Genomic DNA, 72,089 nt, shown 5'->3' on the forward strand with positions numbered 1-72,089 from the left:
AAATGCTCCAGGGGAGTGGCCCACAAAGGTTCCTGGGGAGTTGCCTGCAAAGGCTCCTGGGTAGGGGCTGTAGACGGGAATCAAACTGGGTCCCAGAAAAGGCTGGCATTTGAACGAGCCTGGGGGCTGGGACTCATCCTGTACTTCAAAGGACCCGAGAGCCTTGTGATAAAACAATAGGTTACACGGACTTCCTCTGGATGAGCAGGCCATTGGCTCTCTGGAATGTTATCCTCTGGACAAGACTGAGATAAGGGTAACAGGACTAATTGTCTATGGTTGTGTGAGCAGGCCGTTGGCTCTCTGGAATGTTGCCACCTGGACAAGACTAAGATAAGGGGAGCTAGTCTCTTTGTCTATGGTTGTGGGTGTGTGTGTGTTGGGGCCATTATGGGTGAAAAGATCATCACGCCTCTGGCAAAATGGTGGGCCAACTGCTCTTGACAGTACCACAGTGCCCTTATGTGGGACCCTCTGTCATTACACTTTTTATTTCTTTTCTGGATCTGGACTCTAAACCATCTGTTTATCATATTCACAAACCCCGTAAAACCTTACAAACCATGCACATGTTTTCATTATATTACTGTATTATGCCTTATGTAGTAATAACATGGATTGCATGTAAAATGGTTCAACAAAAGGGTATTTTCATGACAACTGCACCATAATATTACATCCCCTTGACATGTTTGGTATGGACGTATTCAGGTAAATTCAAGAAATTGAATGAAATATGTTTCATTCCAAATAGAATTTGATAAAACAGTTTCAGAAACTCAGGAAAAAACTATCCCAATGGAATGTCCTCTCTGGTAATCATCTCCTTTTTCCAATTTCCCCACTAATTGTTTTGACAACAGCCTCCAAACGGTGGGGGCCTAAATTCCAGATTTTATCATTCGTCCAGGTTAATTTATGGCAATGCCGCCTAGATCAAACGCGGGATTTGGCTTAAAAGGAAGGGAGACAAAGCAATCTGGGAAGATCGTAATCGACTTCCCACACTGCACATACTCTGTGTTCTGTGCGTAGCTGAACAGGGAAGATTGTAATCGACTTCCCACACTGCGCATACTCTGTGTTTCGTGTGTAGCTGAACAGGCTGGGTAAAAACTTTTTACTCTGTATTTATGTTTTAAACCCTTCCGTATTTTTAAATTGACTGTGAATTTTAAGCTAATGACCTACCTGCCTGTTAATAAATTCTTCTTATTTTTAACTTCCGTGGTCTTCATGACTCTAATCCATTTTATATTCTTTTCAGCCGAAATTCCGATTAAATACTCAGGGGGACAATTCTGACTAGGACCTACTGATCAGGGGTCTAGTATAGCGAAAGTCTTTAGTGAGGTCCTCAAGTTAGATAGGCAACCACGATCTGCCCGCTAACGGGATTGGTGTTGTATTGGTTCTGGAGTTTTGGCTTAAGAGGACCCATGGGCGTTATACGCCGGTTCTTGTCAAATTCGCCTTAAGGAGCCCGATAAATGCATACTGTCCTGGGCTCATAACTGTCTATGCAAAAAGGAAAGCATGTATTATGGTGGTCAGCCTTCTACCCTCTGTAGCCTTCACCGAACTGAGATTTAGCAATAGTGCTAATCCCGGGAGCATATATTGAGGAATGATGGCACAAGATAGAGTCGAGTGTAACCACTCCAAGCTCCACGTATAGTTAAAACCAAATTTTAAATTATAATTTCATTTGGAGTCAGATCAGTACGAGAGTAAACCATAGTAACTGTTACGCTTACTTGCTGTGGTCATGGATATATTTGATGTGTTGTTCCGCTCATTTGTGAGTATTCTGATGCTCCCATTGGAATATTGACAGTCCGGCTACAGATCAGATATATCTCTCATAGCCCTGTTTGCAAATGGAGAGTAACAAGAATGTTACTGGTCCATTTCAGGCCCGTCTTAAGCGGGATATGAAGCAGCGCATTCATATCTGACCCGTGGCGACGGAACCAGTGCATTCTTAAGTATAATTGTGCCCTGTTCTTACGAACAGAGGAAAAATAAATAACATCTCCGGTTTTGAATCACACCAGCCAATGGAAAAACACGCGGTGCCTTCCCCTCCAGCTACAAACCCTCATTGGTCTAGCTGTGAGGTGTTTACAGGGCACACAAAGGTTCCATGGGAATTGCCTACAAAGACTCCAGGGGAGTCACTCACAAAGGCTCCTGGGGAGTCACCTGCAGAGGTTCCTGGGGAGTCACCTGCAAAGGCTTCTGGGTCGGGGCACATAAAGGCTCCGGGGGAGTCACTCAGAAAGGCTCCTAGGTCGGGGCACACAAAGTCTCTGGAGGAGTTGCCCAGAAAGGGTCCGGGGGAGTGACTTGCAAAGGCTCCAGGGGAGTTGCCCACAAAGTCTCCAGGGGAGTTGCCCGCAAAAGTTTTGGGGGAGTCTTACAAAAAAGGCTCCTGGAGTTTGGGCTGGAATACAGAGCCTGACGGCACACATTTCATTCTCATGTTCAGGTACACAGGTGTGTGCAAAGAATGTCTGTGGACTGCCAGATAGGAGGCAGGGAGTTGATCAGGTAAAAACAAAGCCAACTGATCCTAAATTACATACCTGCACATCAGCAATGTCACAGCTAAATGGGTGAGGTTTGCTCCGATGTGGCATCTGTGCAAATTGGTTAAAACAGACATTGAGATATATTACAACAATGACAGTCAATGAGTCAAGTCCCTCTATGTCAGCTATTGGAACAAAGTAAGTTTTAATAAATTTAATGACTTGCATACCCATTACATTTGATGACAGTATCGGACCTGCGACTCACGGACATCACTAGGTTCACGATGTGATCCTTTAACATGCTCTGCCATGCTTTTACCGCTGCCTCTTTCGGTTGCTGTGTGTTTACTGGGGTTTCAGTATCCTTTTGAGAGTAAAAAGTATGTTAAATACGGTTTAAATCTGGTTACTGACTGGGCCACCTCAAACACTTTCCCGTTTTTCCCCCAAAAGCTCCTTTGTGTGCTGTATGTTTTCGTTGTCTTGCTTCATGATGAACTTCTGTCCAATGAGTTTGGTGGCATTTCTCTGTACGTACCAGCTGCCATTCTGCTGCCGCCATCACAGGTTACATCATTAATGAAGACCACTGAACCAGTTCCAGGTGCAGCCATACATGCTCAAGCCATCACACTGCCTCTGTTGTCCTTGACAGATGAAGTAGTATGCTGAGGGTCCAGAGCAGTCTCTCTCATTCTCCATGCTTTCTCCTTTCAGTCACTCTGGTAAAGGGCAAACTTTGTCTCCTCTGTCCTGAAGACTTGTTTTTCAAAATCATTTGTATTGTTTTTGCAAATTCCAATCTTGCCTTCATGTTCTTGGTGCTGGTGAGAGGTTTACATCTGGAAGTGTAGTCCCTGTAATTTGCCCCTCTCAGTCTTCTGCACACAGTGTCTGTGATACTTTTACCCTAGTGTATGGGGATCATTACCCATTGCTGACAATTAAGAATTTTTCACAGCTCTTATAATCATCCTACCATCACATTCTGATGTCTTTCGCAGATGGCCTGATTGCTTGTGTTTCCTAAGTCCTCCAATAGTTAGTTCCTTCTTTAGGACCTTCCATACTGTTAGTTTTGGAAAATGCCAACATTCTGCAATAGCTCTAATTGAAAGTCTCTTTTTCATCTCAAGAACACAGCAAGCTTGCATCTAATTTTTCCCTGCCCTGACTGCAAGAAACTTGTCCATTCTCATATTTCCTCCAAAATTGATTACTACAATGAAATACTTGGTGGGCTTCGTGCAAAGTCGACCCAGAGGCTGCAGGTTGTCCAGAACAGCACAGCCAGAGTTATCACCACAACCAGGAAGTCTGATCCCATCACTGCTGAATATTTTCTTCCGGATTTTCTTTGTTAGCCCGTTGTAATTGACTCAAAACATTTGATACAGTTATGTGAGGTATGCGGTAGTTCTGCGTAATTAACATTGCTGATACAGTAAAAGCAAACTGGAAATCACCTTCCGCACTTTTTGTCAGGGTAAAATAACAGGTTAATTCTAGTAATCGTCCCTTTAGCTTTTTCAGACTGACGTAATTTTACTCCATTTTACTGCCATTCTTCAATTCCACGAAAAGACCAGGAAGACTATGGACTAATTTATGGTGCATGGTTCGCATCTGGAGGGCACACTTCGCTGCTCGGCTAGCAGTAACTTCGAAGGAAAGCAAACGGTGGCTGTAACACTACTAATTTAAATGTTCACGCAAGTCCGAGTTTTCGTTCTATTCTTGTCATTTTGCGATTAGCCTATATAAAATTGACGATGAGAAAGTAATCAAACAGCAAATTGTTTACAACGTGTGCATGTTTTCTGCTGTTGTTGCCAGTTATATTGGAAATGTGTATGCATTCTGTCGCTTCGGATGTCAAGACATGAAAGCGAATGTTCGCACAAAAACTTAATGAATGTGTTTGAGAGGATATATAAAACAGTTACAATCTGACTATGGCCTGTTATATCCTATTTGTTTCATAACAACGGTCCAAGTTCAACTACCAACGACATTTTTGCTTGACAACGGTAAAATATGCCCAAACGGCTGCAGAAGAATATTTCAATTCCAGGTGATTAAATCGATAAAAATCAATAAATACAAAAGTAACCATATACAGTCATTGTTGGTAACCCTTTGTATATAAGTGGAATAAACCCCTCCAGGTTATCAGAAAATAATGTAGGCTACTTCGGTGGTAGTATGGGGTTACAGAATAAATCATAGGACAGATGGACGGACGACAACGTCGCTTTTTCATACGTCAGTGGGCTAATTTGCCTAATCTTCGCGGGACTTTAGACCGCGGTGGAAACGCAGACAACCATGGGCTGAAGGAACCTTTTAGTTCCTTGAAAAGTAGTTCCTGGGACTAAAAGTTCTGGGTAATTTTGGTGGAAACGCGGCTTAAGCTAAACTTCCAGGGATGTTTAGTCAGTCTTACTGAGATCCTTCCACACGCATGATTGTCTACAGTGGTCGAGGTTGGGTCCTCTAGAGAAGGCACTCGGCAGGTATACGTGCAAGCTGTGGTCAATTTACCCATATGCAGCAGTGATGTTGTCCCATCCAGCCAGTCCTCAACAAGGTTCTTTTTGCTGCAACTTCTTGCGTGTCAGCTAATGCAACACTGGGCAAACGCTATTGTCCACTTGGGATGACTTAGACCCAGTTAATGCAGGTGAGCTAGGTCGGCTGCATCTAGATACTGTGTAGAGTGACTTCATCTGTACATTTAGACAAGTTGGTGATCGATCAATGGAGACATCTTAGGCGTCCTGCGTTTCTGAATTCAGGAGAGCTTGACAGAGTGGTGGGGACTCTGGGCACAGGGAAACACCACAGCATGAGGGAACTCCGGGGACAATGTCTGAGTGTCTAGGGTGAGAGGCACAAAGACAGGAAGACAAAGGAGCAAAGGGAGAAGGAGCGACTGTTGCCGCGTACTTTTATTCACCTGGTGGGGGAACGGAACCTTCACACCTGTGCTGTGTGACAAGGATTAAGAATGCGGGCACACACAGATGATGTTATCAGATGTGCTTCATGTTCATAAAGAGACCGTCAGTTTGTATAAAGATTGGAAGCTGGCTGTTGGTCCCTACAGTATGAACAGACACAAAAAAGACACAAAAAACAAGTTACAAATATTTTTTAGGTTGTCTTTGTTTTTTTTTTAGCTTCACCTCTACACTAGACTAACCAATGCTGTGGTGTAGATGTGATTAGTCATCATTTACCAGCTCTTCATAATTACAAAAAAAAATTTCTACAAACTATGCCTACAATATTGATGGGAAATTATGAATTTCTACATTCATAAAATTTAGCATAAATTAAGTGTAATGATATTTATCCATCCATTCTCTCTCTCTAACTGCTTAGTCCAGGTCAGGGTCCCGCAAAGAGGCAAGCAGAGCAGCCCAGACGTCCCTCTCCCCAGCGACTTCCGCTAACTCATCCTCGTGGATTCCCAGGCAATCCCAGGCTAGCCTTTGGATATAACCCCTCCAGTGTGTCCTAGGTCTACCCCTGGGTCTCCTCCCTGGTGGCCGAGCCCAGAACACCTCCAGAGGAAGGCGCCCAGGAGGCATACTTATCAGATGCCCAAACCACCTCAACTGACTCCTTTCAATGTGGAGGTTCTACTTTGAGGTCCTCCCAGATAACTGAGCTCCTCACCCTATCAAGGAAAGTAAGCCCTGCCACTCTACAGAGAAACCCCATTTTGGCCACTTGTATTCGCGATCTCACTCTTTCAGTCACTACCCATAGCTTGTGACCATAGGTGAGAGTAGGGATGAAGTTCGACTGGTAAATCAAGAGCTTTGCCTTTCGGCTCAGTTCCTTCTTCACCACCACCGCCCAATACAATGCCTGCATTACTGCCGTCGCTCCACCTAGACGACCATCAAGTGATATTTATGTTGTATGTAATGGACAAAAACAATGAGGAATGTTTTTGCTTGTTTTTTTTACATTAAAAACACTGAGATTTTTAAATATTCTTTAAAAATAAACCCTTCATTATAGCTTAGTATTGGTCATTTTTAAATCGCAAAAACTTGGAATACATTCATTGTTGACAAAACTATATTAATGTACGTAAAGAGACGAAGGCAGAGAAAAAGACCAAAATTTAGTTTAGCCAACTTCGAGTCAGAGTAAAATAGAAATTTAAAATGCAGCTCTGGTTGTAACAACTGTAGACTAACAAACTCATATTGCTGAAATTGGCATTTGAATTGTACATTGTATACAATGACCTTTAAATGATCCCTATACAATATTCTGCACCTTTATAAATGACATGCAATGCTTTATCAAAATAAACAACTCAAAATCAACTGGAAACCCAAATACCTGGTTTATTTTTCAAATAGGAAATATGTATTCCTCTCATAATCATACATTCAATATAAAAAGATGAGTGCATACAGAAACAGGAATAAAACTTGGTATAACCTACTTAATCCCCATTCCAACTACTGCACAATATTTATCAAACTACCTGTTTTCCCATATGAATCATGTCACAAACTGTAATCAGCACAGGTCATTGTAAAAAGCATGTTTAACAGGGACAGCAACAATGGGGGGACATGTCCAGGACTAACCTTGTGGCAGATGCATAAAGGAATTTAACAACTATTTACAATATAGGTAATACACCTTGGTGTTTAGAAAGGATACATTTCAATTTGTTACTGAACAACAAAATGTTAACATCATACATGTAATATTTTACACAGCTAAAAAAAAAAAAAACCTCCAGCTCCACTGATATAATACTGGTAAGTACACTTGAAGATTGTGGGGTAATAAACATACTTGATTCATTTTTGTTTTAGGCAATAAAAACATTAAATGTACCAACTGAATAAAGACAACAAAATCATCAATAATATTCCAATGAAGCAGGAATCAGTCAGAGGTGATGAACCCTTAACAGCTGGACAATAGTAAAGTAAAAGTATTGCATGTGTTGTCCAGAAAAATAAATTATTTATTTAAATGTGCACGTTCCAATAGTATGAATAAACATAGTGGATATCAATATCTATGTGAAATATGTTTAATATACATATATACAAATTGACTACACCAAAAATGAGACTATTTATAATATTCAAAGTTTCAAATTTTTAAACTGCAGTATTTGCAGGACTATATTTTCACCAGTAGTAGGCATTCATATACACAGCAGCATATGTACACCATGACTAGAACATGCAATTTATGAAATTTGATAATGTGAAATGAATTGGGAAATTACACAATCCCAATCTGGGGCCCAAAAATCACATATTTTCTCTAACTACATAGTCCATAACTGGTGGCATTGGAAAAGAGGTATTAGTACCTTGCAATTTTTGTGGGGAAGGCTGTTCAGAGACTGGGTTGGAAAAAGCATGGGGAGGGGGAGTAGATGGCAGAGGTGAGGACGAGGAAGCATGACTGTTCTGATGTTCCTCCAGGAGATGGAAGAAAGCAAATGCCTTGTCACATTCTGTGCACTCATACACAACCTGCCCGACGTGAGTTTCCTGGTGCCGCCTCAGAGATGACAATTGGCCGAAAGATTTGTAGCACATGTCACAACGATAGTCACCCCCAGATTCCTCCATAGCACCTTTAACAGGTTTTGTGCTGTGCGGAAAACTATCTTGGGTGGTGACTGATGAATTCTGACTCTTTTGGTTGTGCAGATCTTGGTGAATCTGATACGCTTTTAAATTTCCAAAAGATTGAGGACACATGTCACAACGGTAGGTCCGCTGATGGATGGCCTGGTGCCTCTTGAGGTATCTCTTTTGAGCAAAGCACTTCCCACACACCAGGCACTTGAAGGGGCGGTAAGCAGTATGCTGCCTTTGATGTTCCTTGAGACTCTGTTTAGAAGAAAATCGTTTGGTACAGACAGGACAGTTATAGAAGTCTTCCCCCACATCAACTTCCTCTTCCTCTTCAATACTTTGTGCCACTGCAGTTCCTGCAGGAGATGGCAGCCTTTTTTGCAAACTAGAGGAAGATGTTTGGGCATGACCTCTGGCAATGTGCTTCCTGCGGGCACACTGGTGCAGACGGAATGCATCACTTCCCAGAAAGCTATCACCACACTCTGTGCATTCATACTGAGTAGAGGCAGTTATATGACATTGCTCATGTTGTGTGAGGTTGCTTTTGCTTGCAAAAGTCTCACCGCAAACTCTGCAGTTATAAGTGCTCTCAGCATGTATGGAAAGGTGTTCAGCTAATTCCAGGGCATGGCTAAAACTGTGTGGGCAGATTGGACATTTATATATGTTCTCTGTGTTGTTCCCACTTACATTTGAAATAGTCTTTATGCTCAGATTTTCTGTTCCATCTCCAGCCTCTTCAATCCCATGCTTCTTCAAGTGATTGAGGAACTGATGACGGTAGGTGAAACGTATGTGGCAACGATTGCAGTGGTAGAGGTACGATCGTGAGAACTGGTGGCTGAGCTGGTGTTTCTTCAGGTGAGCTCCGCACAGGAAGTGCTGGTTACAGTCGGTGCAAGAATACGGACGTTCTCTGGCTGCAAAACAACCATGCTCCGAGAGCTGCTCTGGATCTTGAAATCGTTCACAGCAAATACCACATCGATATTTTAGCTGATCAGCACTAAGAGGAAGAGAGGATGTCGGTGAACCCTGTGGTGGAAGCAAGGGGGGGAGGCTCTCCTCTAGTTCAGTGTGGTTCTTGCGGTGCTCAGCTCGGCTGAGCTTACAGGTGAAGGTGCGGTCACACAGGTCACAGGGGAAGTTTTCATCACGGTGAGTGGATATGTGTTCTGCAAGCTGTGTGGGTCCTGTAAAACTGAGCTGGCATTTTGAGCAACGGTGGGGGCGGTTCTTCCCATGACTATGCTTGTGCTTGCGCAAAGCAAATAATGATACAAACCCACGACCACATGTTTGGCATTGGAACTCGGACTTGTGGCTGCGCTGGTGCTGCTGAAGGTTGCCCAGCTGGAAAAAGCACTTGCCACATTCTGCACATTCATGAGGCTTCTCGCCAAGGTGACAGCGCTGATGATCTTCTAAGCTTTCTGATGTAGTGAATGTTTTGCCACAGACATGACAAGGAAAGTAAGGAGCAGAGTCAGAGTCGTCATCATCTTCATTTTCATCAGTCCCTTCATGGTTCATTTCTTCAGCATTCACTGCTAGATCAAAGTCTGGCTTGGAGGAGACTCGTCCGATTGTCTGGCCATTCAAAAGTTCCTTCCTCCACTGTTTGTGATGCTTCATCCTGAAATGTTTTTGGTATGATGATTTTAATGTGTAGGACTTACTACAGAACTGACAGGCAAAACCATTTGTGGGCTTTATTTGACGGTGTATTGCAGAGGTATGTATTCTTAAGGATGTTTTAGTCCAAAACCTCAGGAGGCACAAGCTGCAGACAAATGGCCGATTGGGGTCATGGCAATGCCTGTGAACATCCAGATCTGAAGGATGGCGGAAGGTCTTTGGGCATTCAGGGCATGCATAAGGGGTCTTAATGCTTTTATGCATCTTTAAGTGTCGTGACAGCACTCCTGGCTGATTAAAAACTTTGCCACACTGGTTGCATCGGTAACCTTGTTTTCGTTCTTGCTCCTCACGACCATGGTCCTCTAAATGGCTAATAAGCAGAAGCCCATCTGTGAAGCTTTGATCACATTCTGAACATTGATACTTGTGGATAATTTTAGAAGATGATCTGGGAGAGGTCAGCTTCTCATGGACCTCAACTGAATCTAGCCTCTCTCTGTAACCCTCCTTGCAAGAGAACTTAGTCTGCAGCACCCCTGTCCCTGTAGTTTTGGATCCACTGTTGAATACCAAGACTGTATTCTGAACTGGAGGATTCATATCTGTGAGAGCTGGGCTCTCTGCATTTGGCTCTTCCTTTGTTACAACTGGCAGGGAACAACATGTTCTATAGTGCTTCCGAAGTATGTTCTTGTTCCAGAAGCCCCTCTTGCACCTCTTGCAGAAGACATTAAAATTGCCTACATGGGTGCGCAGATGCATCCCAAGCCCACTGTTATTAAAGAAACGCAAGTTACAATATGGGCATAGAAAAGGCTTACTCATATCACTTTCAGTCCTCATGTTGCCATCCGTTAGCTCGTTCATTTCATAACCTTCATCAATTGGTTCTTCCTTGACACTTCCAATACTGGATAACTGCTGCCGAAGTGGTGGTGGCGACTGTTGAGGCCGCTGGTAAGTGTCCGCTCTATGTGTAGTAAGGAAATGTTGCTGGAGTTGAGAGAATAATATAAATTGGGCATCACAGTTTGCACAGGAGAAGCCCCTTTTCTTTGGAGATCCACTGTGATTCACAGGGCTCCTGGGGTTGCGGTCAGGTGTTCTCCGTTTGACAACACAGCTCTTCTGGTGGCTCGGCAGTTCGTCTGCATTAAATAAATCACCACACTGCTCGCATAGCACACTCTCTTCACTTTCCTTTCCAAACTTACACTTGATCAGGTGCCTCATCAAATAATCACGGCGAATGAAGCGCTCACCACAGTTGGCACAGCCAAAAGGTTTCTCTCCTGTGTGTAAACGGGTGTGCACTATCATTTGCTCTTGATTTCTGAAGCGGCGGGGACAGTAAGCACATACATATTTCCGTTTGTCAGAGTAGTGCCTTTGAATCCTAATCAGAAGTTTGGATGTCTCCCTGCACGGCTTACCAGTACCACTTTCCCTTGGAGAATGAGTTTTGATTTCTTGTTGAGAACTCCAAAGTTGAGAGGAAGAAATCGTCCTACCATTGCACTTCAGATTATGCTTTTTTAATGTACTTTCCTGGGAGAAAGAAGTGCTACAGTACTTGCAAGAGAAGGGTTTCACGGTAGTATGACACAGGGCTACATGGCGTGCTAAATTAATCTTACTTGAAAAACATTTGTCACAGGACATGCATTCCGCCATTTCCCCCTCTTTTGCTTTTATACCATCTGGATTATTTTGCCAGTCCTTCCTCAAATCCTCCAGATTAAGCTTTAAGATGCGCACTTCCAAGCGTTGCCGCTTACCTTTGCAACGGTTCTGGTGCAGTTTCAGATGATCATATCGGCGGAAGCAGCTTTCACACGTCTTGCAGCGGTATGGCTTGACTTCTGTGTGCGTCAGGATGTGACGCCTTAGATTTCTGGCCTTCATGAAGCTCTTAGTGCAGAATCTGCATTTGTACTCCCCCTCACCCTCTCCTTTAATTATCTGTCCACTTTTTAATTTTGTTGTCATGGATACTGGCAGTGGTTGATCTTTTACATCCACCTTACTTGATCGACTGTCCCTATAAACACCTTCACAGAAGCTTTTATGTTTAAGGTAAAGTGTTCGGTCAGTATATTTACGGCCACAGCGTGAACATTCGAGCGGTTCATCTCGTGTATGCACTACAAGGTGTCTCAGGAGGTAACATCGATACCTAAAGGCTTTTGGACAATGGGGACATCTGTGCTTGAGTTTGTCCATGCTTCTGGTCTGATTTGTGGTTCCATTATTGACTGTATTTGCTGGCAAAACAGAGGTGGATCCTTTGCACTTTTTCTCATGGATAATTCGGTTGTACTGCCGAATGAATTTCTGGCCACATGTTCTGCATGCAGAACCCTGAAGAGGGGGGGCTTCAAAGTCCTTTGTGATGAGGAGGTCACAATATTTCTCATGTGACAGCAACCTCAGTTTTTTGAAGCACTTGCCACATTTGGAACAGGGAAAGAGAGTCTTCAACATGTGATTTTTATGGTGTTTAGACAAGCTGCATGGCCAGACGAATGTTTGTGGACAGTATTTACAATTATACATTTTCTTAATTTCACATACCTCACTTACATTCTGACTATCTACACTACTTTTAAGTACTGGCTCAATGCATGTTTTGGAACACTTCTCTTGGTGTACTTTCTGTGCCTCACTCCGTGTAAAGCGTTTTCCACAGTTCTGACAGTGATATGGTTTTTCTCCGGTATGCAAGCGCATGTGGCGGATTAACGCGTTGCGACTGCAGAAGTGCCGCTTGCAGAAAGGACACTGATTAATAGAACGCTTCGGCATGTGCGTTAAACAGTGATTGCTCAGCTCCTTGCTACTTTCAAAGACACCAAGGCAGAGAGAGCACTGAAATAACTCTACCTTGTCTTGTTGCAGCTTCTCTTTTATTTGTGGAGGATCCTGTAATTGTTGAACCTTCTGCTGTGTGTGTTTGTGTGTACTCAAGTGCCGGAGCAAGTAAACAGGAAATTTGAACTGCAGTGGACAGTCTGGGCACTGCAGCATCCCCTTTTTATTGTGAGTCTGTCTGTGTTTTATTAGCTCACTAATGGTGGGAAGTATCTTCTTGCAGACAGTACATTGTATCCTTCGCTTGTGAACATTTTTGTGAGCATCAAGGTGGGAACGCCGGAAAAACCTCTTGCTACATTGCTGACACTGATAAGGTCGGTCACCACTGTGCAGCCGCATGTGCTTCTTAAGGGCGTATAATTCAAGAAAAAACTTTCCACAAAATCGACAAGAGAAAGGGGGGGAACTGGCATTTCCTTTGATGTTGGATACCGTATCAGTATCCTCTATCTTTTGATCAAGAGGTGGAAGGGAAGCCTGGTAAATGAATGGTTTCCCTGTCTTTTCCTGCATTTTATGCTTCCGCATGTGTTTGTACTTCCCAGATGCATGAGCAAAAGTGGCCGGACAGAAACTGCACTTGTGGCGTAGACTTTTTTTTTGTTGAGGTTGCATTATCAGCTGTGGCTTTTGCTGCTGCTGTGGCTTTTGCGGTTCCTTCGTGAAGGAAATTTTCCTCCGCTCCTGATAGTCTCTCTTTATCTTCAAACTCTCTCTGCGAACATACTCCTTCAGGCAACCTCTCTTTATGTGTCTGCTGCGATTGGATCCATTAGCAAAGGTGCTTTTGCACAGTGCACACTTGTACATGTTACCCACCTTACCCTTTCCTTGTCTTGAATATTCTTTCAGACACACCTCTCTTAAGTGCCGGAAACGGTTGTGGGAATATTTGAAAGCGCTTCGACAAATGGGACACTTGTATTCCCCCGCCAAGGATTTTATTGGATTTGTAAATGTTGCAGGACTCCTGGTCCTTGAGCAATGCTGTTTTTTGTGCCTGTAGAGATTGCAAGGATGTTTGAAGGCCTTGAGGCAGTTGTGACATTTAAAGGGCCTCTCATCTGTATGTGATCGGCGGTGAGCAGCAAGTTGTGCCCTGAGGCGAAAGCACTTCCCACATGTTTCACAACAATTCTGCTTGGGTGATTGTTTTTCCTTGCGATAGTCCACAAGCTTAACATAGCAGTCAATTAGTTTGACATGTGGAACAGCAGATGGTACCTCATCCAACTTAACATTTTGGTCCTTTGGACTGTTGGAGGTCAGTTTCTGGATCATCTTGTTTTCAGAAGCATCTTTCAATCTTTGACGCTTGCATCTGTTTAAACGCGTATGTCGATTCAAACTAGAAGACTGTGAGTAGTACAAGCCACATTTTCCACACTTGAAAGGTGTAACACCAGTATGTTTCCGCATATGCTGGTCAAATTCATACATTCTCTGGAAGGTCTGATCACAGTGTTGGCATTTGCGTTGGTTGCATCCACTCTCCTTCTCCTCCTGATGTGATTTTTGTGGGCACATAGAGCTTGTAAGGGGCAAAGATGTCTTCTGAATAAATATGCCTGCAGTGTCAACTTCCTGGTCACACTTATGTTGTGTGGCAAGGTTATAGTCAGTAAAGTAGCATCCACAGGTATTGCATAAATGTAAATTGTGTTGCAAGTGAACACAATGGTGGTGTTCAAAAAGGCCGGATAGATTTTGAGCTGTCACTGGACACTCTGCACAGTGGTACCCTTTCCCCCTAGTAGAATCTTTGAGAAGCACAACAGGATGGAGGGACTGCTTCAAACGCCTTGTAGACATTAACTGAACTGAATTTGTTTTTCTGATCCCTATATCCTTTTCGTTTTTGTCCAATGTTGACATATTGCCATCTTCCAAGTTAGTTACAGCTCCACTGAGGAAGACACTGAGCACGGGAGGCCCTTTGTCACGACTTGCTGAGTATGATCCTTGAACCTCGTCCCTGAAGGAAGTTTCCAGATCCACTGGCACCAGGGTCGGTGGTCCAGACTGAGGCATCCAGTTTTCATGATCAGTCCGGTCTAACACTTTACCATCAGAAGACACAGCTCCCTCCTTGCCAGTTAGCCTTGTAATATCCTTTCCACCGCTGGACTTTTTCCGGCTACCCGTAGAAAAATCTCTGAGGCCTAAGCAGCGCTCCAGGAAATCAAAGCTGCTACGTTCCTCTTCAATATTATGAGGACTATGGCAGTCACTCTCGCTGTCCTCATGGGTACCATCTTTAGCAATAAATTGGCTTTTATCATTCATTTCTAAATGTAGCCTTTGGGATAACCTAGTGGTTGATTGATCATTGCTCCCTTTCAGAGAACCGTTGGAAACACTTTCCTTCTTCGACACGCCGCATCCGACTGTGTCCTTACAGTCACCATCTGGAGTGTTAGTAACTTTTTCTACAGAATTTGTTTCAAAGGCACTGGTCCAGCTATGATGTTCAACAGCCACATCTTGACAGTCTGAGGTGCTGAGCTGCTGTGAACCATCAGAACCCACTGCTGTTGAATGGTCCTTAATTTCCTCATGCCCTCTTAAAGGAGACTGCTCCCTTACACCCTCAAGTGGACTGCTAATATTTGAGTATTGATCCTCTTGACTTACAAAAGTATCTTTTTCTTGCAGATTATCTTCAAGGCGTTTGGTCAAATCCCTAGCTCTGTCCCAGACTGTTGAAAGAGGAGAGCCTTCATGGCAACAAGTGAGGTTCTCTGAGGTGCTACTGCCACATGCATCCTGTTTGTAGTCAATGCTTCCCTTAATGTCCTTAATTGGGCAATCATCTTTCAGTGAATTATTGGAATTAGCCATTGCCTGGGGAGAAGAAAAGGACAATTCCTTTGAGCCTAATTCCAAGGTATTCTCTTTTTCCTGGGTTTGACTACAGTCAAGATTTAACTCCACACAAGGAGACACAGTTCTGTCAATATCAAACTCAGAGCAGCTGCTTACATCTGAATATTGCTCTAGAGCAGATGAGCTAAAAAAGGCTGAGTCTGTTTTTGTATCATGAGAGTTTGAGTCTACTACAACATCTTGGACACTGTAACGTTTGCCTCCCAGCAGGCTCTCTTGAATATCTAGCAGCAAACTTGGAGCAGCCTCATTGTTCCACTGCAGACTATCATAATTCTGTTGTTGCACAGAGTTTGAATTACAGACAGAAGATGTTTCTTGTGAGACCAGTGTACTGGAAAGGTTGTTATTCTTAATAAGGTTATCAACATGGTTTCCTACATTCTCTTCTGGATTTGAGAGAATTCCTGATATCGGCGAATGACAGAGTGTGTTCCATCCATGTGCCATACTGTTCCTTGGGAAGGTGATGTAGTCAAAAGATCTCCTTGTTCCAGGACTCTATAACAAAAATAAAGGCAAAAAGACATGCAGATCAGATGTTTACACAATTTCTGAACAGTACACTAATTTACCACATATACTGTAACTTCTGTAACAGACTATGATTGATTCCTTACTCACTGCATTTCAAAAAGTCCAGGTTTGCAACATTCTAAAACTGACCTGTCCAAAGGCAAGTGATGAGACGTTGCTTATGGTTACTACAGCTACACACTTCCTTGTTTACAGTTGCTTCCTTGTCCGTTGCAATACTCATCTTGCAAATATCTAGGTCAATAGAGCTGAAATGGTCAAAAGTGGTAAGGACACTGAGGTGCTTGCTGTTGCAGCAGTACTGATAATAACAGCAAGGCTTCATAAGAGTCTAACATCCAGTCCATGGAGACAGTGATGGATGCTTTAGCTCCCTGTGCACAGAGCATATGTAATGAATGAGTTGGAGATTGGCCAGAGTCCGAGGTGGGATTTGAACCCTGGGCCTCTCACTCGTCCATACTTTTCATAGGCAAACGCGTTACCAGCCAACTAAAGCGAAATCACCCCTAGCCAAGGGCAACGTTGCTATTTTTTTATTTGAGGGTGGCATCACCAGGTAACCTGCTATGAGACCTTTGCTTTACTGCACATTTTACTGTGCTTCACTAGCAAACTAGCTGAGCTACACCTGCTACACGATAGGCCTAGGCACAGTTGTGCAAGGACCTAGAATTACCATCATTTCTCAATTTCATCGACCTTTTCCCTGAACAGTATGCTCACCAAAGAGCTGGTGTCACGACTGATTCGGGTGGAGGCTACTTGTATATCACACATTCTTTAATGAATTACCACCATGAATTTAAAAAAATGTATGTTGTCACAAGTGCAAATACCAACACCGCCGTGCATATTTTAATAACAATACAGCATCTTCCTATAATAAAATATTTCCAAATTAGAACACCTATTGCTACTGAAGTGTACTGAGCCGAAGCTTGCGCTGTATCAACGAGGAGGAATGCACAAGCGCACGTCAGCTGACTTGGCTACCTTAGTTGCTACTGCCATCTAACAAAGATTCTAACAAATTACACCTTTCATCCTCTCAATCAGTAATGCGGGAGACACATTTCCCTGGATTTTACATTTGACCTAAAAGTAGCCTACTGAACGTCGGGAAATTCTAATGCCGAAAGGTTTTTTTTTTTTTTTTTTAAGTACTGAAAAGGTGCTGAAGTTTCGGTATATCGTGCAACACTACGTCAGACACATATTCCAATCCATTGCTCAGCTTAGCAGAGAATGCACATTTCAGAGCGCCTCAGAGACAGACAGAATAATAATACATATTTCAAATAATAAATACTACACTGAATAAAACGAAACAAAAAATGAAATATCAACTCACATCCCTGCTACCTGCCTGCTGCCCGCAGAGTACCGTATTATTTATTTTGACATTGGCAGACTACAGCATAAGTCTTTTGACTACAGCATAAGTCTTAAAAGACTACTAGTCTTTTGTTTATATTCAATATTAGTAATTGCAGCGAGAAATTGCAGTATATTATGGTATATTATGGTAGCAACGGAACAAACCGAAATATTTTGAGCAGTAATATTTACATAGCAACGATGAAATTTTATCTGTGTTCAGTAGATAGATACAGAGACAGTAAAGCAATGATACAGTCCTATCTGCTTCTGTTTTGCTCCAGAAAATGATGTCAGATAGGTCTATCAGCAAACATATGGCTTAGCGATGCCCAGAAGTCCTCAATAATAATAGTATTTTCCAAGAAATTATGAAAAATCGTTGACAACGTTTCGTTAGATGCAGCATCTTTTACTGCTACCCCAGAGTGAAGAAAATTTTCGGTTACGCTGACCGATAAAACGCTATTCCAAAAGCAAAATCAGACATGTTATACTTGGTTAGAAAGCTTATACTCTCACCTATTGAATAAATTAATTGTCAATCAAGCCAGGCTGTACTAAAAAGGGTGACAACGCCGTAAACAACAGGTGTGGTATTACGAACAGCTATTTTTGAAGGTACCCAGGCATCACAGATGCACGTATATTTCACAAACGCATTGTCCAAGACAATATATGACCACTCAGTCTCAAAAGGGACATCTCTACGTGTAAAACCAATGGTAAGGTTGTATATTTATTCAATATTTAGTCCCAGATATTGACTGTAGAATGACATGGTATCATTTTTTAAAACGTTGTCTCGTTTATTTCGTTACTCAGTGAGCAGTGTTTTCACTGCCGTATTGGCATATCTTAGGACTATTGTCTGGTTTATCTTGTTGCTATGACGGAATACGATTTTTGAGTGGTGAAAATATTCTTATGAATGCCCAGATAGATAACATTGTCCATTATGAAGTTCAGACCCTGCCCTCACTGATAAAAACTAGACCCGACGGTGTCGGATTACTTAGTTGCATCGCTATGGATGTCTTCTAGCCGCTTGCCGTAAAGGAGTTCACTAGATGTCGTAACACTTTAAATGTGGAGCTACAGCTCTTCCGCACTGCAACTAATAAAAAAGTCCAAATGGCGGGCAAACAATATGGTGGACATAGGTGGTCCCAATAGTAAAGTTGTAGAGCACATTCAGATGCATAGGTCCATGAAGTTTTGTGTTGACCTGACATATGGTGTGGGAGTTATGGCCTTTTACAGGACCCTTTGTTATAACGCCACCATCTGGCCGACATAGGTGATTTGTAGTGCCTGAGTAGTGGGGGGGCTATAGGAACCCACCTACCAAATTTAGTTGCTCTAGGACTTATGGTTGCTGAGCCTCAGACACTTTTAGCGGAGAAAAATAATAATAATAATAATAATAATCCTAACAGATATAATAGGGTTCCACCAGCTTCGCTGCTTGGACCCCTAATGAAACATGCCATATACTGTGGGAAGGCTTGTACTGCCCTCGACTTATCAATAAAATCAGAACGAACTGAAAGGAGTAACATGCAAGTGGGTTTTTTCATGTGGTCATTGTAAATACCTACCCCTGCACGTTCATTTCCCAAACAGGTTGTTCAAGACAATAAATGACCATGTAATCTTGAAAGGGACATGTAAAATCAATGGTAAGATTGTACATTTAGTCGCAGACATTGATAGCAGAATGGCATCTGGTTTAATGGTTTAATTCCAAAAAAATGAGGCAAAATGACTGCTCTAGTGGGGACTGGACTCATTATGACAATGACTCATTTTGACAATGATTGTTGATAAAGTTGACATGATTCATTGTCATCTGTTGAATCACATCAATGCCAACAGTACAAATTGCATACTGGATACTGATGAACTGACAACAGGTTCTTAAAATGTAAACATTTACCAAGGAGATCTTGTTCTCACCTCACACCAGATTTGCTCCTCTAGAAGCAGAACAAAACCGTAATAACAGCATTGGTGCAGGGTGCTGAAAAGGAAATTGTTGCATTAGTTAGCATTTCATTTTTTTAATTTACATTAAATTATTTACATTTCTATGGTTACATCTAGTCAATGCAGGAAATGTTCCCAACACAAATGCCATTGTAAGGTTTAAATTTGACTGTTTTAGCCAAATTCCATTGATGTACACAATTGGGGCCTCAAATTTCCATAAGTTGTAAACAGCAGCTAGGAAGACAAATTTCCACGAGACAAGGACCTGAAGACATCTCTTGCTAAAGTCTCTGTTCGTGTGTCCACTATGAGGAAAACCCCACGGAAGAAACCACTACTCTCAAGTTTGCAAAATACTTCCTGGATGATCCACAACACTTTTGGGACAATGTTCTATGGATAGATGAGACAAAAGTCGAACCTTTTGGCAGAAATTCACAACGCTATGTTTGGAGGGAAAAAAGCACTGCTCAACAACACCAAAACATCATGGTCTGGGGCTGCTTTGCTGCCTCAGAACCTGAACAGCTTGCAGTCATTGAGGGAACAAAGAATTATAAATTGCAAAAATAAATTTTACAGGACAATGTCAGGGTAGTGGTTCGTCACCTGAGGCTTAATAGAAGTTGGGTGATGCCACAAGGCAATGACCCAAAACACATGAGTAAATCAAAATAAATACCAATGAAGTGAAGCAGTTTTGTAAGAAGGAATGGCATAAAATTACCTTTTTACTTGTATTGTGCAAGTCTGATCTGCCCCTGGGTGCTAATCAGTCCTCCCACACTTTTGGGAGTGTCAAGGGCCAGGTCCAATTCCTGCCAGGACTGAATGCGGTTGAACACCTCTGGAGATGTTGTCCGTGTTCCTGCGCCCTACAGTCACCCAACACTCTCTCCCTGCCCTCTCGGGAGTCTCCCCCCTTCCAAGCTGTGACATGCACACCAGTTCTTTAAAGGACATGTTCCTACTTAGTTCCTGGAACTCTACCAATTGTGAACTGTGGAGGCCAGCAAGCAGGCCCTCGCAATCAAGGATCTTGCTCTCAAGGTGCTCAACGAGCCGGCAATGGTAGCACACAAACATTGGAAATCACTTTACAGAAGTGCGATCATCCTGCAATCCTCCCACAGCTTTTGTGACATTTCAACCCCCTCACTATGTCCCTATCTCTCCCCAAGTTTACATAAATTAAGTTACTGCTGAGACAGTATGATAGAAAATTGTGATTTAATGGTGTTAATAATGGAAAAACAAAATTCTAGTAATAAGGTTATACGCATTATGTACTGTGTATGTTCTAAACTGTGCCCCTGTGTATGTGACTGTCTGCTTGTATTTTTAATCTATGTGTTACAACCACTCTTTTCTGTCCCCGCCGGTTCCTCTTAAGGAGAGGTGGCAGTACATCCCGCTCCTCTTTTATCACCAAGGCCAAACTTCATGCCAGCAGACTAAAGTCTGTGTGACCTACACAGTCTAGGCTAACGTGTGAGTGGAAAAGTACTGGTGTGAAGGAACAAAGGAGTGTGTGTGCCCCTTAGAAAGTGTATAAATCAAACACCGACAGAAACTTTTTTGAGATTCACTTCCCAAGCTCCTACAAGAGCTCTTGAACTGTCTCCTATCTGCAGATATAATAAAAATGCTTGAAGTTTGAAGCAGTGTCTCAATCTCTCTTCCTTAGATTAATAAACTATGTTAATAAACCATTGTCCACAACAACGGATACATCAAGACTCCAACTAAAACATACAAGGTGGCACCAAACAGATAGCAGCAGAAACCGGAGAAGAGAAATAAGGCACTTTTAACTATCTAATGTTAAGTGTTTAATTAAGACGAAAGAGAATGACCAGATGAGGAATCAATCAGGTTATAGGCTAATCATTTAACGTAACTTAGCTAGCTTTTACTACATGGCAATAAGTCAAATAACCCTTGTACAAGGTAAAGTTTTATTTACCTTGTAGGACAAAACAACCAAAATTTATCTAGAATCAGATTATAATGAACTACAGTTATACATTAGCAATTTAACAACAAAGGCAAACAAACGACAGTTAAGAGTCGCTCCTGAGAGGGTGAAACAAAAACAAAAAAGTTGATTCAAAAAACCCAAACTAATATCAAATATACACTTGAAAGCACGATAAAATCGACTAACAAACACTTCCATACAGCAACAAAACTCCCTCCACCCTCACACTCTCTCCGCTGCCAAACAAAAAGAAGTGTGTATCAGGCATGAGCAATCGAACAAGAGCGATCAGCAGATGAGCAAAGAGCCAGCAAATATGATTTATTAGCCTATCATACTAGTCTGCTGATGGTCCACCATGTCTTGTTAAGCTGTATAGCTACTGTTTCTAATCCCAAATATAAATAAAATATAGCCTACTGCAGTATAACTATTTCTATAATTCAAGTGCACAGTACCGAACAAAGCATTGTAAAACCGCATCCAAGAGCGATTTTTGGTTTTGGGTCTAGTTAGGGTTCCAATTTGTCAGAACCAGTCGGGCTTGGTTGGGTCAGGTCTCAAGGTCCTGGGTATGAGTAGGGGCTTAAATGTCATGCCTGCGCAGACCTCCAGACCACAAACTCCCAAATGCCCTAATACCAGCTAAAGTCAGCAAGTAGCGGAAAAGATTAGAAGCAGAACCTCCATGGTAGTATTTTCTGGTATTCTACTGGTACCATGAAACCAAGCGTGGGAAAGAGGGGTACAGGTTTATGGGGTACTGGGACTCCTTTTGGGACTGGGGTGACCTGTCTGAACCAATTGAAAAATGTACACTAAAACTGAAAAAAATGTAACTGCAGAGTGAACTATCCCTTTCATAAATTCAATTAATTGTATTTTTATAGAACTTTTCACAAAGGCACAATGTATCAAAGCCCTTTACAGCCATTTTGGGCCCAGGGCCCAGAACCTAATAATGGCTAGCATTCTTTTGTACAGTGGCCCTGTCAGACCAGTGGGGGCAGGTCCCCTTGAAACCGACTTTGGACCAGGGGTGGATCCCTCGTGGAACCAACATCAGACCAGGGAGTCACTGACGCACTAATTAATTTCCTCCATCAATCAAAACTGGAAAATGTAATGTCCGGTTGGGACCACAAACTGGACCTGAACAAATAATTTGAAAACTGGACATTTATCGAATACAGAGGAATGATGGAGGAACAGTGGCTGGAAACAACTGTGTTATCTTAATTTTCTTCACTTTAGCTGACTGTTGTTTCATCCCACTACTGTCGTACTACTTTTATGGGCACACTGTAACAACGGACAAGGTATTGTAGGGGTGGCTATTGTGTGTGTGTTTAACAGTATAGTGGTTGATATTTATTGGCTACTTAGCTGGCTAGGTTGTACCATTATTCATTTAAGGACATCACAATCTGTTAAATGGTCCTTAAAGGAGCTAGGAGGCTCCCAGAGGAGACTTCAGGGAGAATACACAAATGTAGTCTTCGTGGAATTTTTTTTGTAATGTGTGACATATAAATGATCCATCTGCGGATCTATCTCAACACTTCTGCCTTGTCTGCAATCGTCATCGCTTCACACTGACACTTGACTGTGAAAGGACATTCCATTTGCCTAATGCATGTTGCCCCGATTCCACTGTCCTCGTATCGAATCCTTGCATTTCTTCCTTATGTCCTCTGTAGGGTGGAGCCAAGGAGCAAGGAAAGAACATGAGGAAGAGACGCAAGGAGTGAAAAGAAGCAATGGGAATGAACCCAAATCAAGTCGCAAGTCTCTAAACCTACCACAAACCACCACAGAGGGGCATTTCAGCCAAGGAGGACAAAGGGGCAGCGGCTCGAACCACTGAGGTGCCCCCTCCGCACGTCCCTGTTCAGACAGCAAGCTATGGGTGCCCAAATAGCTAGCAGGAGTTGCTCAAGCAATAAACAATGCTATTCCTACGAACTCTATCCCTCCCATATGCCTGAGTAACACAAAGCCAATTATGTGCTGCCCCGTGGGGCTGCTGACCACAGTCGGCATTGGCATGGGTAGGATTTGTTGCAAGCAGCGCTTTTACTGAGTGAGCTACCCATGCAATATTTCTTGAGGACAGGTCAACAAATCTTTGAATAGAGTTTGACTATGTTAGAGAAATCCACCTTATGTCTGTACGGCAGTTCACAGAAGGTTGTCTCTTATCGGACCCTCAAAGTAAGGTCGGATTCACAGCAGATCAGGCAATGCGGCACCTTGCCGCAGGGTTGTGTGGTGGTGTGGGTGTGTCACTACATGGCTCATTTGTGTGACGTCATGTTGTGAACCAAGTTACACCCACTCCTGTCCGCTAAAAAAAATGGACACAAACGCAAACCGAAGGAAGCTTCTTGCTATCGTTATTTTGCAGCGTAGACTGCCAGTTAGACGCAGACGTCGAAGCTGGGTACACAAAATAAACCAAGCGAGGACACAACTGGGAGAGTATCATCGTTTGGTCCATGAACTCCATAGTGCTAGGTACAATAAACTAACATGCAAAAACTGCTAAATAGCGAATCTTTTATACAGCTTAATTCCGACGTTCGGAATTGATATTTAGCTAGTAATTATTGTTTCGGTACTCGTCCCATTACCCGGTACTGTCAAATCACGATGACGATTACAAAATTAAATCTTAGGAAAAGAATCGTGTCAGTAATTCATCTGACAGTTGCTCGGTAAACAGCGGAATGCTACATGGTAATTTAAACAACTTACGTGATTGGCCACTGCAGCGTGATGTCGGGGTGCGTTCCGGCAAAAGTTGATTCTGGTTCAACTTTCTTGCCACAGGCCGCTGAGTTTTTTTTCGGCACCCCATGCGGTCCCCCACTGCCGCAGCCTAAACGCACTACCCCCATTCAAATGAATGGGAAGACTGCCGTTTTTGCCGCACAACCCTGCGGCAAGCTGATCTGGTGTGAATCAGGCCTAAAACATACCGTTTACTGTGCTGACAGGGAGTCAGTAATTGTGATGAAGAGACAGTGCTCGTTTGCAAAATATCCAATTGGATCACAATTATGTGAACTTTAGGTATACATCAATACAATGCAGTCATATTTTGTATTGTTGGAAAACTGATGTCATAGGGAACAAGTTAGTTTCTTTTGGTGGTGAGGTTGCAGACTAAAGATCTTGATGCCTATGGGTCAGCACCCAGCCAGATACAAAGGTAAACCCTGTGTGTCTTTATTTTAGGACTTGGTGTTTTGCTTTGATCAACTCCGCTTTAAACAACGAAAACATAAGTTACCCTTAAGCAGCCAACAACAGTACGCTGGTTGTCACTATCAGGAGTAGTGAACGATATACATTACATTACATTACAGGCATTTGGCAGACGCTCTTATCCAGAGCGACGTACAACAAAGTGTATAACCATAACCAGGAACAAGTATGACGAAACCCCTAGACTCTAGGGCCTAGAGAGAAGTACCGGTCCAAGTGTAGGGAACAACCGCATAGTTCAACTTGGACCCTGAAGGTTAAACTGATTAACACTAAACAACGAGAACGGCAACAACGCAGTCTATGGAAAAAATACAAGCAGTAGTTAAGACGTAGTAGATATACACACAAACTGGTCAGCGCTGGTTTTAGAATTAGATGAGGACGCAAGAGCAAAGAGAAATGCCCTCACAGAAGAACTCCTAAAGCAAATTATAACCTAGTTTCGGTGCCACAACACACTTCCTGTTTGAAATGTCCTGCTTTTCAAAAAACGCAGTATTCCACTGGCTAGCGCAACCACCGTTTAAATATAAATATTTAATTTCGCTTTTTGTCTATGCAGAAATTTACCATCACCTAACTTGCAGCCAGGTTTTACTTTGGGTAATGTGCATGGATGCTCAAGACTTTACAGAACAGGAGCGGAGTAAAGTCATACTTGAGTGGTGATGGTCTATCAGACAGACAAAGGAGCGGTATGAAACAGGTGTGACTTGTTTGCAGGTAACTCACGACAAAATCTTTGCTTCACATGCCTGTGACTGATATCATATCCCAGGGTGTACATTTAACATACACTTGTCATGGATCTATCTGTTCTAATCACATCTGTAGGGATTTGAAGTCTCTGAAGAGGCTGGGGTAGTTATCGAACAGATGCTTTGCTAGGATGTGATGCCTCCCTTACGAGAGACAAACTTTAAGGCATTTCTTTGCAAACAGGCACTGCAATAAGGTCCACCTTTTACCACTGGCTTTGTAGAACTGTCTTTAACTTTGAACACCCTGTTTTTGAACAAATTTGGGATGGTCGGTGTGATCTACTGCTGCCATTTTATCTAGCAACTTCTCTTCCTCAGTGGGGACACTGAGATACGCAGCCAGTCTTCTCCCACTCCCAGTAACACCGACAAACATACACGCTCACAGGATACTAGGCACGCCAACTACATCAACATTCTCTTCAATTCATAAAGGCACAGTATTTTTTTCTCCTCTAATGGATGGTGATCATTTCACTGCAATGGACACCAATGTTGCATGCTTTCATAAAGTATGGAGTAATGTGAAAGGTCTGTATTGTACCTAGGGATGGGAATTGATACGATTTTATTGATACCGATTCTGCTTATTGATCTGATTCTTTATCTATTCCTTTATCGATGCCCGATACATTTTCTGGGTGTAAAAAGAGTAGGCCTACGCCTACATACAAGTTTTCAGCATCAACTTTATTTTCCAGCCTGAAAGGCGATCATATTAGTAGCCTAAATGGCTACACGTCATGTAACGTGCAAGTAGTTGGCTGTCTCCCTGGATATGAATTTAATGTTTTTAACAGAAAACAAAATAATGAATGTGATTTTATTCACAAAAATAGCTATACAAAAAGCGGAGTTAGTGCCAAGTTAACAAGCTAGCTATCTATCGTATATCAAACCGGATAATTCGCCGCCGATTTTAAATAACATCACAATATATCTCAAACCCGCTATGGACCGCCACAAGAAGCTAGTAATAGCTGCTCTCTACCTCGTATAACACCGGGAATGCAGCTACAGAAATGATCAGTTTCTCCTCCATCCTCAAAATGCGCTGAACCTTTTTTAACAAACAAGATTTTGGCTAGCCAGCTGAAGAAACAGCAGCACAGCCTTCACCTGATTGGCTCAATGGAACACGCTCGACGGATTCATTTGCATAAAGTTGAGCTCTGCTCTATTTATCGTCCTATTTTCAACCGGTTGAGAAAGTTGTCAACTTGGTGCGTCACAAACACAGTAACCACTCCCCTTTCCACGCCCCGTAAACCCATGGATAACTCGAGACCCATAGTTTGCGCCGCTGGCTTACGGGCAAGACAATGCAAATATTTGACTAACGTTAGGTTCACTTAAATTAGAGTGCCTTTTAAGGACTATTAGATTATTTCTGGTTATATTCATTCAACGTTAGCTAGCTAGTTTGCTTTCATAAGGCAATGTTATCGATAACGTTAGCTAGCTAGTTTGCTTTTATGAGGACGTTATAGTTGTTCTTTTATCTTAACTTGGCTAGCTAGATAGCAAAAATTATAACTGGATATAAGTCAACGTCCTTACCTTAGCTATCTATCGATACTTGATATACTACTAAGCTAGCTAGCTTGTGAAAAGTCTCCCAAAAAGTGCGCTTATCATGGGGGTAGCTACAGTAACGGGGCACGGTCTGTCAATCATAGCTAACTGACAGTTCTCATTACCACACCCAGACGGTTCGGGTGAACTTTTATAGTGGGAAATTTAGGCTTAGAAAAATACGTTTTAAAGTACATTGAAATGACTGAATAATAAAAAAATTATGCACATTTGTTTTGTTGTTGCCTAAAGACAACTGGGAAGTGTCACGTTCAACCACCATGTTACTCCTTTAAGGCTGTCAATAAAAAACCACTGCTAGCTAGCTAATTCACTGCTAGCTAGGCTAGCATGGTTGTCACTCTGGAACAGATCCAGATGTCTAGGTAATTTGCATTATTGTTTCAAATTATTATTGAGGCAACCGATTGCTCCAGGACACTTATCTAGTGCGATGCAAACATTATCCTACATTAGTCTAAGGCTGAATCAAGAAAGTGCAAGCAATTGGAAATATAGTAATAATTTTTTTTTTTTTTTTAAAGAAACCATTTATTTGATTATTATTAGTTATCGCTGCACCTGCATGCAGCCATGCTTAAACATTTTGTTAGGTGTAAGTCTTGTTGGGTAACTGTGGAAAAGAAGTGCACTTAAGTTCACAGCCATCACCACTATGATGGATTATAATATTAACAGAAGTATAACATGTAGAACTAACAATGGCTAGATCCTGGTCAAAGTATTAACAACCTGTAGAAATCTTCACATAGTGTAAGCAGTTTCCTGTCTACAAACTAGGCCTTTTATACAGACCATATTGTGAATGATAAAAACCAGCAGGAGATGGATAAGGTGAATACTCGTCTTGTGCCAAAAAAGGGGAGGAGAACTCAGATAGGAGAAATGAATGCTTATTTTTTATTAAAGAAAGGAAGGGAGCTTGGAAATAATGGTGTCAAATTTTGGCAGTGGGTGAGAAATAATGGTGTAAAGGAAAGAACCCAGAAGACAGAGGTAAGCAGGTGGGAAGTACCAAGTTTAAGCTCCACAACAGGAGGGGCTAACAAAATTGGATAAAAGGAAGTGTTTTGCCCCAGGGGATTTCAGAACGTTTGGGGAATGATTGGGGGTCCTGTCATTGCGTTGTGAGCAACTGCAATCTTTGATTCACCTGCAATAACTCCAGTTGCAGACTCTGTGGATTGTGTATAATTTTTGAAGAAGTGCTCAACAGTGAGAGGAGAGCAGCCCCAGCGCTTCTGGCCCAGGCTGGGGCCCGTTTCTTCCCATGTAACTTTGCGTTTCATTTCAGGTCCCCCTTGCAAAAGAGATTTCAATCTCAATGGGGTTTTCCTGGTTAAATAACGGTTTAAAAAAATAAAAACAAATAAATAAATAAATAAATATGTTGCTCCTCATTTGTAATTTTTAAATGAAAATTGGGTGGAATTTAAGGGGCATGTAAATTTTTTTGTCCTATGGTTCAGATGGGTATAGGGAATGGAAATATATTGCAAAGATGCAAATGTTAATGAGAATCATGTCAATAAGTTCCCTGGCATCGCAGACAGTAATAGATGAAGATAAACATTTAAGCCAATGGCTCTGTATTTAATGTGACATTACTTGCTGCCTACATGATGTAGTTTCACCTCACTGATAATAGAATCCCTTGTTTACATAGTTTGAGGCGGCCAGTGCGAATACCATGGTCCCACAATCCCTTCGTAATTTATCTGAACATAATTAACATAACAATTAACATAAGTTTTTTTTTGTATCATACAGTCTTATTTTACACAGAGGCATTGTGATAAATACCATTAAAACAAAAATTATCCTAGCTATTTTATGGACGTAGATCTAGATGATGTGTACATCACAAATAGTAATCATGAAATACACTACCAAATAGTTTTACACCTTCAATGCATGTTGCCACGTGCTACCAAAAAACATTTTCTGTTTTTTTCTGTTTATGGGCGAATGACATCCAAATAAGTTGTAGTATGAACACTATGTGCCATTAATCAGCCCGCCCTCAACAGCCGTTGTTATTTTCAATTAGGAAAAAGTACCACTGTTCATAAATACAGCAGAGGATCTGTATTCCCCACGGAGAACATTCGTTGTTCACTAATAGAATTCTAATTAATTTATAGTTAATAATAGTTAACAATAAGGCTCCTTAAACACAATAAACTAAACTAGCTAAGGAAGTGCCTTGTCAATTTTGTCAGGTTCCTACTCTACAAACCTACATGTTAATCTGCGAACACATGAAATTGTAAATATTTAACGTAGCTAATATTTTCACTGGGCGAAATAGCATCACGTGCATTCGTTACTCCTCGGTGTATACTAAACATTGTAAGCGAATTCATTAATCGATAGGGAGTAACGTTAGGCAGCATCGGTAAATTTCAAATGCCAACATTTTGCGTAAATGGAAAAGCGTTATGAAAGCTGTACAAAGTATGCAGACAGCAAAAATGCAAGGTTTCAAGAAAGAAAGAACAAGGGAAATTGAGGGGAGGGTCTGGTAGCTAGCTTGTTAGCAACGGACTAAATGAAATGCACCTCCGCCATTTAGATTATCTTAACAAAATGGAATGTTAAGCTAACTGTACATTGCAGCCTCCTATGCGCGACCATGCAACCCATAACCTCATTGGCATGTAAGAGAAAGGGTATATACTGTGGAATCCATGGCACTGCCACTGCGGAAGCGTATATAGAATTCGCTAGTTTTCTTTAGTCGTTCTCCATTTTGGTTTCCTTAGGTAGCTAGTTGGAAATGGCTTCTCCGCAAAAACTCGGTGCAGTTCTGTTTCTTCACTCACCGTTAGCCGTCCGTACGTCCGTTTCGCCCCCCTTCTGATGTCTTCCAGTGCCCGCAACGCAGCCAGAACCTAACGTAGAACTAGCTACATCTGCATCTAGCTCATTTCGCTTTTCACTTTTGTCAATTGCCACTTCAAGATACTGTAACACTCGTTCACTGTTTTTCCCCTTTCTCCCTGTTCGGCGCATTTACCAGACAATGTGCCCAAACCCGGGGCACTTTTATGACACCACTTGTAACGAACCAATAGAAAATATCATGTACGAAGTTAGAGCCCACCCCCATTGGTACGGGGATTCAATTTACACGATCCGTTTCTGCGCACTGATATTTCTGCGCATGTACGCAGCGCACAAGGGCGCTATAGGACAGTAATGGCGCAGGTACAGGCTTTAGGCAAGCTAGCACAACAACAACTGGTTGCAACACAGTCACCACAATGATGGAGAGATAAGGTTCCATGGTGCCTATACCAAGTATTTGCATTAACATTTTTTTCTCTTAATGCATATCTTAACCAATGAAACCTGAAAACTGCTACACCGAAAGAATGAAATACTAGATACAATCTCATTTGTAGTTTTTAGTGGGAAAAACCTTGGTTTACCACCCTTGTTACGCAACACAGCCTGCAAACAAAGAGTACCCTGATGTTAGGGCAACAGCAACCAAATCAGATGATGATCAAGAGCTCGGGTTCTGTTCAAAGATGTAAAACCACTGTTGTCTGTGTGGTTAATGACCTTGCATATTCATGTTATGCAAGAATAGAGATAAGGACCCCAGTACCTACCTTGCTCATCCTCCCCAAATTTTTGGCTTACATAATTAGCAAACAAAAACTACTGAAACCGGGAAGAAACTTCTCCAACACAAAACCTGTGAATGTGAAAGGCAACTTTTGTTTAAGGATTCTCTGTCCAGGGATGTTGATCACATGTGTCCCTGTAGAAGAAAGCATTTCTTTCCAAACATGCAGAATCCAGGATTTGAAAGGAAACCACCTTATATTCTGAAGTCACCTTCTGCTCTGAACCATAGTCTAATGTTGACATATGTCACAAAAGTCAGACTAGGGAGTAATCCCATGTCCCATTCTATGTACACGTGAACCCACCCCTACAGCCTGGCGGAAGTGCAGTATAATGTGTAAGGAGTCCGTCTTGTAACCTAAAGGTCATAGGTTCCATTCCCTGCTAGGGTACTGCTATTGTACCCTTGAGCAAGGTATTTAACCTGCATTGCTTCAGTATATATCCAGCTGTATAATTGGATACAATGTAAATGCTATGTAAAATGTTGTGTAAGTCGCTCTGGATAAGCGACTTACGTCTGCTAAATGCCTGTAATGTAATGTACAACCCAAAGGATGAAAAACACACTATGAAGGTAGAAGAAAATTAGTGTAGCTAGCAAGAGACATAATCATTCAGGGTCATAAATGTAACTCTGCGAGCAATCAAGACTACTGAATCCTAGTCAAATTGTTTTGGGATCCCTTTCTATATCAATTCCAAATGTAATTTTAGGTCAATTTAGGTATTGGGGCGATAGCTCAGGAGGTAAGAGCGGTTGTCTGGCAGATGGAGGGTTACCGGTTCGATCCCCCATCCTGGGCACGTTGAAGTATGCCTGAGCAAGATACCTAATCCCTAACTGCTCCCAACGAGTTGATTGGTACCTTGCATGGCAGTCCTTCACCGTTGGTATGTGTGTGTGTGTGTGTGAATGGGTGAATGAGAGGCATCAATTGTAAAGTGCTATATAAATGCAGTCCATTTACCATTTACCAAGTAAACCAACCAATGAATTGAATTTTCAGATCGATGGACCAACAGTATCAGGAGTCCTGGCAAAGGAAACTGGTCAATGCAATCAAAAATCTTTAGTAAAATATTTGCAATATTGCTTGGTTCCTAACTGGATCTCTTGACTATAGTCCTATAATGGCTGCAGGAAGGCACCCTGGACATTGGTATGGTAGTTGGAGTCTAGTAAATATTTTGTAAATCATCTAAAATCAAATTTCTGAACACTTTCCCAGAATCAGAAAAGCTGGTCTAGGTAGTGTGATTAACTGCACTATGGAATAATAAGTAAAACAAGGTCACAGAATATGTCAATTGACTATAGGCCATAAAAAAGGGTGACATCGCCCATTGACTTTCCATAAGCTGGAGAAAAGCATTTTGAAATCTGAGAAGTACAGTCTATGTGCCATCATGTTGTACAAATTGAAGACAGAGAAGGGAAAAGGGGGGAACCTTATATGGTCATGAAGTCCATGTTGGGTCTGTGTGATTGACAGTCTGGGGCCATTACAAAGCACAAGATATTTTTCCACGACTGACGGAAGTATAACGGTCCCTGAATGGTCCACAAAATGTTGTCCAAATGATACAATTATGTAAATCGAATCGGCACATGGGGCGACATTAGACAAAGAAAAAGCACTTATTTTGACTACATGTTCTTGTGGAAAAAAATGATTTACTTTGTGTTTTGAATACATGAATTCCATTGACATAATGAATCAGGAGGCTGAAAGACTTACATTTTACCCAACTGGGTGATAGTGGAGCGACATCTCTCACCAAGACTAAGAAGTGACCTTCAAAAAGAAGGCCTAGTCTTGGCCCCTTGCAGCTGAATTGCTTGTTTAAATTTAGAATATCCTAACCTAGAATGCTCAATGGACAACACAAGAAAATACTTTTAAATGTGGATTGAAAAATTATGTATAGTCCTGTATAGTTGAAGATCAGGAATGTGTTACATGCACCAGATATACCTTACAAAAACTCTGGTTTAATCATAAGTGCAGAGAAAAAATGATGAAAAAAATGGGTAAACTGATCAAAATCCTACATTTTACAGTAAGAATTATAAAGGAAGATTCCATATTTGAAGAGCGTGGGTTGGAGGTATCCCATCGAAAAGGTACTTATCATCCCAACTTCATCCTGTTTTGGTAGTATGTTGCATTCAACAGCTATGCACACGTTCTCTCATATGTCCGGCAAAAACCTTTCACCTGAAGTCTATCAGAAAGCTCTGAAGATGCCAATTTAGCATGTATTTCATCAGGTTGGGTACATCAGAAGTGACAATAGATCATAGCAGAAATATTTCAGTGGAGGTCTACCAAGAAGCCCTGAAGATGCCAATTTAGTATGCATTTGATCAGGTTGGATGACCCTGAAGTGAGCATTGATCATAATGATCCTTATATACATAATGCAGATAAACATTAGACATGGCATGGATGATCATTTATTTATTTTTATTTGATACGTCCAATATTTGAATTTCCAATTTAGTTATCTGTTCATGTAGCTCCTCCCACTGCCAATTAAGGAGAGTGTAGACATCCAGTGTTCTCTGAAACACGTGGTGTTGCTAGACAGATTCTTTTCACACCACAGCCCATAGCCAAGCATCTGATAAACCAGCTGGGGTTGCTAGAGAGCGAGGAAGCATGGACACCTAATTGACTGAACCCTCCCATCTCTATGTGATGCAGTCACCAAATGTGCTTTGCCCCACTGGGCTACCAACCGTAGTCAGAACTGGCATGGTCTGGATTCAATCTTACACCACCTCCATGCATGAGAACGTTTCCTTAAATGGATGAGCCACTCAGCAGCCTACAGGTATATCATTTGTTTTAAACAGGCAGTTCACCCAAATTAAATTACGACGTTTATATTTACTATCTATCCATCTGCTGAGATTTGACAAACTTTCTAGATACCCTCCGCAGCTCAGCCTAATACAAAGGACCACAACGTGTCCGCAAAGCACCAAAAATTTACATTTGAAAATCTCAATGTCTCTCCAAATATGATGCCATGGTTATTTACGAACATCCACAGAGTTTCATTCCCAGTGAGAACAAGCCCGAATATAGACGGAATCTAGAAGTCCAGAGGGGTGTATATCTAGGTGGAAAGATGCTTTGACATAAATGGACTACATCAGCTCAATTTAGCCATAATTTACTGCAGGTCTTACCTGGATATAGTCTGACTATGCCCTAGCCGGCTAGAAAACTTTCACATTTCAACCAAATTTAACCAGTTTTTCACCAAACGTCTAGATAGTCATCCACAACAGTGGTCTTCTGTGGTCTACTAGGCCATTGCTGAGCTCACTAGTGCATTCTTGCTTACCAATGTCCCAAACAGTTGATTTTGACACATCCCATGTTTTGTCTATGTCTCTTATTGATTTATTCTGTTTTTTCCACATCATGATGGCCTGCTTTACTGGCATTAGTACCTCTTTGACCCTCTTGTTGAAAAATAACAGCAACAGATTCCAAATGCAAATGCCACAACTATAATCATCTGAACCTATTATTATCTTTCTTGTGCACAAACCAATGATGCAACAACACAGAGCTGGCCAAGAAAAAGCAGAGTAGTCAACTGTCTGATTATTTTTGGTTCCCTAAAATGGGGGCACTATGCACAAAAAGTGTTCTAATTGTCCTACACGGACCATCTGATATGGATGTAAATACCCTCAAATTAAACAAGTCTGCACTTCAAGTGGAGTACAGAGCCAAAACTACAAAAAATGTGCACCTTTCCAAATACTTCCAGACTGCACTGTAGCTTCCTCTTAGTAGGGTAGGGTGGGTTTTAACCACATCCTACTACACTGCACCACATTAATGCATTACAGTCAGACTACAGGCAACTGGCTAATCAGAGAAGTTGCTCTCACATGATGACGTGGACAATCCCACAATTGAAATCCTTCCTCCTTGGCTGAACAACAAAACATTAGCCAGTTATGAGCCAGACTTGAATATAGGAACTGATTTTCTTCTTACTTAACTCAACCTTCATTACTGTAAACTATTACATTACAAGGCATAGACTACTTTCATGATGTTCAAATACAGTTGAAGTCGAAAGTTTACATACACCTTCAAATCCATTTAAACTCAGTTTTCCACAATTCCTGACGTTTAATCCTAGTAAACATTCCCTGTCTTAGGTCAGTTAGGATCACAACTTTATTTTAAGAATGTGAAATGTCAGAATAATAGTAGAATGATTTGTTTCAGCTTTTATTTCTTTCATCACATTCCCAGTGGGTCAGAAGTTTGCATACACTCTGTTAGTATTTGGTAGCATTGCCTTTAAATTGTTTACCTTGGGTCAAACGTTTCGGGCAGCCTTCCACAAGCTTCTCACAATAAGTTTCTGGAATTTTGGCCCATTCCTCCTGACAGAACGGTTGTAACTGAGTCATGTTTGTAGGTCTCCTTGCTCGCACAAGCTTTTTCAGTTCCGCCCGCAAATTTTCTATTGGATTGAGGTCAGGACTTTGTGATGACCACTCCAATACCTTGACTTTGTTGTCCTTAAGCCATTTTGCCACAACTTTGGAAGTATGATTTGGGTCATTGTCCATTTGGAAGAGCCATTTGCGACAAAGCTTTAACGCTGATGTCTTGAGATGTTGCTTCAATATAGCCACATCATTTTCCTTCCTCATGATGCCATGTATTTTATGAAGGGCACCAGTCCCTCCTGCAACAAAGCACCCCCACAACATGATGCTGCCACCCCCTTGCTTCACGGTTGGGATGGTATTCTTTGGCTTGCAAGCCTCGCTCTTTTTCCTCCAAACATATCAATGGTCATTACGGCCAAACAGTTCAATTTTTGTTTCATCAGACCACAGGACATTTCTCCAAAAAGTAAGATCTTTGTCCCGATGTGCAGTTGCAAACTGTAGTCTGGCTTTTTTATGGTGGTTTTGGAGTAGTGGCTTCTTTGCTGGGCAGCTTTCAGGTTATGTCAATATAGGACTTGTTTTACTGTGGATATAGATACTTTTGTACCTGTTCCCTCCAGCATCTTCACAAGGTCCTTTGCTGTTGTTCTGGGATTGATTTGCACTTTTCGCACCAAAGCACGTTCATCTCTAGGAGACAGAATGCGTCTCCTTCCTGAGCGGTATGATGGCTGCGTGGTCCCATGGCGTTCATACTTGTGTACTATTGTTTGTACAGACGAACGTGGTACCTTCAGGCGTTTGGAACTTGATCCCAAGGATGAACCAGACGAGTGGAGGTCCACAATTTTCTTTCTGACATCTTGGCTGATTTCTTTTGATTTTCCCATGATGTCAAGCAAACAGGCACTGAGTTTGACGGTAGGCCTTAAAATACATTTACAGGTACACCTCCAATTGACTCAAATAATGTCAGTTAGCCTATCAGAAGTTTCTAAAGCCATGACATCATTTTCTGTAATTTTCCAAGCTGCTTAAAGGCACAGTCAACTTAATGTATGTAAACCTCTGATCCATTGGAATTGTAATATAGTGAATTAAAAGTGAAATAATCTGTTGGTAAACAATTGTTGGAAACATTATTTGTGTCATGCACGAAGTACATGTCCTAACTGACTTGCCAACACAGTTTGCTAACATGAAATCTGTGGAGTGGTTAAAAATTAGTTTTAATGACTTCAACCTATGTGTATGTAAACTTCCTACTTCAACTGTAGATAAAACCTTCATCTTAAAAGTATCTTGAGGCCATGTATCTGCTTGCAGAGCTAGCTAGCTATAGTGCCTATAGTACAAAATAAATAAATGGACTCCATTAGCTCATTCCAATTACTTATTTACACTCACCGGCCACTTTATTAGGTACACCTTGCTAGTACAGGTTGGTCTTCTGCCACTGTTGCCCATCTGCTTCAAGGTTCGACATGTTGTATGTTCAGAGATGCTCTTCTGCATACCTCGGTTGTAACGAGTGGTTATTTGAGTTACTGTTTCCTTTCTATCAGCTTGAACCAGTCTGGCCATTCTCCTCTGACATCAACAAGGCATTTTCGCCCACAGAACTGCCACTCATTAGATATATCCTCTTTTCTTGGACCATTCTCTGTAAACCCTAGAGATGGTTGTGCGTGAAAATCCCACCAGATCAGCAGTTTCTGAAATACTCAAACCAGCCCATCTGGCACCAACAACTATGCCATGTTCAAAGTCACTTAAGTCACCTTTCTTCCCCATTCTGACGCTTGGTTTGACCTTCAGTAGATCGTCTTGACCATGTCTACATGCCTAAATGCATTGAGTTGCTGCCATGTGATTGGCTGATTAGATATTTGCGTTAACAAGCAGTTGAACAGGTATACCTAATAAAGTGGCCGGTGAGTGTATGACCTCAACCATCGACAGACCTGGACATTGTCTGAGGTCCTCCATCTTTAACAAAATTCTGGTCTGTTAAATGCTCCTTGGAGGAGCAAAGAGCGAGAAGACTCCCAGAGTATGTTTCAGTGAGGATGCACAAGTGTATCCTTTACCAAATTATTTTTTTCAGAATGCATGCTGTATAAATGTTGAACCTGTGGATCCACCTCTCCCCATCTGCTGTCTAATTGATGAGGCTTTGAACTGACGACTAAAAAATGGCATTTCATTTGCGTAATACACATTTTCTCCCTCCTCACATCCTTTTCTTGCATCCTTTCCTTGTGTCCTCTGCTGGGAGCAGCTAAGGAGTAAGGAAAGGGCACAAGAAAAGGATGCAGGGAGTGAGAATAAGTGATTAGAATGAGCCCCTCATTTTGACTGCTGACCAAACGGTTTCAGAAAGTCTGGTATTGACCTCTTGCTGTTGGAGGATAGAAATGCAGGTTAAAAAGGATGTAAAGGAACATACTTTCCTGAGTTACAGTACTCATTTAAGTTGATTTGGTATGCAATATGTTTTTCTGGAGAATCATTATAAAATATTAAGCTAACTGAAAAGTTAATCAGAAAGCTACATCAATGACAAAACCTAGCTAGCTGGAGTAACTGTCTTGCTATACAACCAGAGACTGGTATTGAATCTGGACCATCCCAGTGTCAAGTGGAACTAGCAGCCCCACAGGGTGAAACACAATTGGTTCTAGCATTGACAAGGGAAAAGAGGGTTCAGAGGGCTCATTCCTTTCCTTGCTCCTTAGCTCCGCACAATGGAGGAAGCAGGGACAGGACACGAAGAACAGATGCAAGAATAGAGGAATCAGGAAACATGCATTAGGCAAGATGAACATCCTTCCTCTTTGAAGCATCAGTTAGAAGCCATATCAATTACAGATGTGGCGAACTGGATCCACAGATTGATCATCGATGTGTCATGCATTCCGAAAAAATAATTCCACAAAGAATGCACTTGTGTATCCTCATGCAAGCATCCCCAGGGAGCCTCCTAGCTACATCAAGAATACAATGAATTGGAATGTCCTTAAAGATGGTCGACCTCAATCAATTTATGGGTCAAGGCAGGATCGAAGAGACAAGGATAGATAAAATAAGTGACTGGAATGAGCCCAATGTCTCATCGCTCTCTAGCAACCCCTTACTCAACCGGGCGCCCGCCAGTTGAGTTGCACACCTAGCTAACAGGAAATGTTCCCAATGTTGCTCCCATGTAATGGGGATAACATTGACTAACCATTCCAGTAACATTGTGAACATTTTTTGTTAGCTGGGCATGTAGCACCATGCAACGACTACTCTGTGCAAGCCCACCTTGCGAGCTGTGTTGTGCAAGAAGCAGATGATATCCCATGCTTCAGGGAGCACATGCGTGTCTGCACTCTCTCAAATTGATAGTGGTTGCAGCAATAGTCTTACGTCTTTTTGTAGGACAAACCTGGACATTTCTTCCACAATGGGTTCCCGCGGCAGACTTCCAATGCTTTTTATCCCATGGGGATTTTGTTTTCTGCCGAAAATAAGGTCTGTGGTTAACATATGCTGAAGAGAGGTTCACTTTTTGTTCTGCAAGATAAATTACACCCATTAATATCTCAACCGTGAGTTTCGAAGCCATTGTGTGCTTTAAAAAAGGAAGGAAGTTGCCATATTGAAACTACAATGGTTATCACGTGCAGACAGGCTAGTATGGAAACTTGAGTGCCGGTTGCCAGAAAGCGACCGTTGTTGTACTTTGAATATAGCAACTTGTTAGAAACTTACTTTTTAAGAGTACATAACCTTTTTGAAATCCACGTTTGAGATGTTAATGGGTATAATTTATTTTGTACAACAAAATGTGAAACTCTCTTAGGCTTATGTTCACCACAGACCTTATTTTCAGCAGAAAACAAAATCTCTATGGGAAATCTGACGAGGGAACCCATGGCTCAAAAATTCAAATTTACTTCCGAGTTTTAGGACTACAAACTAACATTCCACAAGCACTGATGAATACAAGAAGTCATTCCAAACTGGGAGAAAAAGGAGGGAAACATTCATGAAGGGCTGTAATAATACCTTATCCTGCATTTAGACATTAGATATTCCACCTTTTCAGATTTTGACATAATTTCAAAAATCATTATTCATTATCTCATTAATGTTTTAGATTGGGCCATTTGTTGTGTGCAATGAAGGATACTTCAGACCTTACTAAAATGGCTGGTCTAGGGGTATTTGGGAGCGAGTTCTCTAAAGCAAGGAAGCATTTAATTTACCTCCAAAGCAGCCTGTACAATTATGGTGCGCCTACAAACATGCTTCTGTATATAACCCGATTAGTCTAGAAATATTTTTAATGTTATTTTTGGTTAAGATTATTTCCTGTGATGTATGTAAAATGAGACCACTGCTCACAAAAAAAGTAACGGCACAATAATTCAACAAAATTTTCCTTATATCTATAGCCTCTGTAATCATAGCATCACTGTACGCTGTGCTTCATTGCACACAAAACTGTCAGGCCCAATCAATATATATATTATATTATATAAATATATATTTTAGTGTACGCATTTGATTGGGCCTGACAGTTTTGTACATAAAATCCTTTAATACAACACCAACATGTCTAGCTCGCTGCAGCTTTACCTAAAGCTTAAATGAGAACCAAAAAGGAGGTAGATTACATATTCACATAATAATGGAAATGAATGGCTATACAGCCTGAAATACTGTGGATCATCCCCCTCTTCAACATCAACTGGAAAAAGGGAAACATTTTACAATACTGCTGTAATTACTGTGGCTGCGCACAGAAAACAAAGGGGAAAATCATAAAATGGTTCAGTAAATAGATTTCAAGCAAATAAAACACACATTTCCATTTATTGTTATGGCACAATACATTTACCCAGGAAGGGTCCATTTATTCATTTGGCGTTGGAAAAATACACAAGGCAACAGCTTGCCAATTATCCCCATGTCACAAACCAGTTTCATTTCCAAGACTTCATAAAATGGTCCTTGTATTTTCAAATTCAATGATTAAGATAGTCAAGTCCTCTCTTAGAAAAAGAAAAACATGACATGATGTAAATGGTCGCAGATCCACATTTTACAGATCTCAAGAATACCTTACAGTCCTCAAATAAAATGTTTAAAATACAAATACCTAATCACATCACCCAGGACAGAATTTTGCTTGATTCTCTGTGCAGAATAATGAGCAGCAAAGTTTACTTCAAAACATCTCCAACCTTCTGATTTGAAACACAGAATGAAAGGGAAGAGTGTATTCAAATGGTAAATGGTAAATGGACTGCATTTATATAGCGCTTTTATCCAAAGCGCTTTACAATTGATGCCTCTCATTCGCCAGAGCAGTTAGGGGTTAGGTATCTTGCTCAAGGACACTTCGACATGCCCAGGGCGGGGTTTAAACCGGCAACCCTCCGACTGCCAGACAAGCGCTCTTACCTCCTGAGCTATGTCGCCCCCAAAAAGCACCATAGAGCAAGCATTACTGCTGCTCAAATTAAAGAAGCAATATTCTATGAAGTAAAGACACAACGGTAAAATGTTCAAAGGACAAATGTAAAAGCCCATTTAAAAGCTGTCTATTGTCCTTGGGTCTTAGGTTGGAGCTGCATTCCAGAGGCTTCAGACAGTATTACCGAAGGCTCAGTCTCTTACAGAGCAGATTAATTTTGTTGGGGTTATTCATCTAATTATAAAGGTTAGCTGTCATTAGGGCAAGTCACCGAGGTAGCCAGGATCAGAGCCCCGTAGAGCCTTGTAGGTGATCGATAGCAAACTGAAAAACAAATACCAGAAGTGTTGTAAATTATGAATATACCTGCAATTACTACAAGTGTATTACATGTCATCTGCATTTAAATGAAAGTGTGTGGTTATTAAAAACAAAACCGACATGTCCTAGGAATAAACCTGGGGAATGCTACTGGTAATGATCTCTATTGCATTTGTCATTTTTGAAAGCAACATATGGCCTGTTGAACAGAAATGACAATCCAATGAAGAACTACACTAGTGTCCTTTTCATACATTATATGCAAACATTACATAAATTACAATCCCAAAGGCATCACCTCATTAAGAGACTATTAAATATTCACCCTGTAACAGACAGAACATAAGCATCACCATTTATTACTCTCACAGCCAGTTTCAATGCTGTTTGACTCTAAATACAGACAGAGAACAGCATTCAACAGCAAGATGTTCAGTTGCTAGAAAGAGACCACATACTGAAGAAAGGCATAATACTTTTGCTTTAAGGAAAAACTAATAAGGAAAACTGGGAATCTGCCAGAAAAAGTTTGGGTCATGATGTAATGTTTCTTTGCCAAAATCTTGAGACTCCCCCTAACACAATGTATATGCCCAATATTTATTCACATAAGCAAAAACATTGATCTAAACAGTAAGCTGTCCTAAAATTCACTAGAACATATGAAATCTCAATATGCCACATAATTTATTTTCATTCATCATGACATTCAGTTTATGAATATGAAGGAATTTTTTTAGATAGCTCAACTCTTGTGGACACTATTGATACCACTAATTTATTCATCCTTCAGACATATATGGAAAAGTGTGGAAAATGTAATGAGACGTTATCATCCAATACTTTCTGTACCATGTGCACTTTGGTGCTGTAAAAATGTCGCCAGACAAGAGAAGGTCTCAGTGCATTCTGTGCATTCATACAGCACTTCTGCTGAGGCAGTTCCACTACCCTCTTCCTCATCTGTGTCTTCATCATCTTCTAAATCCTCATCATCATGCTCCAAAGCTATGGTAGCATCCTGACTGTATGTGGTAGTAGAAGATACCTGCACATCATTGTCATCTTCCCCTGGGGACTGATTTTGGTGAGTGTCAAGATGTCGCAAAAGAGCAGAGGACTGGCGAAAGCGCCGTGGACAGTGGGGACACTTGTGTACCTCACCAGCAAGTTCCCTTCTATGGTAACGTTGGTGGCGCTGGTATACACAAAGTAATCCAAAACCCTTACCACAGTCATTACACTGGAAGGTCACACGAGGTTTTGGGGAAGAACTCACCTCTTTGGGATCTATGGGTTGTTGGCTAGCACAACTGTGGCCGTCCAATTCATATTTGCTCAAATATTCCTTTCCACATTTTGCACAAGGATAGAGACTGTCCATTCTCTTATCAGGTGACCCTTTCTCCAACTCAAATGTGATTTGTGCCCCTTGAGAATTATGATCTTCAACCTTTGCACCTTCCGCAGTCTCAGGCTTTGTTGGCAGAACTTCTGAATGATGATACATTGCTATGTGTCGCCTCACATCACAACGCTGTGGGAAGTGTCTCCCACAGAAAACACAAGTGTGTAGAGTCCCCTTGTGGTACCGCATATGCCTTGAGAGACTGCTGGAATGCACAAATACTCGATGGCAGAGTTTGCATGGATATACCCGTGCATTGTGGTTAGACTGGCTTCCTCGTGGAGGCCTGCCCCGTGTCTTTGTCTGCTTCCCTGCAACCCCAGGGTGGATATGCTGCCTTGTTGCCGCTCCACTTTGGATCTGCTGCCTTGCTGCCGGCACACTACGAAATTGCTGCTTAGGCACAGGTTCTGGTTCAACATTTACTCGATCGTCCTGTGTCTGATGAGTGAGGTGGTGTTTCTTTAAGTCAGATAATTGCTGGAATCGATTCCCACACAAACCACAGCGGTATGGTCTGAAACTCACGTTGGCACTAGGAACAGGAGAATCAGGGGAAGTCTTTTTCTTGAAGACAGGTGTATCTTGTTTGGATTGAATATGGTTATCAAGTAATACTTCATTTTTTGAGGGAGATTTCTGGGTGGGTGGACTAGTGTAAGCAGGGACACTTGAGACAATCTTTCCATTGGCATGACTGAGTAGGTGGCTCTGCAAGTCAGAAAGCCAGAAAAAACGCAGGTCACACATCTTACAAGGGTACGACTTCTCCAAGCTGCTCTCTTGTCCTTCTCCAAGCTTCCTCAAAGTCTTGCATCCTGCTGTGCCATGGCGTTCATCCTGGTGAGTACGCAAACTCTCCTGTTTGAGGAAGCGCTTTCCACACTGCTTGCAGCTATAAAATCTTTCATGGGCATGATACTGAAGGTGTTGACGTAAATCCTCTCGTTCACCAAAGACCCTGCAGCACAAGGTACATTTATATCCCCGCTCCAATGTGCGATAGCGCTGATGTCGCAGTAAGCCAAGTCGTGTATTGAATACCTGGTTGCACATTTCACATCGGAAGCGTGCAGGGTGAGGCGGCACAAGGGTGTTAGAACTGTTTTCACTCTCAGCTGCCTTAGTGGGCGAGAGAATCACAGGTGTGGGTTTGGAGTCTAGAGCTGAGGCATGAGAGGGGGCCTGAATTACAGGAGTCGGCTGAGACTCCTGAAGGAGGGCTTGGGTGGATGCGAGAATCACAGGTGTTGACTGGGACTCCAGGGGGAGGGGGTGAAGGGGGGTCTGAACCACAGAAGTAGGCTGGGACTCCAGACGTGTGGCTTGAGTTGATGCTAGGATCATGGGACTAGCCTGGGATGCAAGATGAGTGGCTGGATTCCATGGTAGAACTTGTGAGGATGACTTTCCATTCGAAGTGTAGTTATATTCCGCTGACCTGTCAACCACGGTAAGCATTCCATTTTCATGGAGTGCAAATTCAAGAGGTGCCCCAAAGCCATTAGATTGACAATCATATGGGAAGGGTTCCACTGGGCCATGCTCTGGCATGTGAGTCAAAAGGTCAGGGTAGTGGTCAAACCCCTCTCCACATTCAGTACAGATGAAGGCACCGGCCCCCCCTGCCTGCTCACCACAGTTGATGTAGTCCATCGGGGGGTATTCCATATTAAGAAGAGTAATTGTGTCACTGGGAGTGGAGATGGCACTACCAAATTAGCTTATTTCCTCAAAAGTTTTAAATAATTTTTTTGACATAATTATAGAGATATTGTGGGTATGTGAAGCATGTCTTTAAAACTTCATAGAACATAGCTTAATAGAACCACATGCAGTGCACATTAGGCTTGCAAAAATGCATCAAGAGATGGTACTCCATAAAGAACAGTGGAATTAACTGTTACAACTTGAACTTGTTGTAACACTTGAATTCAAGTCAATGACTGACTAAGCATAACCAGGAAGACAAATTCAGTAAAACATTTATCACATGCAGGACAAATATACATTAGAGTTAATTTGCAATTTGATCACTTTGTGATAGTTCCAAGAGTTCCAGCAATTCACTTCTCTGGATTTAAAGATACCATTATGGAATTTGTTCCAAATAGTCATAACTGTTGTCCCATCACTGTTGATGTATCACTGCAAAATAGTTTTAAAAGCCTTCTACATTAAATGTTGTAACTTTATTGGTCCGCACAAGTCTTCCTATTTGCACAGGTATTTTAAATGTAGTAATGCGAGCAAATTAACCTTTTCGGTTTGAAGTGACACCGAGGTTGATTCCAAGATCTTTTCCTCAGCTAAAACTTGTTGTGACCGACTTATTGTTATTTTTCAAGTTCTTCTAAGATTGATGATCGATCTAGTTGATGATCTTGTATGAATACTCCATACCAAGCGGTGTCTTCACTGACTCAAAGATATCATGGTACCGAAGAACATAAGCATACAAAAATCTAAACAATGAATGGCCATACTTTGCTTCAGGCTATCCATTCAGTGGTTTTTTGGACATAAACTTGAACAAAAAACAAAAGGGGAAAAATAAAGCAAGCTGATCACGCAGGACCGACTCCTTTTCAGATGTAGAGAATAGCTGCAGAATTTCAATGCTGCATGAGGACATGGCCATAAACTCTGTGTGTCTTCTATCTGGTCTTCTTTCCCCACTTCAGATTGTTAGGTCATCATCTGAAGAAATTAGCATGGAAAAGGAGGAAGAAAGACATGAGAGAAAGGTCAGTGTTTCCTGTAACAAATTACAGCTGGGCCTCAGTGTAGAGAGGAAAATGGCACTGGTCTCCAGAGAAAGTCATTTTTCAAAACAGCCCATCACTTACCTGGCTAAATAACTACCTCAGTTGACCATAGTTGAGAACATCCAACTACAGCCCAATCAGTTAAAACAACAAAGGCATCAGCATAAAATTTCACACTTAACTCCTTAAAACATTTCTCAGCTCCTTTGTGATCAGCTGCATATGTATCCAGGAACAGCTAGCAAAATGATAGGCCCTAAGCCAAAATGTGCTCCTAAGTTAAAAAATGTATGAGTGCAGTAATGCATCCCAATTAGTGAATGTGCTCCCAAATTATTTGTCCAGTAGGAACACATCAGAAAATGCTCTTTTTATAATGTAAAATAATTATGATGGTATTTCACAAGAAACATGACAACTGTTATATTGTATCCAAATAGCTAAATGGCAAACTAAGTTACTGGAAAATCAAGGCTATTCATTACATTACAGGCATTTGGCTTATCCAGAGCGACGTACAACAAAGTGTATTCATGTCAAAATGCATTCCAAAACATCATGCAGGCTACCAGACCAGTAGGGCACTGCCTAATTTCAGGCATAAAACTTCACCCAATCCTGTAAATATCCATAAGCATCACATGCAAACAAAAAAAACTTTCACAAATCAACCAACTTCCAAAATAATGGAAGGCCACAACGTCAAGAAACAAAATTATTCAAACACGGATTCACGGACTGAGAAATCTGCACAGGAGAGGAGGAACCACTGACATTTGTTTTGCAGGCTGGCTGAACTCCCACAGTGATGGAGACAAAAGATATTGCTTATCAATGCTACTTATTAATGCTTAACTGTGCAATAAACAAATAAACCTGTAGCGGCAAACGTGGTGTTATAATAAAAATAACTCATCAATCCATTCAACAGGGTAATTCATATCCTGTAGTGCAAGTGGTTTAACCCCTTAAACACCTGCCATGGATTTTCCCTTCAATGGAGGCAAATCATTTAGTCAGGTCACAGAGTAGCTAATTCAGTAATACAACTTTTATTTGGCTAAATAGGAAAAACTGTTCAAGCACACATTTCAGAGTTCGAGAACAGTCTCAAACTGATGTTCACAAGTTCTGCCTCTTATATCTTTCTGTAAGCTATCTTTCTATGAGGTAATTCGAATGGCATGACACTTTCTTACTCCCCCTCCCATACCAACTTTCTGTTTTCCTGAGAACCTTTTTGCTTCATCCCAGAACCCCTGACGAAATGTCTAGTTTCCTGGTGCCTCAAGGCAGGGGAGGGTGTTATAATCTCCCTTCGCATACCATCTTGTTTCGTACAGCTTATCTTTATTTGACATCATACACAATACATGCAGTATTCAATAGAAATACATTGGCTATTGATTAGGATGTGACATTTTGCAAGCAATGGTCATACATATACCACCTGATTATATGCTTATAGCAAATGTACTTTTAACTATGAATTTTACTCCATTTACAAATTATCAAGTCATGTTTACATATCTGTGACCTTCTCAGACCCCACCTTAAATAAAAACCCATTATCTCCAGAATTATATACAGTACAGACATGGTTCAAAGCTTGAAATAAAGAGCCCATTTTTACCAAAATGACCAAATCCCTTGAACACATGATCACAACAGGGTGAGAGCCCACAAGGAGGACATTTACAAAAACGATTTGCAAAATGGGGGCCTACCATTTACTAGATAGGTGTAACTAAATTGCCCACTGAGTATATACAGTACTGTACAAAAGTCTTAGGCACCCTAGATTTTAAAATATAATATATAGTATATATTTGGTCTTAGATGTTTATTTTTTGTTTTCTGCATTAGTGTGTCAGTAGAAAAGAGCAAATTTGAGATTTCCAAACATGAATTTTCCAAAAAATTTAATTTTACAGATACATTTTTGTATTTTGTTAAATAAAGTAATATGTTAAGCAATAGACTACTTATCAGATAAAAACTTGATCAAGGGATTACCTGGAGAGCCAGAAGCAAGCGAAACAGCCAAAATCTGCAGAAGAATTGTGACAAGTTCTCCAAAGTGCTTGGAACAACCTACCAGCCGATTTTCTTATAAAACTGCCGGACAGTGTACCTAAGAGAATTGATGTAGTTTCAAAGGTGAAGGGTGGTCACACCAAACACTGATTTTATTTTGTTTTTAACTATTTACTGCTCTTTATATTATTTTTTCGATATTTATAACCTTTCATTTCATTATTTTTAAAAGCATCTTAGCTGTACAGCATTTTGTTTTACAGGTGCCTAAGACTTTTGCACAGTACTGTATAGCCATTTCATAAAAACAATGATTATGCCATGCTGCTGTAATTGTGGCAGCCTGGGAAAACCCTTCACATGGTTAAACAGGGCTCAAGAGTGCAACTGTTTTGCAGGCAGATGCAACCTGAATTTAAACGGTGCAACTGGGAATTTAAATTGGGAGCACTGGTGCGACCGCAAACAACTGTCCTGGGGCGACTGTCAGTTTTTCCTTTTCTTTTTTTTTTTTAAACAATGCAAGCTATTGCAAATGGACAAACTACCACATTTGTTTTCCCTGTAACCAACCAGCTGCCAACCGAACAAGCATTCCCTAAACCTAAATAATGCTAGTCAGCTGAACCAGTTTTCCCTCAAGGCTAGGCTGAACAATCACATCTCTTTTTTTATTAAAAAAATTAATAAATAAAAAATACATATTTAAAAAAAAAAAATCTACATTAACAATGCAAAAAAGAAGAGATGCCACCCTCTTGACCAGCGGCAAAGTTCATTGAGAGCAAAGAGAAACTAGTATACACCCTTCGCAAAGAGTGGCTAAAAAATTGTCCTGGTTAAGGTACAAGGCAAGTAAAATGTACTGTGTGCACTGCAAACAATGTGGACTGTGGGTAAAACCCATTTGTTTCTCAGACCAAAATATTTTTAAATTGATTGTGTTCTGCAAAGCATGGTTTGTGAATTCATCACTATTGATGTTTTATTCAGCTCTATTACACTTCAATTCCAGTCGCGAACATTGATTTTAATAGCCTCGTTTCATAACTCAGCTACCAAAGAGATTTCAGACTGGTTGGTTTTTGCTGAGGGTGATTTGTCTTTTTAAAAAATTTCATTCATCTTTTATTTTTACAGGAACGGGCCTGCAAATAGTGCAGGTTCCAATCTTTTTAGATACTGTGCATTAATAACAACAGTTTCCCATAAAATTCCTGGAAGTAATTATGATTGCAGCCTCTGTTTATAAAGGTCAGTCAATAATAATTCCTAAGAACAAACATTCCAGTGAATCTAAAAACTAAAAAATGTTTAAATTCACTATATTTTTCAATTAGACTGAAACTGTAATTTTTGTAGACTACACCTACTTTTATTTCTGTTGACAACAACTAGTCTTCATAGACTAAAACTAACAATATTTAAATTAAACATCTTCAGACTATGTTAATGTCCAGGATATGTGTATTCCATCCCGTGTAAACATTAGCTAGCTAACACAAGCTAGCTATTATGTTTTAATATCAAAAACTGAAGCTGTTAGTGTTACAAAAGAGAAAATGTGACTTAAGTAAATTACCTTAGGTAGCTAGCAAAGGCTGCATTCACACCAGATCAGGCAATGCGGCACCTTGACGCAGGGTTGTGTGGGGGTGTGGGTGTGTCACTACATGGCCCATTTGTGTGACGTCATGTTGTGAACTTTAACACCCACTCCTGTCCGCTAATCAAAAAAAAAAAAAAAAAATGGACACAAACGCACAAAATAAACCAAGCGAGGACACAACTGGGAGAGTATCATCGTTTGTTCCATGAACTCCATAGTGCTAGGTACAATAAACTAACATGTAAGAACTGCTAAATAGCGAATCTTTTATACAGCTTAACTCTGACGTTCAGAATTGATATTTAGCTAGTAGTTATTGTTTCGGTACTCGTCCCATTACCCGGTCAAATCACGATGACGATTATAAAATTAATTTTTTAAAGCCAAATCAGCCAATTACGATTTCTGTAGCTTTTTTTATTTTTAAGCAACAGGTAACAAAGAAAGCATCCTGAACATGTTGCACAAGCTAATTATTCATCAGACTATTACGACAACATTGTCAAGCCTCTTCACTTTGAAGGCCAACTATATTTGAACTGGAATGCACTAGGGATGGGGGAAAAATCGATTCATTTACGAATCGCGATTCTTGTGTGTGACAATTTTTAAATCGCCACGCTGCCTCCCAAATCGATATTTTGTCTGTACTTTAAGGCAACGTTTCCGCTGGTAAGGTTTTGCTGTGGCGTGGCGCCACGACAAAATCCTTGCCGCCACACCATAATAAAAAAAATGTAAAAAAATTTAAATAAAAAAATATACATACTGTATATAGTCTATATATTAAATTCATAAATTTAAAATGTTAAACTTTCTAAATATTTCTGCCTAAATGCGCTTTCAAATCCATACCGTCGCGTCCACATATTTATTTTCAAAAAGAGCCTAGGCCGTGCGCTCCCTGCTTGCTCCTTTCTGAGGTGGTCGGAAGGCTTGCAGCGCGCGAAGGTCGCACGGTCTGTCAAAGCGTCACTTTTTTTTCTTCAGCCACCGAAAGACAAGGAAAAGGTAGGTAGCGACGCTTCAAATATTACAAAAATAGGCTACCATAGTGTTAACCAGTGTTTTAATTGGACCAAAATAAGTGCCGGTACCTTACTCCTCAAAACACATACTGTTTAAAATAAATGAATGTTGGTAATCAAAAGAAGAGTCGGTACTCATATACAAGTCCCGACAGCTCCTGCCCATCTGAAGCACTGGCGTTAACTATCATTTGGTGATGACGACTGGCGGATCCTCTCTGTTCGGGCAAGTGGAATGCCTCATGCAGTTGTCTGATCGGATAAATATGTAACGTTATCTGAAGCGGAACCTGTTCCAGTTGAGCTACGTAGGCTACGTGCCTACCATTGTTTTTTTTAAATCTAGAGCTACTGTTATAATGGTACAATACATCTGATTAAAATTGTGACCTGGAGAAGCCCGTCGGATATCGCGGCCGCAAATTGTTGGCAAATCGCCAAAACAGCGCAAATTAAAAAAGAAAAATACGCTATATTTTTTAGAGCATTTAAAATGTTTGAGTGATTCAACTACTTCCATTTCCATACTATAACATGGTGATTTTTTTCCAATGAAAACGAAAGGGAAAGTGTTTATTTTTAAGGTTTTGTGAATGTAGTGAGCTAGCAAAATTGAGAGTTAGGCTACAGTTGCTACAGCTGACAAGGTGCAATATGTAACTTTTCTTGAGTATCAATTTTGGTTATATAGTCCTCTATTCTTGAAGATAGAACTTCTAGATGGACAATGTGCTCTTTTAATTGTTCTCACCCCACCATAACTCAAAATACAGGCCTATTTTGCTTAAATATTTACAAACAATACAAGGGTTAACAAACCTTTTATGGTTTTAAAGTACAACTAAAACTACTTTTTAGCTCTTGCAAACTGTTATTCCTTGTATCAAGAGCTCGTCAGAGCTATAGATAGATTTAGATATAAAAAAAACATTTAAGAAGTCTCAAGAGGTTATGTTTTCATAGTCTTAAACTTTTTTGCCTTAGCTACACCCCAGCCCCCCCCCCCCCCCCCCCCTTTTGGACACCCACCACCACACCAATTCCACAGGAAACACTGCTTTAAGGTATTTTTTATTTTAATTATTATTTTATTTGAGGTGGAAAAAAACGTTGCCACTTATAATCCTACAGATGGCACAATGCAATCTATTTAAACAAATACGTTCATGATTTCCTTCCGGCTAGAAGCGCAGCTTCACGCGTAGTAGCTAGGTAGGAATACAAAAGCTACATTCAGAAACAGCAAACATGTCGGACGACACTCGCGAGATTCATGCTGCACCTCAACAATTTAAATCGCAAATCTGGAAGAACTTTGGCTTTCATAATTTACGAGGTAAAAATTAGTTAGACATGAGCAATTCTGTCTGCAAACTATGCCACAGAAAAATAAAGTATTGTGGTAATACGACGAACATACAGGCCCATATCACTCGACACCATCCTGAGTTATCAGACAAGGTGGCAGAGGAAGCCAAACCAGTTGCAAGCAGCAAACAATGAACGCTGGATACATGTTTTAGTAAGCTCCCCAGCAGTATGGAAAAGGCTAAACGCATCACAGAATCAATTTCTCATTTTATATGCAAAGACCTTCATCCTTATAGTGTGGTCGAAAATACAGGTTTTCGTAACATGCTTTACACTTCAGAGCCGAGGTACACAATACCATCAAGACGTTTCTCTTCTGACACAGCCCTGCCCAAGATCTACAATGAGGTCAAGACAGAAGTTAGGGAATTGTTGAGTAACGCTGAGCGAGTTTCTCTGACATGCGATGCGTGGACGTCGCGAACCACTGAGTCATATGTCACAGTGACAGCCCATCACATAACTGACGAATTGTGTATGTCCTCTCACGCCCTCGAAACTAGGGCTTTGCACGACAGTCACACCGGGGCAAACATGGCAGAACTACGTAATAACGTAGCTGAGGAATGGGGCATTACCGAGAATGACCCAGCATTAGTCACAGACAATGCGTGTAATATGACTGACACCGTAGAGTTGACCGGCTTTCTCCATGTCAAGTGGAGTATAACTATATCTCATAAAAAACACGTTTTCAACGTACAAAAATGCCAAGTTACTCACACATACAAGACCAGTCCAGGCCTGCCATTAAAAGTATTGATATCAAAATGACGCCAAGTTACGGTACTACAAACAATACAGGCTGACTGGCCTCACCAAAATTAAATAAGATGTATTCCAAAGCAATGCTACCCAATATTTCCTCAATTCTTTCAAGCCTTGATTGAGAAAAGAATCAGCAAGCCCGTAGAATTAGAGCTCCCTAGGTCGCAATTTGTGTACCCTGCTGTCCTGCACCGTTGTCTGTTATTTCGTGGAGATGCACTTTTAGTGTTTGTAAGGTTTATAAGGCATTTTGATAGGCTTATCTGCAGGTGGGAATCCTCTTCGCTGTTTTGCTAAGCTAGAACCGGAAAACTTGATACTGGAGAACAGGAGCAGACGTGTATGTCCCAGCAGGCTTTGCACATGAGAAAATAACAACAGTGTGAGATTAATTAGGATGAAATGATGAAATTGCGTAGTTGAAACAATATGTTTTTAGAAAAATGGGCATGTAGGTGAAGTTTGACATGATCACAGACTATAGTGCGAAGTAAATTAAGTGACCATGAGCGAGCTTAGTTTCCTTATCGAACGGTATATACAACAGTCAGTATAAAGCATTAGCCGTTGAAGTGGAGGGTTAAGTAACATGTGAAATCTATTGCACTGATGTGCTTTTCTCATGTTCAGTACTAGTAGTTATAATTGTGAGTGAGTCATGATTTTAAATGTAATGTTTTAATGGGGAGTTGCAGAACGTACATACGTAGTAACTGTTTGCATGAGGCTAGATAGAGAACAGGGCGAGGTAACATGAATGTAGACACGTGGCGTTTGCTGATAAGAAGGTTTTGTACAGTGGCCAAGTGAAGAAATATAGTTAGTAGAAATGGCACAGTGGTGAACTGGTGTAACTTTTTAATAAAAGGAATGCATTTGCTGTCATGAAATGCATATGGGTAGCCGTGAGTGAGTTTTGGTAAAGAAAATATAAAAGCGTAAGAAAACGTCAGTGTAAAAGAGGAAATTATCTGCCTGAGGTTAACCAGTCTGTGACTTTGTTAGTGCAGCACCATGACATAACTATGTAATGTGTGAAATATCATTAGCAAACCTGTCCGTGGTTTTAAAGAAGAACACGGGCCAGTAAGCACAGAAGAGCTCCCATGGCCATATGGCTTTGCAATATTGTAGCCGGTTAATAACTGAACGTGCAGATGGTACGTAATAATGCAGCGTATGCGTTTGGTGAATGGCGGGTAGATATGGTGCAAAAGCAATAATTGAGAAGTAGTAGACAATTATTAGTGAGGGTAAAAGCATGTTAAAGAAATGTGTCCCTAGCTGGGCTTGAACCTAAGACCCCATGTTCCCAAGACTGTAATCTTACCCACTACGCCACAGGCAGATTAGCTGTTTGAACTGGAAATGTTTCAGAGTAAAAAAGTATGGGTATTTTGCGTGTGTATGCGAGTTTTTGATTGGGTCGTGTAGGTGAAGATTTGGCTGATGTCGGTAAAATGTCCAATGGGGAGACATGTTGTTAGTGGGATAGGCGGCAGAAAAAATAAGAATGAGAAGAAGAAGAAGAAGAAAGAGAGAAAGAAGAAGAAGGAGAAAACGCAAAATCCCCTTAGTTTGGGGCTTTATTGTGTGGACATGTGAAGTTGTTTATGAAATCTGTCTGTTGAAATGGGGTCAGAATGTACAGAATTTAATGTTTTTAAGGGCTGAGTGTCTGTGGCTGTTGTGGTTATTTCTGTGGGGAACCCTGAAAAGTGCCAAACTCTCGGTGCTGTATAGGTATGGGGCATGCCCCTGCCATCACAATAACAGTCAAGTGGAGTATAACTCTGAATATTTCAAGTGGAGTATATATATATATGTTATAGAGTTAAAATATGTGTGTAATGTAATCGTTATTGAGAACAAAGTATATAGTCGCGTTAAGGTGAGCTAATAAGACAGCTTAATAAAGTGTGAAGTGTGAGCAATCAAAATCTGGTGTCTAATTACTCTCAAGCCTCATCACCACAATCAGTAAAAGTACCCTTACACTGAAGTGCTGAATATATATACTGCATTATAATAATAATAATAGATTGTATCAGCCATTATCAGCCTTATCAGTATAAAACAGGTACACTGAACCTGTAACCTATCTTGAAATGCCCAATACACGCTGTGGTGAAGCATCTGGCAGAGAAGAAAAACCTGTCTAAAACGTCAAAACTTGACAATGAAGCAGTTATGTAAAATACTATCAGAACCGATAGGATTGATGAAAACAATTATGAAAGTAAGAGCCAGGTTGAAAACCAGAATGACACAAAGAAAGTGCGCTATCTAGCTATGCTAGATTTTTTAAATATGGTGTCAATTAACAGCTAACACTAGTAATTACAAGGAGTCTGTGGAAAAAACCTTGAATATGAAAACTTTTGCTCCTGTTTTTATAAAATATTTATATACGTTAAAAAAACCCCACAGGATTTTAACGATTTAACTGCTAAAAACACATTTTCTTCATAATTTGCTGCATCATTTTTTCATCATTTGCTGTCAGAATCTGTGCCCATTAAAGCCTCTATAGTCCCCCCTGAGAAATAAGTTGTAACACAGCCTTTCATTCAAAATGGGGAGTGTGCCATACAAATGTTTCCGCTTTTCACCTGAGCTAGCCTATATTAGTCTTTTTGTTCTACCACTTTAGTGGAGGTCCAGCAGAGAAATTACTTTGTGTACAGTCTGATCAATAACTGTAATAGACATGATAACAATACATAGTATAAATAATGTTGTATAAAAAGTATAGTGCAGTATTAATGTATACTTATATTTATACTGTACTATACTTTTTATACAACATTATTTATACTATGTATTGTTATCATGTCTATTACAGTTATTGATGAGTTAATTCCATATTCTCGACCTCCGGTTAATCATCCTCAGACTGTAGTCGAAAGATAGTCTGTTCTCATATTATTTGTGGATGGTTGTGTATTTCTAATTAATACACAACCATCCACAAATAATATGAGAACAGACTATCTTTCGTTAACTTGTAGCCACATTTTCCAAATTGGTGTCAACTTTCTTTGAGTTGTTTTACAGATAAATGCAGCATTTCCCCTATTTCGTTAAGTCACTTAAATTTAAATTCTGTGGGCCCACTAATGATATTAAAGTTTTAGGTAAATGAAATGTAGCCTACCTAAAACTGAATCTAAAGCATAAGACTTTATTACTTACAGATCAATTTAACAATGTAAAATATTTAAAGTTCTGTAAGTTCTATACTAACACAATGTCTTAGAATTTGCTTGCTACACTGTTTAACTGAAAGAATGACACAACGTTAAGTTTTTGTAATAATTTGCTCGTAAATTACAAGAATCCAGTCTGCTTGCTAGCTATTGTTAAAGTGAATCAACGCCTCGTGATAGCTATACCTATTGCAAGTAAGCCGGTAGCCTACTGACAAAAAGCGGCCATTTTGAAAGATACTGTATCTTTTAAAAGAATCTAGCTAGCTAACATGCAAAAGTAGCAAGCCACATTAAGTAACTATATTAAGAGTCTTGTCGTTTTGGTGATATACAGTTAGACAATTTAGTATAATTGGATTTTTGAAATGTATTCTAGATAGCCACCTAGCTAACGTTGGCAATATTAAACACATATCGCCAACTAACGCCATCCAGACACAGACCGCAGCCATTTAGCGAGTTACACTAAACGTATTAGCTAGCTATGAATATGAACACTTAATGCAACTCCTGCAGCCAACACCGTTCGTAACTTCAAAATACTGGTATTGAGCAAACTACGCATGCAATATGCAGCAACGTTATATCATGGGAGGCATTGATTCAATACTGTAGCTATCTATTTATGACGTGAACAGACAATAAAGGAATCATACAGACGATAGTCTGACTAACATGCTAGTGTTACATACACAGCCAGCTAGACTACATCTGTAGTATGTCTTTTATAATTTTATTCTTATTCATTTTTACACACTAATTATCAGAGTACTATTCTGCAACAGCGCAACGCTATGGCTACTAGTTAGCTAGCTAACCTGATACTTCCCCTCGTCACTAAGTGAAACAGTTCAACTTCAGCCAGCTAGTCTAGCTAACTAACTAATCTTCGTATCAAATGCGCCCAAGGGCTAAAAGTAAGCGCATTCGTCAAGCTAGCTACCAAAAAATAACTAATTTTTTATAGACTATCTAGTTTAGCTACTATGAGGAAGAAGGCCTCTTGATAGCTAGACTGCACACACATACATTTCGCTAGCTAGCGCTTATGTAAATATTTTGTAACATTGTCTTTAACTTGTAGCCACACTTACCGACTAAATGTGATGCGTCCCGTTTGAGTCACGAAATATCACTTTTCCACTTTCTCAGAGCAAGTGTCTCCTGCAACAATAATGTCGTTGTATCGCTAGCTAACTGCCATTGTGTAAGAAACACGTTTATTGTACCTTTGGGTTGACTAGCTAGCGTAACAAGAAGCTACCCGGGGGAGGGTTAGAGGGCGGGGACATTTTTTTGTGGGGGGGCATAGAAAGACGGGTAAATCGTTGAGATTGTGACACTGGCGCAACGGTGATACAGTAACTAGCTAGCGAGTTCAGATGGAAGCACCAGGAAGACATTGTGACATAATATCGCCTGAATCGTTTTATTACGTTGAAAACGTATTTTTTTTCAAGATCCTTGACATTTGAGAGAAGATTCGTCTTGTATTAAAGCGTTTGTTGTAACTTAGCTAGAGTAAAGAAAGTCACACTGCAACATTTAAGAAGTAATATGGCCTACATTTCAGGTAAAAAATTTAAAACAAATGTTCTATCTTATCAAGTCAGTAGTATTTGTAATAAAAAGAGACTATTGTAGACGTGTGCATAATATATATTGTAAAGCCTATACATTGTGCCAGTTCCCAAAAGACCCCGTTCCACAGCTCTGAAAACTTTACACCAGTGACTCTTACCATAGCCACCACATTCACATTCAATATAGAGCTGGTGACAGAAATCGGGGTCATTCTGCCTATCTGACTAATTATTGTAGACAATGCCTTTCTGTTTTTAGTCTGTGATGAAGGAGGTGTACTTATGGCAGAAACATTCATATTGCAGTGTTTTAAATAGTTTTAATCAGTCAGATTAGGTCTTAAATGAATTCTTTCATTATCTGTAATGTCCTGTTACAAATGATTCCTTTTGAAAGAGGTTAGCCTACACTTTACAGTACCTAACTCATGGACTTACAGCTGAAATAAGTGAAGTCCTAAATGGTTGTTAAGACAAATCGGTATTTGATCTTTACTCTGACCAACATTTAAAAGCAATAACTTTTATTTTCTTCCCAATTACAGTTGGGCAAACTCAGCAATCACTAAAACTTGTATTTTTTCTTCCCAAATATAGTTTTCAAACTCAGCAATCACTGAAACTAACTTGCCAAACTGAATTTGTGAAGAGCAAGTGTTAAGCGTGTGTTTACTGGTAAATTCAAGTTAAAGACAGATTGAATTCAGGCTGAAGCCAAATGGTAACCGGCATACACAGGGGTTCCTCAGGACAAGGGTTTTGCATTTTACCAGCTGCAGTACCACCCTGTGATGGCTAATGGCAACCCTAATGACTGAAATGTTGAGCTGATTTGTGCTGGAATGAAAGACCTCATGCCTTCTGGAAGTGGTATGAGTTGGCCAACAGGGGGTGGTTTTTCCCTCTTGATCAAGCCAAAAACCAATGCTCCTGTGCTGCGACAGAAACACTGTGAGACAGACACTTTTCAAGTGTGATGTTTAACCAAGGTCCTGACTCACACGTGGTTGTTTTGTCTGTTGTCTTATCTGTTGTCATGTTTTTGTGTTTTGTGTGAACCCCAGGAAGGGTAGCTGATGTTCTGCATCAGCTAATGGGGATCCTAATAAATCCTAAATCACACGTAGGGATTACAGGTGTCCTTGGAAAATTCCCAGCCTGGCTCTGTCTGGCCATATATAGTATTCCTCAAGTTCAGCTGACTGAAGGTGCGTGGTACACATTAGTGATCGCTGGGGTGAGTTTACCCCATTCATTGTAGAATAGTCCGGAAAGGCCTTACTAATATGCCATCTGTTATTTGACCTAGCTTGAAGCCAGGCAATAATTTGGACGCTCCATTGACAGTCTGGTGACAGGAACATAATGCTAAAGGAAATAATTATATGAAGGGCAATTTACTTCAGTGGTTCAGGGCACTGCTGCTCTTGCAAAGACATTTGAGAAATATGTGGCATGCTTTCTATTTTATTTGGCCAGCCTTCTATTAGGAGTACATGTGGAATGGGTGGGTAGGAAGTGAGTGGTTTGGGGTGCAGCCAAGGGGATACACTGTATTAGTCTGTGAACTGAAAAAAAAAACTGGTACCAGACTGGGCTAAGGTACATTAGGAGTGAATATAAACTCAACATAACCCTGGCCATGTAGAGGTATAATTGGAGGTATAACTTTCATGCAGAAAACGGGGACTCGCATACCAATCGCAACTGCGTAGGAAGTCTAAACAATTCTTTTGTTTTACTGGTTTTAAAATTTTCATCGAAGCCACAGTGCTCAAAACAAGGGTGGTGCGCATACCAAATGGTATACCTCAGGGAGTTTAATTAAAGTCCACATTTAAAGTAAATAGTAAATACAAATGATGACTTTTAATTAAACTGTAATGTCAATCCACACGTTGTTTAGTTCTCATGTTATTATTGCTTTCAATTGGTTTCTCAGTCACAGTAAATATAAATAAATATTTATTTTTAAATCAGATACAATTACACTTCACACTTTTCATTTCATGTTACTATTGTTTGTTGATGCTAAAATGTGAACAAATACTTTTCAATAATGGTCAAATTCACAAGGGCACTTTATTTTCTTTACCATTTTGAAGTCATTCTGTGGCCAATAATATACTGTTTCTGTTAAAGAAAAAAGGTACACCCATTCTTTACACAAATAGTATATATATATCAAGGAGGAAGCACAGTCTTGCCAATTTAGTGTAAATGCAGGTTTGTGAGCGGCCTGTAATGACAATATTGCATGTCTTTTAAAACAAGATACCTGCAATTTGCATTGTTGTTCTAGGTGAAAGCACTGTTTACATACAAAAACAAGGAGTATTGCAGTAGCAGCATCAAACAAACTAGAAACAGTATGTTCCATTATGATGAAACACCATTAGATAATATTTTTTTTCACAACTATCCACTTATTTTATTCAGTGTTATTGTTTGAAGCCATGCATTGTGTGAAGATGTGTCTCCTTTTTCACTATTTGCAATATCACATTTTTGGAGAAAAGGATTGCTTTTGTTTCAGTCGCACAGCTGAACATCATGAACATCAAATTCTGCCAAGAATTATGCATTTCTTTCTCTTAGTACACAGCATTTTGACAATTTTTGGTGGACCATGTCAATACCAAAACAACACCAATAAATAAATAAATAAATAAATAAGTAAATAAATAATTTTGACAGGTTAAATGTAATGACTGTCTTCTTACGCTTGTGCTAACCTGACAGTGACAGACCTTAAAAATGCCGTGGCATGACACAATTATGTTTTTTCCTTCTTTTTTATTGTGCATTAAAAAGTGGCTACATAACAGAGTAATAAAACATTACACAAGGCAGCAAAACAGACAAAAAGTGATTACAAATATAATATATTAATAACAAATTAGGCAAGGTTAATCATGACAGTCAAAATATATTGTGAAGTATGCATGTATATGGGGGTGCAGTTATATGGGTGTAGAGGAGAGGAGTCAGGGTTCCTTGAGTGTGGGAGGGAGGGTTATGGGCAGGCCAAGGCATATATCTGTCATGTCTGTATGCGTGCGTGCGTGTATGCACGTATGTGTGTAGGTGCCTATGTGTGAATGCTAGCAGAGATTATTGAGGATGTGTGTGTGTGGCGGGGGGGGGGGGGGGGGGGGGGGGGCAACTGAAATAGGGTCACCCCTGTACCCCCACACACCAGCTACCGACTGAGATTCTCCTCCCAGAAGCAGCTGCATGCAGTTGGTCCAGTGTGATGGTTCTGCCCATGGGTCACTGCAGGTAGTATTGCCAGCACTGTTGCTACCTGGGTGTCAGCAATGGAGTCCCCACCAGATAGGTTTAGCTCTCCCCCAGGGAGGTTCCCTTGGGTGTGTGGGGGCTTGATTGCGCCGCTACCCGCTGCCAGACTCAGCCTTGTGAAGGGTCACAGTAGTTCTAACATTGTCTTATGTTTTTTGATGGGCCATATGTCTTACGGTCCTGACCAGAGGGGGTTGGAGGCCCCATGAGAGGATGTGTGGGATGGTATTGAGATGTTGCTGGACCGTTAAATTATATGGGAGCTCTGTGTGTATATTTGTGTGTGTGTATGTATTTATATGATTGGTGAGTGAGTATAAGTGTGTGTATGCATATGGTCGGTGTATCAGGGTCATCAAAAATCAATGAATTAATAGGAAATCAACAAGAAATTAATCAGGAGTTCCACCAGCAATATTGATCGATGTCAACAGACGTGAATTGGGGTTTTGGGGGCATGCAGCTTTGATTCAATAACAATAGAAATCAGGATCAACAGAGATCAAAGAATCAATAAGAAATCAGATCAATCAATGAGAGAGATCAACAAGAAATCAGAAGGAATTACAACAATAAAAAACAGTCAATGAGCAGAACAAATGAAAAAAATATATTAAAAAAGGGTCAAATTAAATTTTTGGCATGACACCGCAATAAAAGTTAAAATTATTTTGGTGATACACTTTTGGTTCTGGTGTTTTTTTTAATAAGAGCAGTCCACCTTACATACATATTGCTTCACTTCACCAGATAGGGGGAAAGGAAAGAGGGCTTCAGATAGAGATGGCATCATAGTACAGGAAGTGCAGTGGTCGGGACTCGAACCCCTGGCCACCACTTTTCCTTTTTTGATATACTTTAAGGGTTCTTTTACATATAAAAAAACATCCTTTTGAAATATAAATGCATGAATTAGCATCCATATCATTAATATTTTTAAAAATTGCTTTTAATATGAATTGGAAAGATCCCCTTTGCAATACAGGCTAAATGCACTTCACATTCTCATAATTATCTTGTAGTGCAAATAATGCAAAAACAGTCAAAGCTTAGACAGTGATTGAAATATTTATGCAGCAGATAAAAAGAACCTAATTCTTAGTTAATCCAGCACTTGATTTTACTGTGGCACTCATTCACTCAAGACCAGTTCTTTTAACAGTTTATTTATTTATTTATTTTTAATGACATATCACATTTAAAATGAATAATAAAAAAGCTTCCTTCATCAATGTTAAAGACAACAAACATGGCAACAAATAACAATTCTGCAGCAGCAACATATAGCATTAAAATTGAGCAGGTCAAACTATATCAACTAAAATGAACAAGCTTATACATGACGATTTACAGCAAAAGATGTATTTGGAGTGTAAAATATATATATACAACATACATTGCTCTCCAAATTGATTGCCACCCTCCAAAATAACTGTATACGCTATAAATGTGAAAATCATATTCTTTCATACTAACACAATTGTTCAGGGAAAATGTTTTGTTAAATAAGTAATCATTTTATTTTCCTCAAATTACTAACTTTATTAGCCTACTATTAGCCTACTTTGTGCACCCTCCCTTTGCAGTGCTAAAACAACTGAAAAATTTTAGGGGACCTTTGACTATTCCTCCATAAAGAATAATTCATGACCCTTCAGAACCTTTGCCCTGTGCCTATGGACTTCACACTTCTATTCAAACCATACATTTTCAATAAGGTTCAGGTCTGAGATTGAGATGACCTAAAGAATTATTTTATTTTATTGGTTAGTTAACCATTTCTTGGTTGACTTTGAAGTATGCTTTGAATCTGTGTCTAGTGGAAAGATCCTTTTGTGGCCAAGTTCACACAGGTTCCTGGTAGAGGGAACCAGGTTTTTGGCCAAAATATCTTGGGATATGCTGGAGTTACTATGATTCTACTGACCTTAACAAGAGTCCTAGGATGCAAAACCACCTCATAATTTCAAAGATCTAACCCCATATTTCACCATAGGTATGGCATCCTTTTCAGCATAAGTCTTCTTCTTAGGATTCCAAATTCACTACAGGTACACCTGGCCGAAAAGCTACATCTTGATCTCATCTGACCATAGGGTGTGGTTCCAATGAAAGTTCCTCATTGGAGAAATTGTCTTTGAGCAGTTGTACTAGTATGAAACCATATATTACTCAATTTCTTAAAGCACACAATATAGCTCAATACCTGTGTTGATTATTTAATACAGCCCTTTTTTTCAGATCGTTATCAAGTGCACCAATTGTAATAGGGTTGAGAGCTTTATGTTGTATCTGAACATACGGTAATCTCTGTTTGTATGGGTATGCATACCTTATCTTTCAATTTCAAGCCGTTCTTGTTTGGTAAAAGCTGTACTGTTATAATGTACCATTCCCTGGCCACATGGAGCTCCTTTTAAAATTTTTTATCCTTTTAAAGGCAACTATTGATGTGCTTCAGTTAAAGGTATGCTGATTGGAGCGTATAGGAACATTGTAACTCCTGTGATTATGACATAAGTATCTCCAGTCCAGCAAGCAAAGTGTTGCCAGGCGCCAGTGCTCATACCTCCGCATCAGAGAATGACTTTTCTTTGGTGCGACTGTTGATGGCCGAATTTGAATGTGAATTGGACCGAGACACCTCCTCCGTGAAGGCAGTCTCCAGCACAGAGAGAATGGACTTGCGCACCTTGTCCTTGAAGTCCTGGCCCATGAACACATAAAGCAGTGGGTTAAGACAGCTGTTGAGGAAGGCCAAGCTGGTGGCGATGGGAATTCCAATAGTGGTGATGTGGTCAAGGGTGGTGCTATACTCAGTAGCCATGTGGTTGACCATTTCAATCAGAACCAGAATGTGGTAAGGGGCCCAGCACAGGAAGAAGGCAGTGATGACGGCTGCAATTATCTTGAAGGGGCGCCCAGAGCGGCTAGACAGGGAGCGGTTCCTCTTGAGACGATGGATGATGACTGCATAGCAGGAGACAATGATGGTGAAAGGGACCACGAAGCCCAGGAGGAAGCGTGTGATGATCATCGCCCGGTGCCGGTTAATCCTCAGTTCCACCACCGCCGGCGTAACGTAGTCCTCCGAAAGGGCGAAATTATTAAAGCAGTTGATCACCTTCTCATCATCGTAGGCAGGCGCAGTGTCTCGGAAGACAAAATAGGGGGTGCTCAAGGCAAGGGCGAGCAGCCAGATGCCCAGGCTCACCACTGATGCCTTGCGTGGGATGCGGTGATTCTGGGCCCAGACGGGATACACCACAGACAAGAAACGATCCATGCTGATCGCCACCAGGATGTAGACGCTGGCAAACATGTTAAGGAAGCTCAGGGTGCTGTTGAGCTTGCACATGAACTTGCCAAAGGGCCAGTGGAACCCCATGGCAGTGTACGCCACACTCAGTGGAAGGAATGCGGTGAAAAGGAAGTCAGCCACAGCCAGGTTGAGGAACCACACAGTGTTCACTGTCCTTTTCATCTTGAATCCCGCCACCCAGATCACCACCCCATTCCCCAGCACTCCCAGCACAAAGGCCAAGCAGTAAACAATGAGGGACATGATGTTGAGAGACTTCCGGAGCTCTGCGTGCTCGTCGTCATCGTAGTACTCATCGTACTCGTCTTCTGTTCCGTTGGTGGCCAATGTGTGGTTGCTGCTGGAAGGCGTCTCCATTCCATTGCCTGGATACAGGGCAGTGGTGGTGATCATGAGAAATGCCATCACTGTTTTTTAAACCTGGGAGAATGGGGGAAGTGTGTCAGGCACAGACTGCAGAGCACATTCTAGAGTCACACAATTCACTGACAATGTGGAATCTGGACACGCGCACACACACACACACACATCAATGCGTGCACAACGGTTTAATAATTCTTGAGGGGATTAAGGTCACTGCTAGTAACTATGTTGCCACTAGAGGGAGACGATGTTCATGCTTCTGAAGCAGAAGTTCTAAATTGACACAAAACTAGCTCAAATTTAGGAATTCTAAATTTTAATAATTTGTTGCACGAGTACAGTTTAGATATAGTGTTTATGGAAACAGACGCAAATGTTGTATTTACTCTGTTACTTTTTCTAAACTTTCCTTGGGGAAGAAACGAAAAGTGCAATACATTAGCGGAAAGAAGACCAGACAAGCTGTAAACCTTGTCTTCCAAATATTGCCTGCAAATTTTAAATGAACAAATTTGCATTTTGAATTGTCCGCAATCTGTTAAATACACAAGATTGGCATTTGACACACACGTATATGTGTATATTCATAAATAAACATATATATGTATATATTGGCGATTATAGCCTGCTGCTACGACTATTTTGTAAACCATCATTTTATCACCAGTACTGCAGTTGTTGTCGTCTCTATATTGCTGTTGTTTTCTCAATGCCTTATCGTAATTGTAAATGACAATTTGTTCTCAACTGACCATCCTGGTTAAATAAAGATCTAATAATAATTAGTTGTATGACCTTGCGGGGTGCTCAATTTCGCATAATTTTAAGTATAAACATTTAACAGTTTATGATGAACTAGACACGTACTATAAGGACTAGATTTGACTTAAAATATGAATTTATTGAAGTTTTACCTGCAGCCCACCTGACATGTTAGCGATTTGGAGAAAAATATAATTTATCGGTCTGAAAATAAGTCACAAAAGCTTCACATAGAAGCCCTCATCCAAGACGATATAAGTAAAAATGACACTTACCTTAAATAACAAAAGAAACTAGTATAGCCAAAACTGCAGGCGATGAGTAGGCAACGTCCTGGTCCACTCAGTGGATTACAGGCTACTATTCATGTCGAGGCAGAGGGAAAGAGTTTTAGATTCTAGACGTGTTGACGTCACGCTACTGCCATCGGTTACATGGTGTCGTATTTCAAAGACAGATCGTGTAAAACATCGATTTCATTTTTTAAACTTTTATTTCATTACCATGTTGCCCGTGATAATCAATTACGAATAGCTGCTCATTAAAAAAAAAAAAAAAAAAAAAAAAAAAAATCAAAATCAAACAACACTGCGAACAGTTACAAAGCTCCATACCTAGAATCCCACAAAATACTGTTATTATGGATGACTGCGACATTTAATTACATATTGCAGCTTCGCATAGGCTACACCAAACGTGTGTTTAATTGCATGACTCCAGGCTATTACCCTATAGGGTCGTTGCATTTGTTTCCCTACGAAACTCGAAATTAAGCCAACAATCACAAAACATAAATTGGCTACTATTAAAAACATCGTCATTAATGGTTTAGGCTCTTAAATATTTTAGCCTAGAAACGTGGCTGCTCCAACCAGAGAATCTTTGGAAGAACTTCCAAAAGTAATTACGTATAGGAGAACGGGTAAGCTGTCACACTGCTCATACCTCCAACAGAAAAGGCGCTATCTCGAAACTTAAATAGCTACTTTGTGTGACAACATGTTCTATGGTCAAAATCCTGTTCACATGTGGTTAAAGTCACTCTATTCTGAGGTGATCTCAATTTTCTTATTTTTCCCCTTCAAAAGTAAAAAAATGACACTTTACATTTTATGTAATAAAACTTTGTTAGGTATGAATGTTCAAAATTATATTTTTGAAGGAAGGAAGGAATAGAATAATAGAATGGTAAAACTTTATTAATCCCCAGAGAGAGACACTTCGGAAGGCAGGAAGGAAGAAAGATGGTTAGAAATTATGAAAGAAGGACAGAGAATGGCAGCACACCACCTGATATAATGTTAAAGGCTGTGAGGCAGGTGAAGTTGCAAAAGAAATCAATCACGAGTACAGCGAGGGATTTTGGCATAAATTACCGTACTCTGACCCGGTATTGTCAAAAGGTTCCCACAGAAGAAGCAGAAAGTCAGGCAGCCGTGCCAACAACAGTGGTTAATGATGTTGAATTTGGTTTTGAATTTGAAATAAAAATCAATATTCACAATTAAGTAGTTGTGTTTTTATTTGTCGATAATCCAATGTGACAACTATGGATTGTGCAATACACTTAAATGCTGAGTAAAATTATCTGCTTAATTGAAATGTGTATGTTCTCATACACAGGCACACACGCACGTCCTCTCCACGTGTAAAACCGAGGAACGTCCGCTATTCTCCGCTAACAGGCGGAGAGGCGAGGCAAAGAATGTGGTTACTGTGCTGCGACCTAATTAAAGTTTGTCCATTTCCTACGAAAGGAAATGGCCTGTAAATAGCTGGGGACAACGTTTACCATCATTGATTTGCATAACATTAAGTTTGAACTGTTTGTCACCTTTGCAGACACAAGTGAAAAAGTCTCTCTCCATTATTCATACTTTAAGTGTATAAGATTATTATTGCGACATAGCCTACCTCCAAAATTGTGGAATTCTATCGATACATACAGTTGTGGATAGTCTTGCATGACATTTAAACCAAAGGGTGCCAAAATGGTTCTGTACCATGGCAATTAAACCCCAAAATAAATCGTAAACGACTGGCTTTAAACAGACGGAAAAACAGATGGTGACTTGTGGAATAATACTTGCTAGAAAACAACTCTGTGGAAGTAATGCTTTATAGGCTAATGAATACTGGCTGCATGTAGCCTATATTTATAAATCCAGATTCAAAGAAGAACTTTAGCATTTTAAACACATTAAATCTAAATCCCAAGACGCTCAGTGCCAAGACACTCCTTGCAAGTGCAGGCTTATCCATCTCCAGCCTAAATTTCATTATTCATTATTTACAGTCTGGGGGCGTAGGAATATGTCATAATAAAAAACAGCCCACGGCTTCTGGAATTTCCACAGGTTTCCCAGATTTAGCCCTCCACCTCCCACGCTCAAACCATGACTCGGTTCTGGAAATGTTTCACAGCGCACATTACATTACATTACATTACATTACAGGCATTTGGCAGACGCTCTTATCCAGAGCGACGTACAACAAAGTGTATAACCATAACCAGGAACAAGTATGACGAAAACCCTAGAGAGAAGTACCGGTCCAAGTGCAGGGAACAACCGCAACTTGGACCCTGAAGGTTAAACTGATTAACACTAACACAAACGAGAACAGCAACAACACAGTCTATGCAAAAATACAAGCAGTAGTTAAGACAGGTGCATTAACTAAGTCACCTACGAAACAGCTACCTAGTTACAACCCTAAGCTTACAGTCATTTAAGAGATTACAGGGAGGTAGGGAGGGATGGGGAGAGGTGCAGCCTGAAGAGGTGAGTCTTCAGATGTCGCTTGAAATGGGTCAATGTCTCAGCTGTTCTGACCTCCACGGGGAGGTCATTCCACCATCGTGGGGCCAGAACAGACAGGAGATGTGTTCGGGAAGCGCAGGTGCGAAGAGGGGGAGGTGCCAGGCATCCTGAGGTAGCGGAACGGAGGGATCTGGCTGGCATGTAGGGTTTGAATATCTTGTGGAGGTATGCTGGGGCTGATCCCTTGACTGCCTGGTATGCTAGGACCAATGTTTTAAATTTGATGCGAGCTATAACAGGCAGCCAGTGGAGGGTAGTGAGCAGGGGAGTGATGTGGGAGTGTCTGGGGAGGTTGAAGACCAGACGAGCTGCAGCATTCTGAATGAGTTGCAGGGGTCTGATGGCAGATGCCGGTAGTCCAGCCAGAAGAGAGTTGCAGTAGTCCAGGCGGGAGAGAACCATTGCTTGGACCAGGAGCTGGGTTGACTAGGTGGTGAGAAAGGGGCGGATTCTCCAGATGTTATACAGGAAAAATCTGCATGCCCGGCTTACTGCTGCGATGTTCTTGGAGAGGGACAACCTGTTGTCCATCACCACTCCGAGATTCTTGGCACAGGGTGATGATGTCACTAAGGTGTCCCCTAGGGAAATGGAAAAATCGAGGAGGGGAGAGGTTAGAGCAGGAATAAAGATTAGCTCCGTCTTTCCCGGGTTGAGCTTCAGGTGGTGATTGTCCATCCAGCTCTGGATGTCCCTCAGGCAAGCGGAGATGTGGGCAGGGACCTGTGTGTCCAATGGGGAGAAGGAGAGAAAGAGTTGCGTGTCGTCGGCATAGCAGTGATAGGACAAGCCACGGGCAGAGATTACAGGGCCAAGGGATCTGGTGTATAAGGAGAAGAGAAGGGGACCGAGGACTGAGCCCTGGGGAACTGTGGTGGCGAGGGGACGGGGTGGTGATACTTTACCCACCCAGGCAACCTGGAAGGAACGGTCGGAGAGGTAAGACTCAATCCAGTCAAGGACTGTGCCGCAGATCCCTGTTGCAGGGAGGACAAGAGGATGGAGTGCTCCACAGTGTCGAATGCAGCGGAGAGGTCTAGAAGAATCAGGACAGAGGAGAGGGAGGCTGCTCGTGCGGCATGGAGTGACTCACTGACCGAGAGGAGTGCAGTCTCTGTTGAGTGGCCAGGCCTGAAGCCAGACTGGTGGGGGTCAAGCAGGTTATTCTGAGAGAAGAAAGCAGAGAGTTGGTTAGATGCAGCACGTTCAAGTGTTTTGGATAGAAAAGGGAGGAGAGATACCGGGCGGAGCGAGAGAAGAGGGTGAGAGGGAGCGGAGGTTACGGCGGACAGTGACAGTGGGGGTGGGAGGAGGAGAGGGAGGATGGGGAGCGAGGGGGAGGGAGAAGGAGATGAAGTGATGGTCAGACGTATGCAGGGGGGTAACCGTGAGATTGGAGCTGGAGAAGTTCCTCAGGAAGATCAGGTCTAGGAGGTTGCCTGCCTTGTGGGTTGAGGGAGAGTGTTGTAGGGAGAGGTCGAAGGAGTGGAGTAGTGGTAGGAAGGCAGCAGACTGGGAGGCCTCTAGGTGGATGTTAAAATCTCCCAGGAGGATCAGCGGGGTGCCATCCTCAGGGAAGGAGCTGAGCAGGGTGTCTAGCTCATCCAGGAAGCTTCCCAGGGGCCCCGGGGGATGATAAATAACAACAATATAGAGGTTAGTAGGGTAGGTGATAGAGACAGGATGGAATTCAAAAGTGGATATAGACAGGTCAGGGAGGGGGAGAACAGAGAATTTCCAGGTGGGGGAGATCAGTAGACCAGTACCACCACCACCGGCCAGATCGCCAGGGGGTGTTGGAGAAGGAGTAGGAGGACTAGAGGGCAGCAGGAGTGGCAGAGTTGTCTGGTGTAATCCAGGTCTCTGTGAGGGCAAGGAACTGCAGGGATAGGAGGGAGGCATAGGCGGAAATGAAGTCTGCCTTGCGCGTAGCAGACTGGCAGTTCCATAGCCCCCCTGTGACCGTGAAGTTCTCACAGGGGGTCAGCGGGGGTAGCAGAGGTTAGAGAGGTTCCGTTGTCGAGGGGGGCCACGTCGCTGGAAGCGCCTTCTGAGGGGGAGAGAGCAGACTGGAATGGGGAGCTGACTCATAAACAAGGAGGGAGCGACGCGTCGCTCCGAGTGTACCAAATTAGCAGTTGAAAACCTGAATCGAATAACGCACTGATAACACAGGTTCACAGTCAGTAATAATACAATAATCGCAATCGCTAAGCCCAAGTAGCCAATCTATCAATTCTAAGAATCAAAAAGCGGCAGATAAAAACCTAACACAACCTAAAAACAAAGAACAGTTACCACACAGGGAAAAGTTTAAATCTAACGCGGTATGTAATTAGCAAATGAACGCAGATACTTAGCCAACTCTAGCGGGACGGATTTCGGCAGTTCTACGCACCTGGACGAATTATACACTTACACTGCACATCTGCTCCATTTACATCTTTCGTAACTTTGACAGGTTTTCTTTTTTTTTTTTTACAGCATGCTGTAATCCAAAGCCTCTCTTATATGCCCATGTCCCCCGAGAGGTTCCACGAAAGATTCCCCCAAGAGCTTTGATAGCACTGAGACATAGTATGGGAAACTAACAGGTTTAAAAGCCGCCAATAGAGAGGGACACGCCCATGGTTGTATCAGGGCTATTGCTCCTGTTGAGTGTGAAAAATAGTCACTGGCTCAAATGCATGTGTTTCAGCTGCAGTGCTTCTTATATAGTACAAAGGTTGACTTCAGGATTGGAAGCCAGGCGTTTTGGTAAGATGAGGTTAATATTTACCTTTTTTTCCACTTTGATATCGGAAGAAAGATGTTTACGTTGAAAATTAATGTGGTGGACATTTATTTTTAGGGCTCCAAGCAGTGAAGCTGGTGGAACCCTATTGTATCTGTTAGAATTATTATTATTATTATTCTTATTATTTGTCTCTGCTAAAAGTGTCTGAGGCTCAACAACCATAAGTCCTAGAGCAACCAAATTTAGCAGGTGGGTTCCTATGGCCCCCCACTACTCAGGCACTATAAATCACCTATGTCAGGCAGATGGTGGCGCTATAACAAAGGGTCATGCGTAAAAGGCCATAACTCCCACACCATAAGTTAGATCAACACAAAACTTCATCGACCTATGCATCTGAATGTGCTCTACAACTTTGCTATTGGGACCACCTATGTCCGCCATATTGTTTGCCCGCCATTTTGACCTTTTTATTAGTTGGGGTGCGGAAGAGCTGTAGCTCCAAATCTAAAGTGTTATGACATCTTCTTTACGGCAAGCGTCTAGAAGACATCCATGGTGATGCAAGTAATCCAACACCGTAGGTTCTAGTTTTTATCAGTGAGGGGAGGGTCTGAACGTCGGGGAAGCAATGGAAGACAGTGCCAGCCAGAGTGCATGCTAGGCTACTAAAAGTTTGTTAGTAAAAGCTTTTTGAGAGGATGAATAATTACTTTACTTTGGCATGGATCCATTTGAAGACAGTATCGGGTGAGTTCATTTAGTCTTTGAATCTGTCATTATGCTGAGAAATAGCTAAACCATTTTATTGATAGGTTTTGAGTTTCTGTGCAAACGCGCGAAAACACGCTGGTATAATACAACAATGACGGTAATGCATATATAGTCAGCTTCGTTCCGTTGCTACCATAACATAACAAACTATCTTGTGTCTGCAGCTGCAGTTTCTCGCTGCAATTACTAATATTGAATATAAACAAAAGACTCAATTTATTCTGTAGTAAATAATACTACTTAAATAAATAATACGGTACTCTGAGCGCAGTACGCTGGTAGCAAGGATGTTGATATTTCGTTTTTTGCTAATAAAAGTTTGTTAGTAAAAGCTTTTTGAGAGGATGAATCATTTTTTTATTTTTTATTTATTTAACCTTTAATTAACCAGGTTAGTCTCATTGAGATTAGAAATCTGTTTTTCAAGAGAGACCTGGCCAAGAAAGCAGCAGTCGATTACAGACACAACAAAATTTCAACATTTAACATACTATAAAAGCAGACAAACAGCAATGTTCAAAGTTTCACAATCTGGTTAACATGAGTAATCTGTAGTGCAACTAAGGGTCAAAACAATTACAAGTTTCACTTTCCTCCATAACCTTAAGCCTTTTTTAAAAAATCATTTAATGATAAAAGCTCCTGTAAATTAAGTTCTTTCTGGAGCTCATTCCACACAGAAGGAGCTGAGAACTGGAATGCTTTTTTGCCAGCCTCAGTACGAACCTTTGGCACAGACAATAAAACACTGTTTTGTGAGTGAAGTCGGTATTTTCCATTAGTCTGCTGGACAATGTACATGCAAAGGTAAGATGGAAGCAATTTCAATATGGCCTTGTAAATGAAAATATACCAGTGACACAGCCTACGTAATGCCAAGGAGGGCCAGCCCACTCTTCTATAAAGAATACAGTGTGTCAAAAATGTGTAATTTGTGACAAACCTCAGTGCCCCATGATACACCATGTCCAACTGACGCAATGACGCTAAAGGTGCATGCATATATAAAATGTCTCCATAATCTATTACCGGTAAGAAAGTAGTTGAGACTAGCTTCTGTCTCACCTCAAGAGAAAAACAGGACTTGTTTCTAAAATAAAAACCCAACTTAAGCCTAATCTTTTTTACAAGGGAATCTATATGAAACTTAAAAGTGAGACCATCATCTAATAAAAAACCCAGGTACTTATAAGTTGTCACCCTTTCAATTGGTTTATTCTGTCTGGTAACGATACAAGGTAATGTCTGCGGCCC

General features: G+C 41.0%; 3 protein-coding genes across 7 annotated transcripts in view; all 3 read right to left on the reverse strand.

Annotated features, from left to right (window-relative positions):
• Positions 1-6,882: 6,882 nt before the first annotated feature.
• On the reverse strand, positions 6,883-30,244 carry znf1035 (zinc finger protein 1035). Of its 4 annotated transcripts, XM_035383146.1 has the most exons (4): positions 29,926-30,244; positions 19,457-19,520; positions 15,962-16,081; positions 6,883-15,538 (listed from the first exon to the last, which is right to left on the reverse strand). In XM_035383146.1, exons 3-4 carry the CDS (start codon positions 16,028-16,030, stop codon positions 7,841-7,843), a joined length of 7,767 nt encoding a protein of 2,588 aa, XP_035239037.1. In that variant the 5' UTR covers positions 16,031-16,081; positions 19,457-19,520; positions 29,926-30,244; the 3' UTR covers positions 6,883-7,840. The 4 variants fall into 4 exon arrangements, with proteins under 4 accessions (XP_035239037.1, XP_035239120.1, XP_035238866.1 ...); XM_035383229.1 differs by lacking the exon at positions 19,457-19,520; XM_035382975.1 differs by having other exon boundaries at positions 6,883-16,081.
• A 9,780-nt stretch (positions 30,245-40,024) lies between these two features.
• Positions 40,025-56,537, reverse strand: si:dkeyp-84f3.5 (uncharacterized protein LOC334144 homolog). The gene is made up of 2 exons (XM_035383945.1): positions 56,264-56,537; positions 40,025-45,076 (listed from the first exon to the last, which is right to left on the reverse strand). Exon 2 carries the CDS (start codon positions 44,045-44,047, stop codon positions 41,801-41,803), a length of 2,247 nt encoding a protein of 748 aa, XP_035239836.1. The 5' UTR covers positions 44,048-45,076; positions 56,264-56,537; the 3' UTR covers positions 40,025-41,800.
• A 2,996-nt stretch (positions 56,538-59,533) lies between these two features.
• Positions 59,534-72,089, reverse strand: part of fpr1 (formyl peptide receptor 1) — a 14,968-nt gene continuing 2,412 nt past the window's right edge. The window contains exons 1-2 of one of the 2 annotated variants that reach the window (XM_035379459.1): positions 64,778-64,983; positions 59,534-63,797 (exon numbers count right to left, since the gene is read on the reverse strand). In XM_035379459.1, coding sequence (XP_035235350.1) covers positions 62,619-63,782 — 1,164 coding nt within the window. In that variant the 5' untranslated portion in view covers positions 63,783-63,797; positions 64,778-64,983 and the 3' untranslated portion in view covers positions 59,534-62,618. Of the gene's footprint in view, positions 63,798-64,777; positions 64,984-72,089 lie in introns of those variants that run through there. The other variant, XM_035379469.1, reaches the window with a different exon arrangement.

This window comes from Anguilla anguilla, chromosome 1, assembly GCF_013347855.1.
Source record: "Anguilla anguilla isolate fAngAng1 chromosome 1, fAngAng1.pri, whole genome shotgun sequence".
Classification (NCBI taxonomy): Eukaryota; Metazoa; Chordata; class Actinopteri; order Anguilliformes; family Anguillidae; genus Anguilla; species Anguilla anguilla.

Bases quoted from the DNA above. Each gene is read 5' to 3' on its own strand.
- znf1035 (XM_035383064.1), bottom strand. From the start codon at position 16,030: ATGGCACATGGATGGAACACACTCTGTCATTCGCCGATATCAGGAATT.
- si:dkeyp-84f3.5 (XM_035383945.1), bottom strand. From the start codon at position 44,047: ATGGAATACCCCCCGATGGACTACATCAACTGTGGTGAGCAGGCAGGG.